Raw genomic sequence first — 66,870 nt, 5'->3', positions numbered from 1 at the left:
TTTGTTTTTGATATAAATGTATTTTATTTTTTATTTGTTTATGGGCTCCACATGTGTCTGGCTGGAGTGATTCTGATTTGTTGTATGCACTTTCTGTCTGAGATTAAAGGGAGAATGCTTCCAAAAGAGATTGTGGTCTGGCCCTGGTTTCTTTTACTCAAGGTTACACAAAGAGTGGACAGAACAGAAAGAGAAAGACTGTTTTTTTTCTTCTTATTTAATATAACCAACCAGACTGATAAGAGCAGCTACTGTAATGTGTGTGTGTGTGTGTGTGAGAGAGAGTCACTAGTTTCAGCTGGAATGCAAACATCACAGGGAAGTGTGTGAATGACCTTATTGAAGTGTCGACTCAGAATTAAGTGGAGGTAACATTTGCCCTGCCACTGTTTGTCAAAGCTCATGCACAGTTCACACTATGGGAACAGTTTGTGTGTGTTCTTGTGCCTCTTTAGGACCTTTTCTGTCATAAACACTGTCCTTGTCAGGACCAGTAGTCCTCATGGAGACCAAAGCCCGATCTTAACGAGGCAGAACCAACTGGTTAAATGGACTAAGACTTGAACTGTGGGAGTGAGGACAGTCTGGTCCCTTAAAAGTACTTAAAATAATTTGGTTTAGATTAGGGTAAAAGTTAGGGTAAGGTGTTTAGTTGTGATGGTTAAGGTCAGGGGAAACACTTTGATTAGGTTGTCCAAATGAATCGAAGTAAATACAGTGTCCTAAGAAGAATAACCTCTCTCTCTCTCTTTGTGTGTGTGTGTGTGTGTGTGTGTGTGTGTGTGCGTGTGCGTGTGCGTGTGTGTGTGTGTGTGTGTGTGTGTGTGTGTGTGTGTGTGTGTGTGTGTGTGTGTGTGTAAACCCAGAACAATGAATGCACAGTTTGTCCTTGTGAAAACAAAAGCTCCAGTTTCAGAGGTTTTCATGGTCATTTTCCAAATGTTTTCACTTGCCAGCATTAATGTCTGATTGTTATTATTATTATTATTATCATAGTTATTATTATTATTTTCCTTAAAGAATGGTTTCTATATTTATGTCACCCATCATCATTGGAACAGTAATGCCTGTGTATAAAATCTAAATGAGTATAATAAACCAGTGTGATGTGAAAGCCGTTCTCTTTGTCACCCCACACTATAAGTGATAAGTGACAGTGCGCACACAGGTTTAATTTCTGATAAATGCTGGAACAATGACTGGTTGTTAGCTCAAGGTCATTGAATTTCCACTCATTTTGCATGTATTTTCCATTAATAAAACTTCTATATAATTCTAAAGGTCGTGACAGTGTGTGTGGTATGGTAATAAAAAGTTAATACAGTGAAACTGTTGCCAAAATACTGGGCATTTACCTGGTAACTATATAGTAAATTATAGTGTGTTATTGGGTAATTACTGCTGTTAATAAAAAGGTATGTACAGCGAAACTATGGCCTAAATGCTGAGTATTCACCTGGTATCTATATGGTAAATTTAAGTGTATTATTGGGTTATAAACTGGTAATAAGCAGGTACCTACAGTCCCCTAATTACTAGCTTTTTACCCAAGGGGTAACCTAACCCTAACCCAAACTATGTGTGTAATTACATGGAAACAAGCTTGGCTTTCTTTTACAGTACAGTTTTACTTTACTTACTGAGTACATTACCGTGCATTACCCAGTATTTTGGCAACGGTTTCACTGTATTTACTTTCTTATTACCCTTGGTAATTACCTAGTAACACTTTTGTGTTACCATGAATTTACCAGGTAAATACCTGGTTATTAGGGGACTGTTCCAAACGAGAGGGCTGGTATATGACTAACATCATTCAGATCAGTGTTCAAATAAACAGTCGTCTTCTACTTCTACTTCAAGAGAGAATTAGACTCTTCCACTGCACTTGTCAATATAGACCAAATTTAATTTGGTGTCCATGTAAATGATGGAATTGTAAAGAAATGTTAACATAGCTAATGTCTCAAAGTAAGCTTTGAGGGGAGCTTGAGTCCTATTCAGCTCTCCTTCGCGCTCCATAGTTTGCACGTGATAGTCTCTCGATGCAGTGATTTGCTACAAATGATGTCGCTGTTGCCAGTAAATGTCTCACTAACTCTTGCTCCCACGTGTTTTAATGAGACACGAGCGAAGCAAACGAAACAAAACGAAACTAAGTCACACAGAGAGAACGAGAAGTACTTGTCACGTCAGCTGTCAGTAAACACAGTGTCCTGACCTGGAGTGCACTGAATGTGGTCAGATAGATAAGAGAATGTAAAGTCACTGAAAGAAAACTGTGATGTTGCAACATTGTAAAAATGTCTTCTTTCATCTGTCAGCCCCTTCCTGTCCTTCCATATGTATAGGCCTGTGTTACAGCAGGCATATTAGCATGTAACAGGTGACCAGGCCCAAGTGTTTCATGGGTAATGCATGTCCTTTACCGACTGTTTCTCAAAGTCATGCATGGTCCCCCAATGACTGACTTTTAAGGATATTGTCTCAGTGGAGCACAGCACACGGAAGGACATGTGAACCGTGAACACGATTGTTTCAAATTCTGTGAAGAATTGAGTCCTTCCCACAGATAATCTACCGGTCTGAGATTATGCCATGCATTTTATAGTAATCAAACCTATGTTTCTTTTACTGTTTAATTTGCTGTTTCTCAGTTTGAAAAAGTAATCTTTTGGTTTCCATGATTTAACAGCAACCAATGGCAAACACTGAGTTTTTTGCCTCATTTTAGATGTTTTTTTATTATTATCATTATTATTATTATTTCCTTTTCATTCATAAATGACTGACTTTTTTTTTTCATTTCCTTTTATGTTCTCGGCCCTTTACTCACATGACTCATGAAGTGTTTACTGATAAATGTTTCTCCACTCAATGTTATCTGATGTCAGTGTAATAGTCACTTGACGGTTGGCTTATTTTTCATAGAGTAATAAAAGGCCACATGTGTAAACAGTTGTAATGTATTAGTCATTAGTAATAAAAGGTACAGGAAAAGTTTAATAGAGGATGCTTTTGAGCTGCAAAATGGGGAATGATTAACAAAACCTCATCAAAAATGTCCACTGTTTTGAACTAGGAACATTAACATTTTTACTTTAAAGTTAAATGAAACATGAATTTTGCTGACTTGTTATCATGTCTTAAATGGAGCTTAATTTTCCACAAATGCCCCAGTGGTAAACATGATGTGTACTTCACATCTCCACAGTGTCACAGAAAATCATCACTGAATCCAGTCGTAGCCACATTAGAGTTAAAGTTGCTATAGGCAGAATCACTACAGTTTCATCTGTCACGGGGGTCACAGCCGAGATGGGCACAGACAGACACACTTTTTTCATATATGCCAGGCAGCTATGGCCAAGATGAAGGGAATTGGTCTTGTAACCGGAGGGTTGCCTGTTCAAATCCCAGGACAAGTTACGCCTTCTGCTGCTGCACCCAGTTTGTGTGTGTTTACTAACAATGGGATGGGTTAAATGCAGAGGTCAAATTCACTATTACTAATTGTTGTGTGTGCAAATAAAACTAATTCTTATTCTTCTATAGGCCAGATGACCTGAGAGAATGTCTTCATCTTTTGAGAATATGCTGATATCAAGACATGTTTTATTGCATAAACTTTCTGAGTCGCTTTTAGCCTCCCTTTTCTATTTTTAGATTATTTTGCAGGGTTAAAGGTTGTAATCAGTGCTGGAGTGGCAAATATTTCAAAAATACATCTGTATGTAGTAGAACAGCCAAAAGGTGCATCTGTTCTGTTCTCTCTGAACTGTTCATTGGTCAAAGTTTCCTGTCATAGGACAACATTAGCAAAGGTTATAGACAGAGCTCAGATGATCTCTTCACACTTGGCATTGAAATGTGTTTTCTGTGATCGGATTGCAATCGCACCTGACCAGGTGTAAATACACCTGTAAAAAAAGAGGGGGAGGTGACATAATGAGGAAATGACTGTGACTGGATCTTAATGTGGACACTGGAGATGCATGTTAATACCAGGTGTAAATGTGGCCTTTGTCTCAGAACACTAGATTTACATCAGTAGTTGGCAAGTACATTTGGCCTATAGGGTCACTTTTTCACGAGCAATTGAATATCGGGCCAAATGTCTTTAACAGATGTTTAAAAAAAATGTATATGATGCTAAAGCAGCATTTACCAAACTTTAAAAATGTTGTGGGCCATTATAGAATCTGAAAAATCTTCTCTAACAATAATACATTGTGGGGTTTTTTTCAGAAACAGACAGCAAATAACATTTTGAATTTGTATTAATGTGTATATCTATACTGTGAAATGTGAACGTTACCTTTATTGATAAAAGTAATAAGTAATCAGTCAGTTAATATGACTTTATGATGCGTTCCATTTATATGGCTATTCTGAAGCTGGAACATGGGAGTGAAAGTGTTCATGTTTTACTGTGATTTGTTGTAAGACTTAAAGGCGCCATATGTAAGAATGTGGCCAAAAACCGTTACTACATTCAAATTCAAAATACAGAGGTCTTTTAGGTTTCGTTTTCTGACCTAACTGGCAACCCGTAGTTGCTCGGCAGCTGAGACTCTACTGACTGCAGTGATTGGTAGACGGCGGTAGGTGGCGCCACATGCCAAAACATGATTTCAAAACATAAACATGATTTGCAGTCTACAAAATATTATTTTTAATGCAAATATTTTGGCTGTACTGTTTTTGTTGGTGAGTTCAGTTTGTTATATGAACATTATTCCTGAGTCTCTGTGACATATTAGGAGGATTTTATGGCCAGTTGCATTATATTACAAAAACATTTTTTTAGTTCTTTTCTATCTCTCCCATGACCTTATTCCTCTCTCCTACAGTGTACATTACAATAACATACACATGGCCAATTATTTAACTGAGGAGTCGGCAACCCTGGACTAGCCATTGTTAGCCACTGTTAGCAAAAGCAGTTGAAAGCAACGCTCTACATGGTATGTTGTGCTCAAACATCATAGTTAAAAATTAAACAATGCTATGTATATGACTGATTTACTGTTAAACAAATATGACATAAGTGCAATATTAACTGTAAAAACAGTGTTTTTACAGAATTTGAATTACAATAATTTGAATTTATTAAAAAAAAAAAAAAATTAATATGCTGGTTTATATGTGTTTTTAATTCTGAAGTGGATCAGTGCTGTGTTGCATAGTACAATTCCAAAACCCTCAATCTAAAAGCCAATATGTGATTGAGAAGTCAAAACAAATGATCCTTCACGTACACATGGACTCACTGAACAGCTGAAGCTTGATGGCTCATGAAGTGTGTGTTTTTATGACACAGACTTTAAACCATAGACAACAGAACTATTTACTATTCTCAGAGGTGAGATTCTGCTCACAGAGATAACAGATACCATCAAAGATGAATGACGACAGTGTGATAATGAAAAACAAAAGCGCTGTTTCCAGGGCCTCATAATGATTAAGCTGCTATTTCAAAATGACCCCAAACTAATACACCACTGATTTATCAGATGTATGTTGACAGGGTGGAAGAAAGTTTTATTCTCTAATGAGATAAAAATGTAACCTTGACGGTCCTGACATGACAAGGAGATGGATTTTCCTTCAATGGAACAATGGAGCTTCAGGTTGTGCAGAGGCGTCAAACTGCAAACTGCTATGTGGAGATGTTGCAGGGGGAATCCCTCGTGACTGAGGGCCATCGTCTGTGTGGGAATGACTGGGTTTTTCAACAGGACAACGCTGCAGTTCACAATGCCCACCTGACAAAGGACTTCTTCCAGAGAAACAACATCACCATCAGCTCCAAACAGTGGATGCCCTCAGTGAAGCCATCTTCACTTCTTGGAGCAACATTCCCACTGGCCTCCTGGAAACACTAGCATCAAGCATGCAGAAACAAATGTTTGAGGTGATTAACAAGAATGGCGCAGTGGTCTTAAACAGCCTATTTCAGTTTAATGGTTGTTTGCAATAAATTGCTTTCTCAATTGTTTTTGTCTCACTCCCATTTCTTCTTTTTACATATTGAAACACTACTTAGAGCCTTAAGATTCAACAGTGCAAAATGTAAATTCTTGCAATTTTTCAACAACTGGTCTTAAAATGTTGATCAGGAGTGTGTGTGTGCAGATGCATTTGTGAAGGCACAATTCCACAGGACAGTGGATGGATCCTCACTCACTCCGATAACAACAGATAAATCTAAACACAATTGTGTTCTCAATCTGATAGAAGCTATTTTCTTTTTCCACTTCATAAACAGGCTTTGATTCAGTGACTGAGTCACACTCCACAGACAAGGGGCTCTTATCTTGTTAGTGTAGTTGAATCACATTATAAAACAGATGCTATCGACCTCATATTAACTGAAATTTTCCATGTCCAGAAATGCATGCAGTGACTTAAAGATGGTAGAATTGCATTAAAGACATATGGCTTCAGGGATTTTTATTTAGTGCTTTTGGCTTCTTCCTCCCGCGGGGTTGCCACAGAGGATTATTTGTCTGCTTCTTTAATTTTTCAGAGATTTCATGGCGGATGCTCTTTCTGACTCAATCCTCACACTTTTTTCTTGGCTTAGAACCGGCACTGGGAGAACATACTTGCAATCGGGAGCAATGGATAGTTCTGGGTAACCTGCTCATAGGTACCATGGGTTTTCTCCAGGTTCTCCTGCTTCCTCCCACAGTCCAAAGACATGACAGTTGGAAACTGGACCCTCTAAATTGACCGTAAATGTCAAATGAATTGTTTCATGTTGTTTGTCCCTGTGATGGACTGGCAAACTGTCCAGGGTGTGACCCCCGCCTCTCGCACTATGTCAGCTGAGACTGGCACAGCACATCCCCGTGACACTGATGTGGAGGAGAAGATGGTTTAGAATATCTTATTGTGTCCTAGATGTTGTACTTACTGCATCATTTCAAAGTAAACTATTGTTAACTAACTATGTTTATTGTAACTTCAGTTATACCATATTATTACTGTTATTTACTGTTTCTTACTATTGTAACTTCACAATGATTATGCCATACAGTTTATTACAATGTAGTTGTTTTAATCACTTTTGAGGAATTTCTTGTGATAGCAACACCTACAGTAAATTCACAATAAAAAACACAGTTACAGTTAAAACCTCAAACATTGTCGAAATAGCTGACAGTGCTATTATCATCATCATCATCATCATCATCATCATCATCATCATCATCATCATTCATCAGTCTTTGTGCTCAGTGATTGTTCACCTCCAAAGACTGTGAAGTGCAACGATGAGAGGCAACTGAAGTCCACTATCGCCCCCCTAAGGACTTTGTTGGTGGCTCACATCTTGAAGAACACAATCCTCCAACTGTTTTGTGTGCGTGTGTGTGTGTGTGTGTGTGTGTGTGTGTGTGTATACATATACACAGTAATCAAAGGTGGAAAGTAACGAAATACATTTACTCAAGTTACTGTATTGAATACTTTTTTGTGTGTGTTTTTTATTAAGTGCAATTTAAAATCAGGATTTTGTATTTTACTTGAGTAAGTATTGACTCAAGTATTGTACTTAGTTACTTTATAAATCCTATCCGTTACTGAGTACAAATTCAGCACAATGAAGACCTACAGGGGGAAAATATACAGCAGAACCAGACGAATGATGATGATGTACTACCCTCACACCCCACGCAAAGTAACTAAGTAACTTTTATTTAAAGTATATTTCAAATGAACTACTTTTTACTTCTACTTGAGTACATTTTCAGATGACTATTTTTAGTCTACTAATATTTCATCAAAGTATTAGTACTTTTACTTGAGTAGAATATTTTAGTACTTTTTCCACCTCTGACAGTAATTGACATTTATTTGGTTGATGTTACTTACCTGCCAAAAAACTATTTTAAATGTTACAACTGCTAAATGTTATAAAAATAGTGTATCTTTACAAAAATATTTGAGCATTTCTGGCAGTCTCAAAAAGTGACATATAAAAATAACTAATTAAAATGTTATATTAAGTGGATGGCACGTAGGAATTTGACCCACATTTGAAACCGCTGCATTAAAGGCTTATTCTCAGGTTACAAAAAAGTATTTTAAAGCAATTACGCACTTTTGCAACATATTTATAATGGTATTATGGTCAGTTTCTGCAAATGAACCTGCCTAAATGTTACACACTGGACCTTTAATTGATCCAGGCTTCACCTCAGCCCAGGTCCTGATTTATCATCAGTCTGCCTTTCGGGTATCACTCCATGATCATGCTGGAAAGACCATCAGCATGGTTTTCTCCACTCCCACCAGTAAAAGACAATGGCTATGTTTTTTTGTTTTTGTTTGTTTTATTTTACAGTGCAATGACTCGGCAAAACCAAATGTCAAACATTACTCTCACTGAGTCATACCAATATAGTAGGTGTGTATGAAGGAGGAGACCTGACATATCAATCAATAAATAAATACAGGAATAAATAAATGCATAAATAAATAAAAACATAAATAAATGAATAAATAAATAAATACATGCTCCAACAAATGCATAAATAAATAAATACGTAAATAAATACATAAATAAATGCATGAATAAATAAATAAATGCACCAATATATGCATAAATAAATACAGAAATAAATAAATATAGAAATGCATAAATAAATAAATAAATGCTTTATATTTATTTCTACATTTCGGTTGACCTACATTTATTTATTTCTGTATTTATTTATGCATTTATTGGTGCATTTATTTATTTATTCCTGTATTTATTTATTTAGGCATTTATTTATTCCTGTATTTATTTATTTATTGATATGTCAGGTTTCGTCCTCCATACGTGTGTGCTATGATAGTAAACTCTTATTTAAGACAAAAAACAATAGTATAGAATAAAAGGATGTCAGTATTTTGATGTATTTTGCATTGTCATGCTGCAGCGCTGTTCACAACACATTCCATCACAAAAGACAACTTTAACTGCCTTTTTTTTATACATTGCAGAAGTTAAATGGAGCAGGTTTCTTATTCTCTCCTCCAAATATGATGTAATTGTTCTGACTTCTTTGGTTGTTCCCTGTTTCTGTGTATTTCTGTCTTGTAGAAGAGATCCTTATCTCCATAAAATTGCATGATTAAATAGAGATATATATTTTTTAATTATTTTTTCAAATATGCCACAAGTTGTGACATTTTGAGTATAAGTTGAAACTAAAGTTTTCTGTCATTATTAGGTGTTGGAGAAGGGGAAGCCTGGCTTTATTTGCTGTGTTTGGACCATGTGAGAAGTTTTAAGAGGGCACAAGAGGGAGCTTGCGACTGCATGTAAAGGCATGACTGCTCAGAATGGAGTGCTCTCATCACACACATCCCTGCCCCCAAACACACAGAGAGTCACACAAGCACAGAGCTCTCACTCTGACGGCAGCTTCCAGAAACACGACTCCACTCCTTTTACGCACCAGTCATCGTTGAACTCTTCTCAGTAAGATGGTTTCACATATTTTCATGTAATCCGAGTCAACATTAAAAATATATAATTTATATCCCAGGGATTTAGAACTATAAGATGTAATGTGGATTGTTATTATATTACATTATTGTTACATTGCCAAAAACCATCCCAGTCAGATATTTGGACTTAAAATGTGTCTGCTATTAAACCATGTCATAAGCAGTCAAAATGCTGCAGCAACTTCATAATTCATACATATATAAATTACAAGTATTACTATAATGTGCCTTTTATATTGACTATAATCCTATACCTAGTGTCAGGGTGCACAGAACAGGACAAGGATCCAAAGCCACGAGACGGACTCAGAGATGTAAAATAAATAAATAGTCTTTATTACGCTCATAAAAACACAGGAACAAAAAGGAATGCACGAGGTCATGAGGAAAAGGCACTAAACAAAAAACAGAAAGTTGATCTTTTAGAGCACGTGTCAAACTCAAGGCCCGGGGGCCAGATGTGGCCCGCCGCGTAATTTTATGTGTCCCGCGAGTGATTAATTGGTCTTAAAAATCTGTGTTAAAATAGGTCTATGCTGCTTTAAGGCGTGTGTTATATATACTACATTTCCCACAATGCCTGGCGATTGCGTTACCAGCAAAATGACGGCATCCCGCCACTAGATCGCAGTGTATCATTGTATATCATGGATGTCCTATGAAGCTGCTCACCCAGCGCATATGCCCCAAAATTTTTTGGACTTCCGCGTTTATTTCCGGGTTATGGGGCCCATAGAGCATGCGCAGTAGTGTCACTACCATATAAAGATCTATAAAAGCCCGTGTCCATGTCTCGAGGTGTCCTGTGGACACTTTTACAGGCATCTCTTTTACTATTGCAGTCAATGGGAAAATTTCTTTTTGGGCTTTTATGGGTTTTCTGTTGCAGTACCCACAGTGGCCACCATGTACAAATTGTCTTCAAGGCAGAGGGGGCGGTGCTCTATCCAGTTCATATAATACATCCATGTTGTATATGCATCATCATGCATTAAGAAGGAAGAGGGAATCGGGACCAGGTGCTGACAATCAGGGAATAAAACCAGCTGCAAATACTCAGAAATCAGACAGGACCAGGGTAAAGACAGTGACAGTGCAGACAACCCTGAAGGGGAACCTTCACCAAAATAAAACAGGAAATGACAAATACAAATTTGCCGATGTGTAACACCTACAGTTTGTACACATGTATTCAGATCCTGCACTAATGTTGTTGTATGTTTCCTTTGTTGTGTTATATTGTCTACTTTCATCTCTCTTCTATTTTCTTATTCCTGTGTTTGTAATGCACAAAATATCAAAGGTAAATTGGCAATAAAATTATTCCGATTTGTATTATATAGTATATTTTTTAATGCGTTTCTATATGATTACAGTTTTATTGAGCATATTTAATCAAAATGGCTTTAATAGGTCTTTTATAAGAGAATGTATTCTCCCTTACAGGTCTCATTTGATGTTTTTTATTGTATAAAATAATTATCTTACCTTCCTGTAGTATAATATTAATGACAAACAATTATATATTCTTTAGTGTGATTATTTTTTTTTTTCATTTAGCATATGTCAAACTGCTTATCAGTTTTATAAATTGCCAATCCTTTCTTCCCCCAAATGCCAAACTTTTGATCAGTTCAAAATGACAGAAACTGTTTGTTAATCTCTATTTTAACAGAGGGGGGTTTAGTGTATTTAGGGACAGCACTGACGAGAGCTGAAAGAACTGAACTGAATCAGTTTCAGTTCAGTGACTCAGTGACAGTGAGTCAGGCGAGCTCTGCCCTCCAGTCATAACATGAAAATAAAGAATCAGTACACCGAAAAATACAAAAAAGTAAGGTTACGCTGCAGCTGTTGCTGTCTGAAGTGATTGACTACACCAATTCAGTAGTGTTCACATACACACCCACATTTATGAACATAGGACCAGGTCAAAAAATACCAGAATTCCCCTTTCAGCCAATAAAACCCAACACAGCATCCGTTTTCATCATAAAATATGGGTAAACACAGGTGTTGCTAATCACGTTAAGCTTAGCCTTTATCAATGTGTTTGTAACACCTGCGTTTATCAACTGTTTCGTTCAAACACATTCAAAAAAGCATACATTTAGATGTTGTGTTTGAATTAGTAACCCACTGAAAAAGAGAGCGAGCGAGAGCGCATGCGCGAGCACAGACGCCCGTGTTTGCTAACCGGAGAGTAGCTAGTGAGAAGAGATTCACTCCAGAGTCATTCATCCTGTCGCTATAGTCAATCTTTGGCGTGCCATAAATCGTCGCTCCTGTGTGTTTGCGGTCAGACGGAAAGGTCGTCGCCACAGTTAATGTTCAACGCGAAGAAGCTGCCGGTATAAATTGGTGTTCTCTTTTGCCGGCGGCGGTATCTTCACAGGAGCTGGAGGAGGATGTTGGTAAGCGCTGCCACACTCTGTTAGCATCTCTGTGTTAGCTTTAGTGCTCGCAGTATAGCGGGGTTATAAGGTAAATAAACACACGTCACAGTGAGGGTAGCGGGGCTGGATAGTGGTGCCTGAAATGGAGACCCCAACATTAGGGTTATGTCTCTGAGAGAAGACGCAAACATCGTCACATGCATCTCGTGGAGGCTTTTCCGGTGGCAGCATGTGATGCCAGTGACTGAGGGTACATTTCTAAGTTCTCTCACTACAGTTCAGTTAATGCTGTCATTGTTTTCTGGTGTTTTTTTTAAAAATTGTTAATGATAATATCAGCTGAGCAGTTTAAATGACAAGCGATAGAAAGAGGCTGACACTGTTACATGATCTGTTCAGGGATTACAAATGAAAATGATCCTCTTGGGGATAATTATGGCAATTAGCAATGTAACCAACCAACAAATACAGAGATGAAACATTGGAACATATCTGTGAAGGTAGTTAGCTGGAGGTTACTGAAGTAGATAGCTTACCTGACTTTTCACATATACAAGAGGCTTTTTCACTTCAGAACTGGGAATAATTCTGCAGGATTCCCTGCAGCCTTCTTGTCCCTGACAAGCACTGACCCAAGCCTAGATGGGACCCTGAGCTGAATTTGATCGATTATTCTGTCGATTATTTTCTCGATTAATCGATGAATCGTTTGGTCCATAAAATGTCAGGAAATGTTAAAAAAAACTTTGATCAGTGTTTGTCAAAGCTGGAAAGTATGATGTTCTCGAATGTCTTGTTTTGTTCACAAACCAAAATGATTCAGTTTTAATGATTTCTTTGTTTTGTGGAGCAAAGAAACCAAGAAAATATTCAAATTTAAGAAGCTAAAACGATCAGAAATCTTGTTTTAATCATGAAAAAAGCTTCAAACCGATTAATCGATTATCAAAATAGTTGGCGATTAATTTAGTAATCGATTCATCGATTAATCGTTTCAGCTCTAGGGTTCACCACGTCAGAGTAGCTGGTACTTGACTATTATTGATACAAATGTATTACTATAAATTGCTTTAATTATAATTGCGTGATTTACACCAAACCAGTGTCAGTGTTTTAACCTTAGATGGCAGTAAAATCACAAAAGTGGCCTCGTATTAATTTGCACAAAGTGAAGCATGTGGTGATACTGAACTAGAACAAGTAAACCATTTTAATTACTATTAATTTTTTAAACTTCACAGTTCACATCAAGTGCACGAAATGAGCAAATCTTCATCTAAGAAATAAAACCAAATAACACTATTTGGATATATAAAAAAAGTTTGTCAATTCTGAAATAATTTTCCCTCAGAGGTTTTTGAAAATTTCCCTAAATAGAAATGGGTCATTGAAAGTGCTTGAATTTTGTTCAAGTCGTGAAGTTGATATTGAGGTAAATGTTTCCCACGCTGATGTGCCATTGTTTGTTACGAGACCACCTAGTGTTTCATGTGTCCTGCATTGCTTGATGTACGTAGACCAGGCCTACACGGAACAAATGTCAAGTCGTAATTTTTTAGCAGGGTTGTGGGTACTGTGTGCAGTCTCTCTCTGCTGTTGACGTGAGCATTTTCTGTTATGTGCCACTAACATTAAGCAAGAGAGAGCATTTGCTCTCACGACGCCTGGGAAATGCACATTCCAAGATCTCTGGCTCACCAAAGAAAGTTACAAAAACTGGTTTTCCCACGAACCCAAGAACAATCACTTGGTCGGATGCTTTTATTGATGCTGCAAATCAGTTAAGGTGGAGCTGTGTCAGCACATTTGGTCCTTGAATTTAGTGTGCCTTACTGTCTTCATCTGTATTCTTCCTCCACTCCCCTCTGAAAAACAATATAATGTCTGTGACTGTGTTTACATTGACAGCAGTATTCTGATATTAGATCAGGACAGTAGTCTGTGGCATAGAATTTTATGATTACACTTAACAGAAGAAGCTCGTACTCAGGAAAAGAAACAACAAGCAGTCGGTGTGTCATATTGTTTCAGTGCACATCACAGTCCTTAAAAACTCTCATTGCATGCAGGTTAGGGTTAGGGGTCATGCATTTCTACTTTCTTTTCTTATTCAAACAACGTTAAGTCGCCACTGCACACACTGGTGCCCTTTGTTAAGTCACCTTACTAGTTTGAAGCCGGTCAAGTGACCTGTTGGACAGTTATTTGAATAAAAGCAGCCAGACAGACACCCCTTGCATTTATAGACAGATGTTGAAATAGACATTAAGAAACCAAATAGTTTTTTCTTTCCCTTCCACAATTATTTGTTTATGTTTAATTCAATATCCTTAAACATCCTTTTTTTAAAGATATTTTCCTGGTAATTGTTGGAGATTAACCCATATTTTTAGGATTGTGAACTCTTTTTAACTGAACTACAGTTCAGCAGTGTTAGGCTTGATTCCTGTGTCAGACGTATCCGGAGCCCAGACTGCGTCTGACACAGGCACTGGACTGAAATACAGCTGCAGGATTTATGCTGCTCGCCGTTCGTGATCAGCAGTGCTGTCCTTAAATACACCAGACTCCTCTGTTAAATATTGAGATTGTAGACATGTTTAGACGGGTAATTGTTGGAGATAAGTAGTTTTAAATGATCTACAGTTTGGCACTGTTCTGCTTGATTTTTGTGTCGTTTCTTCCTGTGAAGCCACTCTGGCCAATCAGTGGCCGGCAGTCTGGTGACATTACGAACAGTACCCACTCAGCATGCTTGGAACTAAAAAAAGTACCTGGTACCAGGTGCTATGCTAGTGGGAACACATCTTAACCGTGCTGTTCCGAGGCGAGGCGAGTAGATCTGGTGGAAACGCGCCATAACAGACGAAGGTACTACATTTTTTGGATGTGTGGTCAATTTCATCTTGATGTAACAGGGGACTTTTATCAAGTCTGCTTCATTTTTTTTTTTTTTAGCATTTCTGTCAAATTTTTATAGTCCACACAGAGGAAGTGTTTGTCCCCAAAATAGGTCATGGATTATCCAACCTATAATATTGTGTAAACCTTTGGTAAAAGACCAAATGTTAACTGATAATCAGATAACACATTTACCTTAACTAATTGAAATCCCACACAATTCTCTCTTATCAGCACAAAATGCACAAAACACTGAGGCCTGCTTGGTTATCATCACTTTCTATCACTCCAAAAAGGCAAAGTGCACTGTTGTTGATAAACACTGTCTCTTCTTTCCTCATGTGCAGATGGATTTTAAGTTGGAGCAGTAGAAGAAATTGAACACATACTCTTTGGGACGATGATGGAGATTCGGGGAGCGAATTAACTGCAGAGACATACTGTCTCTCATACTGTCTCTGGTATGGAGCAAGACGATGTGGCTGCCAGGATGGACACAGTCTCACAGCTGATGTACAGGATCGAGCGTCCTGTCTACAATGAAGCCGCCCTCCGAGCAAAGCTTCTCAAACCCAAAGAAAACTCTGTCACCCTCAAACAGAGGCTGGCACATCACCTCCGGTAAGCGTTTGGATGGAGAAATGTACTTCTTGGTTTGTTCAGTGGTTTGTATCTTATTACATCAAGCTGAGAAGCACTATGGGAAATGGGAGAATGATGCAACATTGTAGCATCAACTAGATTTCTTCCTTGGTTTATTATTGTTATCATAGCTTTCACTTAAGGTGGATCACTTTTAATGTGACCTGATTAAATGTTTGCGGATAGGGGCCAGGGCCTCCTACATATTACCTGACCAAACTCCCACACAACTTGGGATAGTTTGATATCACTTTTTTGTGTCCAATATCTATACCAATATCACAACTTCAAGTATCTACAGATACCGATACAGTCAATTTCGACCCTTCAAACTGCAAAGACACTTTTGTCCTGGTGCATAACAATTTAAAGCAATTTCAAAGATCTGTGTGCGTCAGAAACCCAAAAATAAGTTATTCTCCCATAACGAAGAATTAATCAGCACACATGACTTTATGGCATGCTTAAAAAACCCCCCCCCCCAAAAAACGGGGACACTCATGCAATGCAGAAACTTTAGATCAAGCGTATTATTACACTTTGTGGCTCCTTCTGTTGAAAGCAGAAGGAAAAAACGATTGAAAGATAAAAATGTAACATCCGATACAATCCAAGGATATAGGACTTTTGGATCGTATCAATCAAATTGACTCAAATTTGCATTTCAGGTATTGATGGGTAGATTTGTTATATGAGTGATGCGAAAATGAATTTCCTGTCTCATGCTGTAGGTGTTCATCAGCGAGAGCCAAAGCGGCAGCTCTGAGCTTCCTACCTATTCTGACATGGCTGCCATCTTATCCAGTCAAGAAGTACTTGTTCTCAGATGTGGTCTCCGGTCTCAGCACGGGAGTGGTGCAGCTCCCTCAAGGTCAGTGTCCAGCAGTTCACAGCAGCAGCACCACTGCTGTTGTACACTTGCTATGTAGAATGACATAAAGGTTAAAGAGTGTGTAGAAGCAGCTGCCAAATCCTGAGGAGCTGTTATTGACTTCGTGCTGTCTTTGTTTTGGTAGATCTGCAGCTCTGAGTTTGTGATGCAATCACTCTTCTGTACAGTAATGTACGTTTCTCTGTCTTCTGGCCCACAGGTCTAGCCTACGCCATGTTGGCTGCTGTGCCTCCAGTTTATGGTCTGTACTCATCATTCTACCCCGTCCTGCTCTACACCTTCTTTGGCACGTCCAGACACATATCAGTAGGTGAGAAATGAGCTTGGGCTGCAGTGACACCTGACAGACTTAAGAACTTGTATGAGACAGGTAGGCACACTTTCAGCAAAGACATGACTGCTGGTAGGAACAGATGTTAGCAAAAAGGTCATCTCATGAAGTTGGGCTTTCGCGTCATTTATTTATTTTTATTCAGTAGTATCAATATTTGAGATTTTCTTTTACGCGTTAAACCGATGTTTCCCAAACACTGGGTTGGCACCCACGGATGGGTCATGGGAGATTTTTTTTTAATGTTTACATTTAAATAACATGCACAAAATGGAGTTGTGATTCATTTACCAAATATGTCTTGGAAATTATTTACTAATCAGAAAAGCTAAATTGAACCACTGTCCATATCATTAACAATGAGCAACAAGTGAAATGCTACATTGAGCTGCTTCTGCTAATGATAAAATAAGGCTAAGTAGAAGACAAGGTGTCTTTTAGCTTTGTGATGAAAGCAAATAAATAAAATGCCTTGCCAAAATAAATATAGCCTCTCCAAACATAACACAGTCAAAATGTGTGCCTTCAATTGAATGTGCTTAAATAAAACTGACAACTGTCAAAAACAAAAACCCTGGATTGCAGAAAACACTGAAAAACGCAACCCCCCAATAATTTTGGGTTAAAGTTAAAACTTTAACTTTTTGACTTTATTAAGCAAGTAGAAATCTCCAGATTACCTTGGATTTTTTAAAATATATTTTAAATATTTAAAAAAACAAAAACAAAAAAACCGTTAGAAACTTGTTGGAACAGCCTCATAATGAGGAATCACTTCAGAAACATATGAAATACATTTTAATCAGTTGCAGAGATGTGTGGATTTGGTGAACTTGTATCAAAAGACGTGCTGAAAGAGGCTGCATTCCAAAATATTTGACATTCTTATCTACAGTAAGTGCGACACAGACGAGCCCAACAAAACGGGCATTGCAAGAAATGCGGTTTACTTCTGACACGTGTCTCCATTGAAAATAAATATTTGTTGGAAGTATCCACACAGGCAAGTTTTTCTGCATTTTTAAGCACAGGGTGTACCTGGCGTATAGGAACATGTTGTGAATCCCTTTCCGCAGTACTGGAGGAAAGGCAAACCAAATCACAAGTTTAGTCTCTTCAAACTTGATCCCCACTAAAAGATGTTTGAATGATCTTTGAAGGGAGATGGATGCCATTTGATGCTAAACCTAGAACGAGTCACTGAGGTTACAGACCGAGGTGAAGTACCTTTGTTCTTCCAATGATGTGTAACTTATGTTTGCAGGAGGGCAGAGGCAACAATTAGCCTATCCACCCCCTGTATATACTCTATCTCTTTTATCATTGCTGATCAGGGCTGAACCTGATAACTATAGGCCCTGTGCAAATCACCGTGAAAAATCAGCAAAAAAAAAAAAACCCACACCCACAGAAAACTCAACTGTATAGTAAGAACTATGTCCTCAGCTGGTTAAGCTGTTGCTACACTACACGACATCTCACAACTTCAGCTGTTTCCTTGGTGGAGTTCACTCCAGGTTCATCACAAATGCCAGCTCCATGAGTCATACTCATTAAAAGGTACAATAAGTTTAACTGACTCAACCTTTTGAAACAAAGGTAGTGAACTGAAGATTCTGAACTGTAGAATGAATGCACAACAGGAAGCAGGTGTTTGCCACATAAAAATGGCCTTTACACAAAGCTCCGTCTTACTGTGAGTTACTGTGGAACTGATCCTTCAAACTTCTGGCTGAGAGTGCGAGGGAATAGCTGCCAGGCTGCTTTTCAGGTGTTGAGCTATGTGGCCTGTTCACACAGAGGGATACACATAATATGAAAAGTGGAGATCATGGTGCGGCACAGCACCAAGTCTGGACGCAGTTAGGTGATACAGTTTGTTCTCCTGCAGTGAGGTTCAGTAAGGGATGGGCCTATATGATCCTCAGTATGGGTCCAAAATTTCTAGAATGGAAAAAGAAAAATGTAAAATCTGATACATAAACCCTAAATATGACATGCTTCACTGATCACACCTATCACTGTCATATGACCCCACGATGTTGCTGCAAATGTCTGCCACACAGTTAGTGCATTATGCTTTTGAAATTATTGGTTACAACAAGGTGGTAAAGTTGGTTAAAAGAGGTAAAAGTGATATCTGTGTCAGTAAGAATTAGTATTATATCTGACACAAAAAGTGGTATCAAGGATTACATGCAAATAGGGGTTGAAGCTGAGGTTACTCTGGGCCTTCACAACAATGATATTTGAATATTAGACAGGATTATTTGTCTAATATTCAAATAATCCGGTGCGTGAGAGCTAATGGAAATAATGCAGGGTTCACAGTATGTTGAGTTGCGAGGAACAGTTAATAAAATGCGTTCAAAGACCCTGGAAAAATGTCATCACTTCTGCAGTATCCACAGTGTGTTGAACTTAGAGGAATCTTTGATATAACATTTTTCAATTCTGTACCTTTTTATTAAAATTACAAATGGTCACATTCACCAATCAATAGTTTGTAATAAAACAATTAATCAAATATTTTCATGTTCATCCTTGCTAGCTGGATCCTTTGGCTAAATTAATTTAATTTATGTTATTATTGATAATTTATTATATATATATATATATATAAAAAATCAATGTATTTTTCATTTCCAAAATGGAGAGAATATTTTTAACGTTTACCTTTAACTGCACAGTGTTGTGCTCATTATGCCATGACATAATTCAATGAATACACTTTATAAGAGATGCACTGACATATAAAATAAAATGCCCTATATGTTACATGTAAAAATACTAACAGTAATTATCAGTAACTCTTACTAGCATTCTTTTCTGACTATGACGAGACAAAATGGCAGCTGTGAAAATAAGTCTTGACCAGCCAGAAGGGTTTGGTAGTTACAAAAACCATTGACTTTGTGTTTTGAAGAATAGGGCTGAACAATGTGCAAACTGAAACGGCACAATTAGCAGCTCGCCATTGCTTGCTATTTGCTGAACAATTTGCAAATGTAAACAGTGCAGTTAGCAATCCATTGCTATTTGCTGAACAGTTTGCAAATTTAAACATCGTAGTTAACAAATATCAAATAGCTTGATATTTGTTGTTCTATGTCCTGTGCCAGCTGAAAAAAAATTAGTACGTAAACAATTCATATCTCTAAGTTACCATCCTTACATTACTTTATAGTAGTTATTATCATGAACATATGTGATTAATGTTCCATCTTAGTTTGAATCTGTAACCCAAAAACCTGAAGCTTGTATTGTGTTAGAATTAGTGACATCTAATGGAGAGATTGTAACAGATAGAGGACTTCTCTACCCTCTGAAGAGTATAGGGTGCAACACGTGCGGTTTAGGTGAATTATTGGCAGCAGCATTGCATTAATTCTCTGCGCTAACATGAAGTAATTAAATGAAAACCACAGACTGTCAAAATCAAACATCACATATGCATCTGTGTTTGTGTTCCTCAGGAACTTTTGCAGTTATAAGTCTGATGATCGGTGGTGTTGCGGTGAGGGAAGCACCAGACTCTATGTTTTTTGTCCTGCCTGCAAATGGATCCAATGTGTCTGCCGTCTTGGACGTGGAGGCCCGCGACGCCAGGAGGGTTCAGGTGGCTGTGGTTCTCTCAACCCTGGTGGGAATCATCCAAGTAAGTCTGGAAACAAACCACACACTGTGCCTTCAACTCCCAAGTGCACTTTCCATGCTCAAAAATCAATGTTTACTCAAAGTAATGGAACATGTTGAAGTATCCACACCTTTCTTTTGCCTTCCTTACAGATCACCTTCGGTCTTCTCAGGTTTGGCTTTGTAGCGATCTACCTCACTGAGCCCCTGGTACGAGGCTTCACTACAGCAGCATCTATGCATGTGTGCATCTCCCAGCTAAAGTACCTGCTAGGTGTGAAGACGCGTCGTTTTAGTGGGCCCCTCTCTGCTATTTATGTGAGTGTAATGGCTTGTACAGGGTGTAAAGGTGGGAAGGTTGAAGGTTTTTTAAACACCTGAAAAATAAGGAACTTGAACCTTTCTTAATGCCTTAAATGATAGTTAAAGGGGACATATTATGTAAAATCAGCTTTATAATCATTTAAATCCTTATATTTGGGACTCTGGAGGCCCTACCAGTCAAGAGTGCTGGCTAGGGCAACAGTATCCGAAAACCGGAAGTCTGCGAAAAGTTCTATTCTTGGCTTCACAGTGCAGCACAGAGTCCTACACAAACTTCCAGCCTCAGAGGATTTATCTGTCCGGTGGATACATGTTATATATGACAACAATGTGCCTGCAAATGATCACTTTTCCAAATGCTAATTGTTGTTAGCTCCCAGTAGCCTCTGTGTCTGATGTCATTTCCTGTCCCTTAAGTTTCATTTTACTTTTTCTTAAGGTGGACCTTAACGCTACTAAACAGCGTTCTGAACAGGGCAGGGTGATTGAACTGACCACAGCATGTCACAGACATGTTCATTAGGACACCAGGGAACTAGGTTAACTTGGAGAAATAGGGTATAATATGTCCCCTTTAAATGATAATTCAGTGTTGCTGTATGTTACTGACACAGTCAGCAACACTGAATGCACTGTGAGCACCTCCAGTACATTGTCATTGCTGGGAACATGTCTGAGAAACTCAAGGGAAAACAGATTTTAGTCAAAATGAAAGGCTGTCCCAATAAAATATTCACCTCATTAAGTTATATCTTGAGAATAATGTGTATTTGCTTCCTTTTTCTCACCTGATCTAGTGGAAACTCCAGCTTGTATTTGTTTGGAAATTGCTCTCCCTGCACCAAAGTCCGTAGAGAAGATTAGAAATTTTACATAACGACAAAAAAAGGAGTTGCCGATCCACTGCTGCCTCTGTCACAGAGTTTTATTTAGTAACTTCGGTGTTTGCAACAAAATTCACCAAACAATGTTGCAGTTGACCAGCAGCTCCTGGGTCCCCACAAGTTAAAAATTATGATTTTCTCTATGGAAGTTGAAGTATCACTTTAATAACAGCAAACAAACAAATTTAAACATGTCATAACAGGAAAAACAGGGTTATTGCACCAGGCTAGATAAAGCAGGCTAAGCTGTGTGAAAGTTAGTGTATTTTTCACCTATAATTTATCTTTATTTGTGTCATTGTCCTGTTTCTCATGCCCCAGATGGTCAAAGCTGTTTTCAGTGACATCACCAGCACCAACGTCTCCACTCTCATCCTGGGCCTTGTGTGTATTGTATTCCTGTATGCAATCAAAGTCATCAATGAACGATTCAAGAAAAAACTACCCATCCCAATTCCAGGAGAGATCATTGTCGTCATCGTGTCCACTGGTATCTCGTATGGCATGTCTCTGTCAGAAGAGTACAAGGTGGATGTGGTTGGGAAGATACCCACAGGGTATGTTCTAAGCTGTGAGAATATTGGTCTATGTTGGCCCTGTATCACTTCAATTTATCCCTATTTGTGTCCGCTTCTATAGCCTGGGGGTTTTTCTGACTGTGATATGTGAACATGCAAAACAAAAAAGACCTTTTGTTTTTATCTGCTTCTCCACATCAAACTGTGAAAGGAGCCATCATAACATGTCAGAACACTGGGATGGATGAAGCTGAAATGTTTTCTCATGCGTCTCAGGCTTCTTCCCCCTGCTGTCCCAGAGTTCTCTCTGTTACCCAACCTGATCACAGACGCCTTCGCTGTAGCGATCGTAGGATTCTCAATGGGCATCTCACTTGCAAAGATCTTTGCCCTTAAGCATTGCTACAGTGTGGACGGCAACCAGGTGAGTGCAGAGTAATCTTTTCTTCTTCTTTTTTTTAATACGTCCTTTAACAACGTTGTTCTCTTTGCCACTGGGACAAGGTTTTGAAAAAGAAAAACATAAAGAAAGTGAAAGAAAGTGTATTATTCCACATAAAAAACATTCAAATTTTCAATTGCTAACAAGCATTAGTCTATTTACTTAGCATTAGTCTAGTTACCTATTCAAAACACACCATACAGTCTGAGTTACAGTTCATCTCACCTCCAAAGCTCTTTGTGACCAACAAAACATCATACACGTCTCAAAATAAGGTCATTCGTTCACAATACTGACAAAACTGTCTTTGCCGTACTTAGGAAAAATAAAAAGCTTACTCTAAACAAACAAAATAAAATAGACTGAGAATAAAAATGAAAAGCAGGAACAGAAACTCAAATACATGTTGTAAGATATTAACTTCCTTTCCTCTGACCAAACACAGGTTTTCAGCTGCAAACTGCACTCAGATTCAAGGACTCGTGCTTGTGTCAGAGACCTTATTGTTGTATTTGGTTTGTTCAAGCTGGCCTTTGACAAAGAAAAGTAAACACCAGTCACATGGTTTTACAGTCAGAGTTTGCTCAGACGGAACTATTGGAAGACTGTGTTGCAGTATTAACATGCTGTATGATGCAATATCTGAAAAATCCCATGTTGAACTAAGGCTGAGTGACGTTATCATCACGATATACCTTTTTTAAATATAATTTGATATCTATGTATATAACGATATAAATCAATAAATATTTCTGTCAGGCTGGGGGGTATAGCTTCTTAATGACATCTCAATGTTTTTAGGCTATATCCTGATAAACGAGATATATATATGGGGCTATGAAGCAGCACACATGTTATTTCTCTGGACTCATGAAAAGTTTTCTTTTGAGATGCTTGTGCTTCTCAGAGGAGAGTAACAATAAACTGTAAACACACTCTATCTACCATTTAATATGATCTGTATAAAATACAGTTATATTTCATTTCTTTGGCTTTTAAATGTTAAATGAAGGATATTTACCGGTCTTAGAAACGGTAAATATGGTTTATAGTCACTTTCATTGGCAAATAATTAGAAATAAAATAAAATGTATAATATTATAATGTAATAATGTAAATATTTGATTTGTAATACTACTGTATTTCACAAATAGGATGATTTTCAAACAGCCTTTAAAACCAGGAAAAGTCATCTCATCACAATATCTAAAATCTTAGACCATAAATTGTCTCATGTTACGATAGCGATATTTCCATATATTCTGTGTCTGTGCTTGATGATGTGTCTAACCCTGGTGATTGTGATTTGCTTCGTCTGCAAACATTGGTCTCTGTTGGGCCTATTTGTAAAAACTGGAGCAGAAGCAACTTCACATTTTTTCATTCCATGTTGAATCTGTTCCATCAGGAACTGATTGCCTTCGGTCTGTGTAACTTCATCAGCTCTTTCTTCCACACCTTTGCCATCACGTGCTCTATGTCGAGAAGCCTGGTGCAGGAGAGCACAGGAGGAAAAACACAGGTTAATAAAAAAAGCACACTCGCACCAATCTAACTGGTTTCCCCTAGGGTCGTGAACTGGAATAAGGAGCTGCTGTTGACACAGTTAACATTTAGTTTGTGTACAGGTTGCGGGGCTGCTGGCGTCCTTTATCGTGCTGCTGGTGGTGGTGGCCATTGGATTTGTCTTCCAGCCACTGCCTCAGGTGGGTGAAGCCGTGACGAAGCTGCCGACATTTGTGTTTTATTTATTACACACATAATTCAAACCTTATACAACTAATAAAACCCCATGTTTCACTTGATGAGCTGACCTTATGTTGCAGTACCTGGCAGACCTTCTTATTCCGTATTCTTTTCCTTGCTCTCTTTGTTCTGCTACCCGGCTGTTGCTCAGGGCAACCAGGGCAAATGTTGAGATGGAGAGCTTTCAGTTTTTGGGCTCTACAGCTTTGGAACAAACGTCCTTTGTCAATAATACAAGCTACCTCAATGTCCATTTTTGAAACTACCTCAATGTCCAATTTGAAATTGCACTAGGTACTTTCTGTTTTTATGTGTGTGAAGCACTTTGAAAACATCTATTTTTTGAAATATATGTAATAATAATTTGATGTTTCTTTGTGTTGTGTTTCTCAGTCTGCTCTGGCCGCCATCATCATGGTCAACTTGGTGGGGATGTTCAAACAGGTCCGGGACATTCCTCATCTGTGGAGGACCAGCAAGATTGAACTGGTCAGTGAGTTATCTCTCTCGCTCTCTCTGTGTATATATGTATATGTGTCTATATATATATGTGTGTGTGTGTGTGTGTGTGTGTGTATATATATATACACACACACACACATATGTATATATATGTCTATGTGTCTGTATGTGTAGATATAATGTATAAACTATACCTCAACAGTCTCACTATTGTACTTGATTCTTTATTCTTTCCCTTAACACTTCATTTTTAACACTCAAAGATTCCTGTCAGTGATGTTGGGCTTTTTTGTTGACTTCCTGTCATAGCACATGTCATAGGCATGTTTGGTTAGGGGGCAGGGCATGTATTCACCGACAAACCTATAATCTCATAAGCAGAGAGGACCGGCCCTTTGTAAAGTTCTGGCTCCTGATTGGATAAAGTGTTGTACGACACTGGACATGTTTATCCAACATATCTTATCTTTGTTCCCCTCTTTCATTTAATCCAAATGATTGTAAAGTAAGTTCTCACTGGTCAAAATCCCCTTCAAAACTGTTTGTTTAATCATTGGAATTGTGTTACTATATACTTTATATCAAGAGTATATTTAAAACACATTTGAGCCACACTATTTCACTGACAGCAGCATTTCTGCTGTAACTGAAAATGTATGAGATGCAGTTGAGTTTCCTCTCTTAGCAGGATGCAGCTGTTTGCTCTCTTTTTTTCTTTCATTTAATGTCTCTCTCTTCTCTTTTCTGTCTCAGGCTATCTGGCTCGTAGCCTTTGTAGCATCTGTGCTGTTGGGCCTGGATTATGGCCTCTTAGTGTCCATCACGTTTGCCATCCTGACAGTCATCTATAGAACTCAGAGGTACTAATAATACAAATGTGTTTGTATTTGTTCCCACTATTCATTGATTGATTATGTACACCTAATGTCACATATCATGTAATGCCACATTATTTTTTCAGCCCCAAAAGTGGCATTTTAGGCCAAGTTCCTGGTACTGAGCTGTACTGTGATGTAGATGAGTATGAGGAGGTGAGTCATAAAACTTTAAATCCAGGACGACAAAATGTTCCCAGCAGCTTTGATGGTGGGAGTTATGAACATCATTGACATTTTTTGTTCCCAGGCAGCTGAATATAACGGCATTAAGATTTTCCACTCCAACTCTTCAATCTATTTTGCCAACTCTGACCTTTACGTGAATTCTCTCAAGAAGAAGGTAATCCTACCCACTGTGTGTGTGTCCCATGTACAGACAAATGTTGTCACGCAGCAGCCCATCATTACCACTTTCCAGATACACATAATTATTTGTTGCTGTTTGTGATTTCATTGGTTGTTTAGTTGCTGTGGGAAAAACAGAAAATCTGAACCTAGATGGCTGAACCATGCTTAATTTGAAAGGGCAGACTCTGTAGTGAAGTGTGATCACACTGTAGTTTAACAGAAGTCACGTCAGTGTTCATGGCTGATGCTGATGGTAATGCTATTCAGGTGAAATTGTAATTCATATAACTAGTGCAGTGCCCGTAGGAAGTATGTATTAGCATGCTAAGACCACTGCAACGTCTAAAGCTAAATCTCAGATTTGCATGCCAACATCTGCAACTCCATAAAACACTTTTCATGGTAAACACACCATCCAGCACAAATGCACATTGATATTCGCTTGAAACTATTAGAATATTATTCGAACATCGAACCACAATAGACTTCCAGGTGAGATGAGATTACTCGGGTGTGGAAATCCAGCCCGAATTGGGTTACTGATGGTGTATTCCTGGCGTGACTATCACCAAAGTGAGACCTATGCACCGATCCACACAATTTGACATGGGGTGGAGCTCCCCTGAAACGTGTCCCTTTGGAAACAGTGAAGTGCTGCGATACATGTCCTATGTAAATGAATTAAAAAATCTTCAACTGTTGAGCTATTTGGGCTAATGAACTACTGTCGAGCTAGGCTATGACATGGGTCAATACATTAAACATCGTTTGTTACCAGTAGGCTATTGTCTACATTATCGAAGGGTATTTCACCAATATGAAGAGAGCAGTAGGCTACGAATGTGACAGAAGTGCTATTAATGGTAAATGTGTTTGTATGGTGGTAGCCAACTTGGAATATTATGTTGCGTTTGGTGAGGTTGGAGTTGGAAATTGCGAGTACTACAAATGTTATGTAACGTTAATCACACACGCAGTAGGCTATTCGCAACCTGTAGAACCGCGTCCATTGTGGCCACATCCATGCATTTTTAAAACACTCACTCACTGTAAAACTATGCTATGTCACAATAAAATACTCATCAGTCCTTAAAGTTTTTGACACAGTGTTTGCAGATGCATTGTTTTAAAAGTAGCCTGGGGGGGGGACTGTGCTTACTATGAAAGACAATCCTGAAGACAAGTGCCACTGCCTGGTGTATCGTGATAAATCAGTGAAAATGAAAAAAAATCAATGATGCACACCATCGGGCCATGCTCAATCCATATCCAAAATCCTAGGTCGATCTGACTAACGGTCAGTGAGATATGTCCGTCAGATGTTGCCATGCTCTCCTGCTGTTTGTGCCCTTTCAGAATCACAATAAGTTTGTTCTTAAGTTGTTGTTAATGAGCGTCAGGCTCTGCACTGTTGTTAAAGTCATAGTTAAGAAACGGTTTATAATGTATTTTGGTGGTGTTGCAGGTCGATTAAGGACTGTGTTGTAAATCAACATATTCAGTGTACCAACTGGTTGATCTGCTCCACTACTGTGCAGACATGTAAAATGAATAATTCAAGAGCTCATTGCACATTGTGTTCCTGTTGAAATATGCAGCTCGCTCTGTTTAATGATGGCTATAAAGTCATTAATGGTTGATTTTTTGTATATATCTGTAGTATAGGACAGACCTGGAACTCAACATTTTATGTTGCCAAGCAAAAGGAAATAATCAATATTTACATTAAAACGCTCAACGTGCACATTAGCCTACCAATGGTCGACCAAGAAAATTAGCTCTAATTGTGTTGTTGTGTATTAGTTTGTCTAATTCTTGTGAATGAGTGTTGGTCTAATGCTGCGTTCCATTTACATCAGAACTTTGAAGTTTGGGGCGGGACATGGATACAAATGTATATATTGAGCTGACCGTTGTTGGCCATTGTTAGCAATATCAGTCGATAACGAGGATGGAATTTTGCGCATGTCAATGATTTAAAAATCAAGCACTTCTATTTGTACGACTGATTTACTATGAAACGAATGTGACAGAAGTGATATTAATGGTAAATGTGTTTGTATGGTGGTAGCCAAACCTGGAATATTATGTTGCGTTTGGTGAGGTTGGAGTTGGAAATTGCGAGTACTACAAATGATATGCAATGTTAATCACACCTTCTCCTTTTTTGTCAGTCAAGAATCTAATACAAGATAATGGTAATGAAAAAATTTAATTTTACAAAAAGTCCTACACACAGTTTTTCATTTCAATAGATGAATCTGGACACTTCACGTCACCACACCCCCTGTTTCGAGAACCACTGGTCCAAAGAACAGAAATGCCTCTTTGCATAACCCAATACAGTTTAGCATCATCATGAACTGGCTCTAGGGAAGAAACTGTCTTTGTCTGTTTGTCTTTGATGCACCTGAAGCACCTTACAGAAGGCAACAGGTTGAGCAGGGGAGAGGGCAACCCATACTCTTCAGTGTGAACTTAAGCAGAGGAGCGGTAGAACATTTGATAGCAGGTTTTCTACAGTTATCACATTAATATTGTGAATCACAGTTTTGTTGGGTGAAGAAAACGCGTCAAAAACTTTTTCCCCCAACACATTTCTTGTGATAACATACAAGCAAAAGACTTGAAGGAAGCTGGTTGGGAAAATGTATGCAGACAAAACAAACGGCATCAATACGAAATGTGTCGACGGTCCTGGAGAGTTTGACTAACAGGACACCAAAAATATTTTTCTCTCTTTTCCTGGACACAAAACTCTTCTTGTGATATCTTATTCTGCGATGTTGGCCAGTATCAGACTGATACCAAAGTATAGTATCAGCTCGTTCTTAACTAATACTTAGAAATTAGATTCTGCAGTATTCTTAGACCAGACACTTGCTTAACAAGATCGTTTGACCTTGACTCATTTATGGCGTGTTTCCACCGGCTCTACTCGCCTCACCTCGCTACTGCACGGTTAACTTGCATTTCCACTACACAGAGTACCAGGTACTTTTTTAGTGCCTGCTCTGGCCGCGTTCCAAGCACACTGTAGATACTATACGTGACGTCGCCAGACTGCTGTCCACTGATTGGCCAGAGTGCCGTCACAGTAAGAGACGTCCGACACAAGGATCAAGCCGAACGGTGCCAAACTGTAGTTCAGTTAAAAAGACTTAACAATCCTAAAAAACGTGGGTTAATCTCCAACAACTGTCAGGGAAATGTCTAAAATAATTGAACAGAGGAGTCAGGTCCACGACAGTCATCACACTGCCTCTGTATTTCCGTGTCAGACGGAGTCTGTGCTCCGGTCATGGAGGACGTATTGAACGAATATTTTTGATTAACTGATTTATATGATTCAGTTACACTGAAAACAACTGATTTACAAGTCACTAGTCACTCGTTTGTGTGCAAAACGAAGTCAACACAGTTTCAAGCAGCCGTGCAGTGATGACCGCCCACGTTGAGTAGGTATTTTTTTTGTAGTGGAGATGTAACCTAAACCGTGCCGTGCCGAGGCGAGCCAGGAACTATAGTGGAAAAGGGCCATTAGAGACAATTACAATTTCTGGGGGGGGAAATTAATTCATATTTTTCTTGCTACTCGTGTGTCATAGAAATATGATAAATGATGACATCTTTTCAAAGGGACTGTGTTGCAGGATAGGAAAAGTTATAGAAAGCACATTAGAATCATTGAGACATTTAGATGTATCCAAAAAAAAGAAAAGAAAAAGACAATTAGAATTTCGAACATTATCTTGATTTTTTTCCCCTTAAACTTCCAGACAGGAGTAAACCCTGAACTCTTACAGGCCACTGAAAAAGCCAGGAAAAAACAGGAGGAGGGGAAGAGAAATGGCAAGAACAACTCCCCACAAATGATTTGTGTCAAGGTGAGCGAGTGGGTTCTCTGTCAACTTTACTACAAATGTAAATTCTTAACCTTTTTGCTCTATATAACAAAGTAATCACTGAAACTGAATAATTTTGGTTTGTGGACACAACAATATTTTCTTATTCATTTAATATTTTCTATTATTTCTGTGTGGACCAAAGAAGCTACAAGTTACAAGAAGTTCTACAAGAAGTTTTGCTTTTAATCATTATTTATATCGACAAGACTTTTCAAGCCCCTGGATGGTTTTAGGCAGCTGTCCCTCACTTTTGTCCTCCATATTATGGCTTGATTTGTGCAGGTTTGGGACTTTTTCAAGAAAATGTTCTTGTAATATCAGTGTGGTCATAATTCCCTTAACAAAAGACCTCATCTTTGATCCATGTAGTTGGGGAAGCAGGGGGCGACTCAGGAGGTCGTGTCCTCTAATCACGCGGTGAAGGAGAGAACAGACGGACACGGCCAATCAGACTCAGAGGACGTGGTCTTCCTGAAACCTCCTGCCACTGTCCACTCCATCATCCTGGACTGGACGCACGTCAACTTCATCGACTCTGTGGGCGCCAAAGCCATCAAACAGGTTTCTTCTTTGTTCACTTCAGTTACACTGTCAGTTTAGGAAACGCTGTGCACAAAATATAATGATCTTATCCACAGTGTGTATGTGTGAATTGCTGTGTGAATTGCTGTTTGTGTATTTGTGTGCAGGTCATGAAGGAATACTCGGCTGTGAATGTGCAGGTGGTGATCGCCGCCTGCAGCAGTGAGTATCATCAGGATTTTTGTTATACTTGGGATGATCAGTTTATCACTGGGTTAGGGTTTTTATGACCCTAATATACTGCAATTCATGATAGTATAGCGATAATTGTAATTAAGCATAAACGGACGTAATCTACTTCAGTTTGATTCTTCTGTTCACATTTTTGAAAGCTTAATAAATCCAATGTTTGTGTCCCAAAAATTTCACTAGTATTGAGAAGTAAAAGTGAAAATGAGTGGAATCCAGAGGGGGGAAAAAAAATCAGATAAATAGTTAAATTAAATAGAAATTCAAATGCTTTTAAAATTAAGTATTTTTGTCTGAAGGCAGCTTCAACTAAATCCTGAAATATGAACACATAGTTCACCTGTGGTCTGACTGGTTCTCTGACTCTTTTTCCCCCCCTTTTAATCTACAAGGAAGCCTATTGGCTGAGCTGGAGAGGTTAGAGTTCTTCACCGGAGTCATGAGCACATGCATGGTGTTCCCCACAGTCCATGACGCCGTGCTGCACTGTTCCAACCTGAGAGAAGAGCGACTCTAACACAGCCTGACTGCTGGAGAGAGACAAGCTGTTTCCATGGTGCTTTATAGTAAAATAATAGGGATGATGGCACAATATCACTTTTTCATGTCCAATACTGATATCACAAACTGGAGAATCTAACGATATCGATACGAGTTCGATATAGTCATTATGAACTGTGAACACGGCGATTCCACAGACATAATTCTCCAACTGTAACAAATATCCTCCTCCCATAAAGAAGAAATAAACAGTCCACAACATGACTCAGCTGAAATGCTGTTGTTGATATTTATTTACATTTTTATAGTCTGTGCATAGTATATTGGATTATGTCGGATTTTACATTTTTCGATATCCAATTCAGTGATTTTGACCAGTATCGATGCCGTTTCAGCTGACTCATGTTAAATAGAGGGTTTAATTAGGAATTAAGCCTTCCTTTTGTCTCTCTACGCTTGTGAGTTATTGTTTAAACTGTTCTTACAGTATTTGTAGTTGTGTGCTGGAAGAATTATGATGTAAAGTGAGCTGCTGCTGTTTAAGTGACCGTGAAAAATTTGTGTCAAATGTGATTTAATAGTGTCCTGATGCTGGATGAGTGAGTGCGAGTTTGCAGTTTGTGCGCGGCAGCCATTTTGACATTCAGGAACATCACAGGTGATACTGATCACATTAAAGATGGCTTTGTTCAGTTCAAGTCAGTCTACATGCACTCTCAAACTCAAGCTAAATCGAACTCCTTTATTTTATAATGTACCTGTGATTTTCCTAGTTTGACTTTAAAATGGCTTCCGCACAAAGAGCACTTTGTATTTAAACCAGTGATAATGACCAACGCTATCACGTATGTTATGGTACAATTGCACTTGTGTTTGAGTCTAACGTTACAGAAGTCTGTTAAGTTTAAAAACTGTTTTCATATTTTTGACAAGGCTTCAGTCGCGCTTTTACAGTAGAAACACCGGATGCCTTCAAAGTTACCACATGACTGTTTGACAGTGAACAAAGCACTGAGATTTTACATTTGGAATAAACTTTATTTGTAAGCGAACAAAAGACGTTGACATTTGTTTTTCTTTGATGGTAAAAAGTACGAGTGGACACACTCGTATACACACACACACGCCTTCACGCTCAGTTGTAGGTCATGTATCTGGGGGTGGCGCTGAACTTGGCGTAGGACTTGATGACCTTGTTGACAGCCTCCAGGAAGTCCTTCTCTGTTGCGATCTTCCTACGTGCTCGGATGGCGAACATGCCTGCCTCTGTGCACACACTGCGGATCTCAGCACCTAACAGGAGACAAGTCCAGAAAAGTCCATCAGGACCAACGCACATTTCAAAGCCTTCATTTTGGGAGATGGTGAATTTTAGCCTCTCTTACAATCAAACAGGTTGAAGTGCATTTGTACATCTTTTCAAAGGCTGATGTGTAGCCGACACAAAACATCAACTTTTAAATAAACTAGTTTTTAAATTTTTAACTGACACTTAACCCTCCTGTTATCCATTCAATGTTTCACATCTCTGAGAATTATTTAGTTCATATGACTTTAATGAACTGTTATAAATAAGAGAATCTGTATTTAGAAATGATATAAAGTCATTAAACACTAAAAAGATCTTTTTCCAACGGTCAAACAGTGACATTGTAAGGTGATTTTCATATTTTCCTTATGTAATATGCACTCTAGAATGATACTAGTGTCCTCTTGTGGTTATACATGAGAACTACATGGATCAAAGATACTTATGGGCACAATTACACTAGCCCTTCTATTTGAACCCTGGTTTGTTCGGGGAGATGTGAATGCACAACCGAACTCTGATCCGCATCAAAGAAGTAAACTCTGGTCCACTTCAAGTGAATCAAATGCAGAAAGCGGACTACAACGCAGGGCATTGTGGGTAAACGCAACCAAAACATATGTGCATGTAGAGCGATAGCCGGGAGATATAGCTGAGCCTGTTCTTGCAGCATATGCGTGAAGTATTTTCACATAAAACTAAACAAACAAAACCGAGACTGATAGGATTTGATGTAACTCCATGTTTTGCTCTTATGTGATGGAAACAGTTTTCCTGCATTAACTCACTAAGATTAGTGAGTTTTCTTGTTCATTGTCGTCTTCTCCTTCAGTAATTATTGATGCAGGTTTGTTTCGGTTACTAAAGTGTGAAAGCAAACTCGGTCTTGGACTGGCTGAATGTTGAAACCCCTAATTAAACCAAGTCCCCAATCGTACCAAGTCTAGCGGACTATTAGGTGTGAAAACAACGCAAGTTTCAATGTTAACCAGAGTCAAGAAACAAATAAGCTTCAGCTCTTCTTCAGAAACTGCACTCACCATTGTATTTTATATGAATCTGTAGGTTGGTTGTCTTAACCAGAGGAGGAAAATTAATATGTTGCTTTTTACTACCTATGTATATTTCTAGCCTCTTCATGTCGCATCAGCAGCTACACCAAAAGGTCCATCACTTGACTTTTTCTAAATGTTCCTAGAAGTAATTAAGAATTTGGTAAACCTGCTTTTTCCTTCTATGCACCATGGACATGGAATGAGCCGCACAATTCTATTCTGCAATTCTCTAGATACAGCCTTCTTTAAACACCTTCAAAGGCATTTATGGACAGTCATGAGAGAAACGTGTTCAACGTAGCCTTTTTAAAGGTTCGGATTAAGGATCTTGTTGGTATGGCCTGTAAACTTCTGCACACTCTCTTTTTTTACTTTTTACTACTTCCCTTTAGCTTTTATGTTCTGGTTGTGGATTTTCTATCTGAAATTGTTTTGTCTCTAACCATTTGTACTATTTGTGCTGCCATCTTGAACACAACTCCCTGGAAGAAGAGATCTTGTATCTCAAGGGACCTTCCTGGCTAAATAAAATTATTATTGAAAAAAGTGACATAAATCATATCCTTGAAATTATATATTCACAGTGGGGCTACATCTATACTAACGTTTTGATTTGAAAACCGTGTTTTCCTCTGGGTCAGCTTTGTATCAAGATTCATCTACATCCCTAAAACACACAGCTGAAACCATATCACATGACTGTTCAGATACACTGGTCATGTGCATGCAAGTGTAAACAGGAACTTCATTCTCTCTAGTTTGCTTCATAAAGCACCTCTAACAGTTTACAGCTGAATAATTGAATCCAGGGCTGCAACAATTATTTGATTACTAAATTAAATCAACAACTATTTTGTCCAGACAAAAATGCATACCTGGAGTTTTCTAACTAAAACAGACACAATGTTCTCATTTTCTAGTCTCTAAAATGTCAGGGTGATGTGAACCGTCGACGTGCCCTGAACAGAAAACGGAGTAGTGTTGACGTGGCCTGTGTCTTACCAGTGCTGTTAGGACAAAGGCGAGCCAGCAGCTCAAAGCGAATGTCTCTCTCCACGCTCATGGAGCGAGCATGGATCTTGAAGATGTGCGTGCGACCCTTAAAACACAAAGAAGTGCACCAGTCAAGAGGCTAATTCGTGGAAAATGGCTGAAGAGTTTAAAAACCTGCAGACGTCACAAAACAACAACAACAACTCAAGCATACTACACTGTTGTGGTTGATTTGAGACACTCACCTCCAGGTCAGGGAGACTGAACTCGATCTTCCTGTCCAGGCGACCTGGTCTCATCAGGGCTGGGTCCAGTGTGTCTGGTCTGTTGGTGGCCATCAGAACTTTGATGTTGCCACGAGGGTCGAAACCGTCCAGTTGGTTGATGAGCTCCAGCATCGTCCTCTGGACCTCATTGTCTCCTCCTGCGCCGTCATCAAAACGAGCACCTGGCAGGATCGAGCACAAAGGACTGTTTACGGTATAGTTCAGGTTTTTTTTCAACAAAAGGCTCATCGAATAAAATCTGCAGCTTTAGTCTACTTTATCTTAAGGATATGTCTGCAACTTTATCCTGCTGTTAGACAGCCTTTTCTGACAGGAAACCGATGTTTGTAAAAGGCTCACTCTGCACTACAGCCCATAGAGAAGATTGGTGATTTTACATCACAGCACACAGGAGTTGTTGATCCACTGCTGCCCCCATAAGTGAGCTCAAATTTTGTGACTTGCTCAGACTAATTTATTCTGTGGACTGGCGTGGGAGAGTGAGCAGTGTATAAACTTTAGATTGCTGTTGGAAAACTCTGTGAAACCTCGAGATAAAGCAGTGAACATATTCTTAAGTTATAGACTTATGCGGTGTAGATTTTATTAATATTTTTAAGTGGCAAAATGTTTAAGTGTTATATAGCTATGACAATAGACTAGACAAAAAAAATACATACATTTTCATACATCTTTTTAAAATTCAAGATGGGACTAACATGCCACTGTTCGCTGGGATTACAATCACCCAATAATCCAAACAAATGTTCAATGTTCTCCTTATGTAAACTCCGTTGAGCTGTTAGTAAAATGATGTGATGCACCATTACAAAAAAAGGAACTTCAAATTTAAACAAAAGATGGAGATGATTTTTACCTCCAATGGCATCAATTTCATCAAAGAAGATCAGACAGGCCTTCTTAGTGCGGGCCATCTCAAACAGCTCACGCACCATCCTGGCTCCCTACAAACAAATATCAGAAAACAGGATCAGTGAATCTTCATTTTTTTTAGTCCACACTTGTCTCTGAACGAAGACTCACCTCTCCCACATACTTCTGCACCAGCTCTGAGCCAATGACTCTGATGAAGCAAGCGTCCGTCCTGTTGGCCACAGCGCGAGCGCACAGCGTCTTTCCTGTGCCAGGGGGTCCAAAGAGTAGCACACCTTTAGGAGGCTCGATACCCAGATTGACAAACCTCTCTGGCTGTTGAGAAACACAAGTGTTATTGATCAGTCAGAATTAAGCAAGATACCTCATGAGAAATTCCGGTCACTATTATAATTGTGGCAGCAAGAAGACCAGGTTCGAGCCCTGGTGGGAACAAGGGCCTTTATGCATGGAGTTTGCATGTTCTCCCCATGTGTGCGTGGGGTTTTCTCCAGGTTCTCCGGCTTCCTCCCACAGTCCAAAAACATGCAGAGGATTAGGTGAATTGGTCACTCTAAATTGAAGGTAGGTGTGAGAGTGAGAGTGAATAGGTGTTTGTCCCCCTTTGTTTATGTGGCCCTGTGATTGACTGGCAAACTGTCCAGGGTGTACCCCGCCTATCGCCCTATGTCAGCTGAGATAGGCACAGCACCCACCGCTACCCTCTGGTGGAGGATAAAGCGGTAGATAATGGATAGATTATAAATGTGATTCATAATATTACTGCATTAATTGTACAAATGTGCTGACACAGCTTTAGATGGGAGGGCAACTGATTTTCATCAACTTTCAAGGGATTTCAAGGACACATGGGAATCCTAAAAATGCCCCCAGGTCAGATTTCCCAATTTGGAAAGTCAGCACAACCTCACAAACCCCAACATAGGCTTACAGGAAGGCTGCCACTTCTGTCAATCGTAAAACACTACACTTCTATCTTTTTCCTTTTTAAACAGACTTCTCAACTGGAACGTGGTCAACTCGGAGGTGATGTCTCTTTGAGTTCCAACGTAAATCCTGCACAACATTAAATGTTACAAATCGGTCCTTAAGATTAGAAATCACAAGCTCCAGGAATGACTGGAAATATACTGGCACCCTCTAGTGGCAATAGGACATGAAATATCAACAATTGTGTACATTTCACATTCATGTTGAAGATGGAAATTTGCCAAATATCAACTTATTGCCAGTGATTTTTAACCCAACATACAATAACATCTTATATTGTCCCAAACCCTCTTCACGATAGAAGAGTAGTTGTGGACAAATTCCAGGTGAAGAGTGGATTTCTATAGATCTGTGAATAGACTGTGTGAACACTCACGTGCAGCAGTGGGGTCTCGACCACTTCCCTCAGCTTCTCGATCTGCTCCTTACATCCACCAACATCACTGTATGTCACATCAGGTTTCTCCTCCACCTACAGTGCAACATGTTAACATCATTAAGTCATTAAGGCTACAGCCACAGTATTATATTTTAGTTAAAAAAATGCTTTATTTCTACTCTGGATATGCCAGCTGTTCACACTACATTTTTAATCCCTAGTCACTTGGTTTGCAGCAGGAATCACCAGGCATTTCCACACATTGATGATAATATTCCACAACACAAGCCCAAAAACCCCTTAAACCCAGATTAAACAGGTCTTGACCAGTGGGAATGCCTATAATCAACATTCAATCACAGGTCAAATGACTTTGCACTATACAGCGTTTTTAAATTGGCTTGGTTCTGATTAACATTAGTGGGAATACCAGACCTAAAAGAACATAACTTCTTCGTTTTTGGCAGCATATTTTGCAGCATTTTTGCCATATCAATTCAGCCGCTGGATGGAGAGCATTTACACTTGAACACAAGTGTAAATGCGATGCATCTCCAATCGGTCTCCGCAAAATGTTTCTTAAATCATTGTTCTTTCTTGTTAGATGTAATTTTTTTGGACTAAATCAAACTACAGAGGAGAAAATCTACTTCCCTTTTACACCAGCAAGCGCAATGCACCTAACTGGTCATGTGATACATGTGTGTCAATATGGACTCAAAATATTTCTGAGACAGCTAAAATGCTCATCTGGATCGGATTTTCAAATTAAAACCTGGTAGTATGTAAAAGTGTTATTTGTAGCATATATATTTTATACTAAGATACTAAATAAGGACATTAACCTTTGATGAATTGTATTTACATTTCACATTTCATTCATCAACTATTTTTTTTTTCTTTTATACCAGACTTCTCCAGGGTTTATACCTGCATCATAGTGACAGTGGGATCAATCTTGGGTGGCAGAGGGATATGGATTTGATACTTGTTTCTGTCAACGCTGCAGTAGGAAAAAAAACATTGCTTTTAGCAGATTGTTTCACCAGACAGTTTGTAGATTATAGCAGTAATATTTGATGCTTTTAAATAAAACGTATGTCTCACCCAACTCTCATGCCCTCCTCAATGTCAGTGGGAGCTACCTGGTCGCTCAGGTCCACCACAAACTTGGCAAACTGTTTGACATTGATTATGTATTTTGGGTCCTCCGAGTCTGCGTTGATGATCTTGGTGCATCTGTGAGGTGAAAAAAGTTATGATAGTCGATGTTAACTCATCTTCTTGTGAAAATTTCAACTAGCAATAAAGCAAAAATACTTGAAGTTTTTTTTAGACAAAGACTGCCCAATACTGTAGTTAGAAAAAGCAGAAAAAAATTGACATCATCGACATAATAGATGTAGCCTTAAGTTACACATACTGTAAGTGGCTCAAATCTATTCCGGATCGAAACACTGACCTTCACTTTCTTTTTGTGAAGCGTGCATCACATTAAGTATAACAAGTAAAGCACAAAGCTGTCCAAACATATTAACAAATTAGCTTGAACTTCATATGGACCCCATTCAGACCTTATATTAATACCCATCTTGAGTAATCTGATCACAAATGTTCACCTCCAAGATCAGGATCTAATCACAAAAACTACATTTGGAGGTGGTTTAAGGAGCATGTGACCATTTTTTCCCACATGTATGAATGCAATCCATCCTCAGACACAGAGAACTACTTCATCAGCTGACATCCTCTAAACTGCTGCAGTGCCGTAGTGATCTCAGCCTCATATGTTGATTAATTAGTAGCCACTGTCACATTATTAACACTGATCAAGATATGATTTATTTCTCCTAATTTCTTAAGTTAAGTCTTTTTCCCCCCTCTCTAGCTACTGGTCATTTGTGCTCATACAGACATGAATACACACTCAAACACATTGGCATGTGTGCAGACAAAAACATTAAAAAACATTTTGTTCTGGAAAACCAGAAATAATAGACAGTCCATGGCCAAGAGGACCGGAAATGTAGCGTGAACAGTCATTCATAAAATTTACCAACATGTGCCATGATCTCTCAGGACTTTTGCTAACACCAGGTCTAAACAGGGCCATTGCTTGGTTTATTTACCTTGCCACCTGCAGCGGCTGTTCACTCTGCAGAGTCTGTTTGTCAGCAGCCAAGTCCCAGAGTGCTGGTGGGGCCAGACCTGTGTCCGACTCTTTAATTCCTGCCAAACCCAGAAAAAACAACACCATTCAGTCAGTGGTTGTGTCATACAATCTGAGAAAAAGGCATAAACCAAAGTCACTCCACATATTAAACAGCACTGTTGTTATTACAAATGCATTATACTGGTTCTATGATCCACCTGTGAGCTCATTGATCTTTTTAAGCAGCTGTTGTATGTCATCCTCCACTTGTTTGATCTGTCTGGAGTAGGTGCTTTGACCCTGGCGAGAGACAACAAGCAACATTTCAAGGAACTTTATGATTGACTGTATAATAACTGTGCTAATTTTCACTGCTAACAAAAGGTAAACAACACTTCGTGCGCACACACTAAGAGTTTGAGGAGGTAAAGGAAAGGAGAAAAGGGAGGCAGTATTGTGGCACATTATGGATTCTAATGACCGTGCAACAATAAATACAAAAAATAATGAGAACTGCAAAGGGCACACTTACATAGGTTTTGAGCAGCGCGATGTCTCCTTCATCCAAAGCTGTGATGAATGGGAAAATAACATCAGTGACTATGCAGTCTGACAGTGTCAGTAGGCCGCTATCATTGTTGTCGAACTAGGTGCTACGGTTTATTTATGCGTCTGCAAAAATGTTATAATAGTGTTTAGTTAAATTCCACCATGTACACCTTGAACATATATTTACTAAATGAAAAACAGCATTCTTAACCAGTGGTACGGAGCAACGGTGTCGTTTAACAAAGTGAGTTAGCATTAGCAACGTAGCTAATGTCTATAAGTCTCCGCAGAAATGAATATGTTACTATATTTATTTTTAACACATACCTCGGATAGGACCGTCTTCCTTCTCTTCCTCTTTCTTTACCTTCCTTTGGGCGTCTCCCAAATAATCCGGCATATTTAGTCTGTATAAACTGTGTCCACCAAAAAGAGCGAGCCGCTTCGGTAGCTAAACTGTACAATTACACAGCAGCTTTGGACTTCCGCCGCTGTGCGCGACTCAACGGAAATAGAGGTCGGGATTTTATCGAAGACGTAACACTAATTAAAAAGAAAATTCGTCAAATATGTAATACTAATATTGTTGTGTTTTTATAATAAATCATATATACAATTTATATTAATAATACGATATTTTCAGTGGATAAAAACAGAAGAGAAGAGAAAGAACAGCCCTGGCGACTAACCACAATCTCAACCCGGACTGCTCAGCGGCGTGACAACGTTTTTTTCTTCCGGAAAAGCACTTGTGAAGCGAGGCCCATGTGGTTGTCAATGAGCGGTTTACTCCAGCACTTTAGAGAGCTTTAAGTCGGCAATTTCAGCACCTGAATGTTCGTGTAGCGCAGTTCAACAAGATGCTACTGGAAGCGCTGGACAGCGATGAGACGGTTGTGTTTGCAGCCGCTGTCGGTAAGAAAGAAGGAGGCCAGAGAGAAGGAGCTAGCTAAGCTACTAGTGTTTTACATGAAGACTTGTGTGCTCGTTAGCACGCAGCTAGAGAGCCTATAGCAGCAAGGACTTCAATCATTTGTTATACATTTGTCTTTGAAAAGCTAATTTTCCTACTACTTGTTATGCGCTTTGTATTTATCCTACTCATTATCAGTGTTAAGCAATTTGTATAATTGTCATACAATTGCAACATTAACAAAATGATTATTGTTACTGTTATACACGTTTAATCCCGGGTTAATTTGACAGATTTATTGTTCTCATGTATTCCTGTCCACACCTGACGAGTATCTGTAGTCTGCATTTGGCTTTACGTTTCTTCTTCTTCTCTCTCAGCCTCTGTACAAGTTCAGGTGGAGCCTGTGGGTCGATGGCTCGAGGCCTATGTGAAGAGAAGGAACAGAACTACATCTGCCTCTTTCCAGGAGCTGGAGGAAGAGGAGGTTTCATCTGAGGAGTCCGAGGATGAAGATCTTCAGCTGCAGGAGCATTCGTTGCTCCGCACGCTGGACCCCAAAGACTGGAAGGTATTGGACCAGATCAGAGATTTGTGACCTGCAAGTCACTTTGTATATCATTCTCTCTCCCTGCACCAAAATCTGTAGGGAACATTACTGATTTTACACCAGGGCACACTGGAGTTGTAGATCCACATATGCCTCCATCTGTAAGGTTAAATGTGTGATGAACTCCTTCATTCAGATTTACCTCAGTGACACAAATGTACCAGACCAGGCTGTGGTAGTGCAGCAGCTCTTGTGTGTCTGGGAGCCAAGTGTGGATTTTCTACATGGAATTTGGTGCAGGTTTCTTAGACTTAAGCTTTTTTTTGCAGATCAGCCTTGTGGTGAGTAGCTTAAATTCACAGTGACACAAGTTGTAGCAAGTAACTTTTGGTTATTGTTGTTGATAATTTTAATAATACATTTATTTGTTGGCACCTTTCTGACACTCAAGGTCGCCTTACACACAAATGCAACATAAAAATAGAATAAAATACTGAAATTAAACAATAGAAATATGCGCACACATTTCTTGCCATGGCCAGTTACATAATAATGAGTCTATGCATAGAGTTATCTAATCTCTGTGTCTGGTCACTTGCTTGCCAGAATCAGGATCACTATGCTGTCCTAGGGATCCCACACTTGAGGTACAAAGCCACACAGAGACAGATCAAAGCTGCCCGTGAGTATTTTTTCTCCTCCTGTTCTGAAGGAAGAAATTCTGTCATATGTTGGGGACATAAGTTGGTCAAATTTTTCTGTTTTTTGGACAGACAAAGCGATTGTGTTGAAGCATCATCCTGACAAAAGGAAAGCAGCTGGTGAGCAGATTGTAGAAGGAGACAACGACTACTTCACCTGTATAACTAAAGGTATGTGATGCCGCTATGTTTCCTCAACATATGGGGACACACATTTTACTATCTACTAATATTGTAGTGTTGCTGTACTCACTTTGCTGTCACTGTTTAAACCTCAGCTATAGAAACGCTGTCGGATCCTGTGAAGAGAAGAGCCTTTGACAGTGTAGATCCAACCTTCGACAACACTGTGCCGTCAAAGAACGAAGGCAAAGAAAACTTTTTTGAAGTGTTTGCTGCAGTTTTTGAGAGAAATGCAAGATGGTCTTCCAAAAAGCACATTTCCAAACTTGGCACCATGGAGTCATCGTTTGAAGAGGTGGATAATTTTTACTCTTTTTGGTAAGTGGAAGGTTTTGTGGTCATTGTGTAGCAAGGGAAGCTAATTTTCAGGGGAAAAACATATTAATAGGATGTAATTGTCTGCTTTTAAAGGTACAACTTTGACTCATGGAGGGAATTCTCTTACCTGGATGAAGAGGAGAAGGAAAAGGCTGAGTGGTGAGCTAACCGTATCACAGCCTTTCAAAGTATAGAACCAAACATTATGAATGAAGTGCCTGACAAACATGTTTTGTCCTGCAGTCGAGATGAGAGGAGGTGGATTGAAAAACAGAATCGAGCCTCCAGAGCTCAGAGGAAGAAGGAGGAGATGAACAGAATACGAACACTAGTTGGTACAGTCATTCAGAGCAACACACACACACACACACACACACACACACAGAAACAGTTGAAAATATCACAAAGATGCACATATCTTTAATATTTCCAGCTTAAATGGTGTCACATTAACAAGTTTTATTTTTCACTGCAGATACTGCCTACAGTTGTGATCCTAGAATAAAGAAATTCAAAGAAGAAGAAAAAGCCCGGAAGGAGTCTGAGAAAAAGGCCAAAGTTGAAGCCAAGAAAAGAGAGCAGGAAGAGAAGGAGCGGGTAAGTCTCCCATTATTGCAAGCAATATAATGGCAATGGATAGCATTGCTCTCTTAGTAAAAGCATTGTAAAGCAATCTTACAAAATAGTCCGTTCTTAAGATTGAGTTAAAATGGCAACAGAATTAGCAGGTCGTTCCACAGTCTGGGAGCCCTGATTGATGCTGTGTCATGTTTGCAGTCCGCTCAGACCTGGTAACGACCAGTGAGGATCTGAAGGAGTGAGACGTGGTGTTTGATGTTAAAAGTAAAATATTACCAATTCATGACTTTAATTGTGTTAGTTAAGGAAGCATTTAGTAACCAGATCTGATTTACTCAGTGGCACCAATGTGTGACAGAGAGACCAGAGGCCCAGCAACAGGTTCTTCCAGCAGGTTTAGGTTCAGATGTTGCATGTTTAGTTGTTTTTACTGACATTTCCTCTGTTTTACACAGGCCCGTCAGGCAGAGCTGGAGGTAGCTCGTTTGGCAAAGGAGAAGGAAGAAGAGGAGGCCAAACAGGCAGCTCAGCTGGCAAAGAAAGAGAAGGAGATCCAGAAGAAGGCCATCAAGAAGGAGAGACAGAAACTTAGGACCACCTGCAAGGTTTGAGATTTGTCTTTCCCCTCATGTCCTTTCATTTCATTTGAGTGTTAAGTAATATCACAAGATCCCCAGCAGGTTTCATACATTTTGCATCATAGATGTTTTTTTGATTGTGAAAAAAGAAACACTTCTTTTGAAATTATGCAAACATTTTAGCAAAATGTCATGATTGCTATATCTTGTGTTTAAGGTGTGTTTAAGTTTACACTTCCCAGTTGACTCAGGATAACATCATATACATGATGATTTGTAGTTAAAATGACTATCAGACTGATATCAGTGATGGTGTACATGAAAAGGTGATTTGGAAAAGTGGAGTAAGTGGTGAGTGAGTCCATGATTCTTTGTAATGTTGTCTGCATCCATCTCTTCCCTCACAGAACTGGAGCTACTTTGCTGACGATGAAGCTGACAACGTGAAAATGATGGAGGAGGTTGAGAAGCTCTGTGACAGACTGGAGCTCACCAGGTAAACTGCAGAAACATCAGAGCAGGGCTCACATACATCCAGGGCTTTCCCTGGGTTTTGTTTTAGAACACCAAGGTGGCAAAGGCTGGAGAACCTGGGTGAAAAATCATGATTTGACCAATGGAAATCTTTTAAATTTTTCAACAAGATGGATCAAAAATAGAAAAAAAATACCATTGTGTGTTTGTCTATTCTTATTAGTCTATGCCTCAATGTCTTAGTAAAACGTGTAACTCATTCTCCACTCCATCAGTCTCATCTGGTTGGCTTGAAAAGGTTGGAGCAAAAATAAATAAAGTAAATTTTTACTTTATTCATCAATATTTCACTCACTTTTCCAGGGTTGTAGTGGTAAATACAGATGTGGTTATATTAAGAATAATCTGTTACAGGGGCTAAAGCCTTATCTCTACCCAGACACTTATTATATTCACTATCTTATATTATTCTCTATGGTCTATTCTATAAACAATTTACTGATATTATATATTTCTTCTGTTACTTATACATGTATCAGGCTGCCTGTCGCCATGATGTCACTAGTATCGGTCAATGGAGCTGAAATGAAGGCAGCAAAACATCAGTTCTTAATCAACGCAGGACGTGTTTCTCTCGTCTCCGTCTCGTGAGAGTGTTGTTATTGTCGCCGATCTTATTGTGGCGATGAAGAACTTTTAATGCCTGCGCCTTTTGTCTTTTTGGAAGAAATAACATTGGGGGTTGTTGAATGTAGTAACGATCTGTTTGGAGCACTGGAGTTTAACTCACACAAAGGGGTCACATGGTGCTGGCGCATGCGACGCAAATGCTTGCGACATATGATGCGTGAGGTTCGCACTATAGATGCTCATATTTCTGTTGTGTCAAGATCATTGGAAACATCGTTTTCTGCAATTTTTCAAACAAGGCGAGGGCCAAAATCACCCAGACGGCCCGCCTTTGCCTTAGACATCTTTGTTTAAATGTATCTAGACACTAAAATAAGCCTGTGCTTACATCCAGAGGAGATTTTAAACAGTTTGTTGTGGCGTGTGTGTGTTTCCAGTCTGCAGTCTCTTAATGAAATCCTGGCCTCAGGCTCCAAAGAGGAAAGCAAGTCAGCTGTGGAGAAGCAGGTAAAAACAATGAATGTGCATTTTTCTACATATGATAGCTTATTATAGCTCTTTAAGCCCAGGACAAGGTTACAACTTAAATAGGTGCCTATGAGTTTACAGCATTTTGCATTTCATTCCAATGTGATTTTTACAAACCATGTTCAAAATAATATTTATTTTTTCCAATAAAAAGTGAGAGCCCAAGTGTACAAACATGCTGTGTGTGTGTTTTCTCTCAGGTGCAGGAAGTGAACGCTCAGCTGCAGAGGGAGAGGGAGGCTGAGATCCAGGCATGGCAGGCGGCCCGCAGTGCCGAACAGGCCAGTGGTGGAGGAGGCGGCGGTGGGAAGGGGTGGAACGAGGAAGACCTCCAGCTTCTCATTAAAGCCGTCAACCTGTTTCCTGCTGGAACCAACGCCAGGTACACAGTCATGCATGTACATGTACAGACTAGATGCAGATAGATCCATGATCGAAGAGAAAACAAAAGAAAAATAATTTCTTGTGTGTTTTATCTGCCGTTGATGAAGCTCGTATCGTTGGCATATTTAAACTTGTATTTGAACTTTTGTTTTTTGATGCCATTTTCAAGTTTTTTTTTGTTTAAATTATGCTAGTTCACATAATGGTTCATGTTCAACCCTGCTTGGGTCTGTAAAGTTGATGTGAAAGTTAAAGAAAAACAAAAAAAAAAAATTCTCTCTTTCTAGATGGGAAGTTATTGCCAACTATATGAACCTACACTCCACCAGTGGCATGAAGAGGACGGCCAAAGATGTCATCAACAAAGCCAAGAATCTCCAACGACTCGGTGAGCAACACAACACAAAACCATACTGCAGACTGTGTTCAGGCTGCTTCCTCATTCATCAGTAGTAACTTTTATTTTTAAATAAACACAGCTGTGTATTTAAAACACACCTTCTTGTTAATTCTAATCAAGTCCCAGTGACAGTCTATTAAAGAAACCAAACCCAGAAACTTAATTTACAGTTGGTTGGTGGTTTTCTTTCTACAAGTCAACAGATGCAATACATTTATATTATAAATTGTATATATATTGTAGTGGCTGAAAGAAAATCTCTTCTCCTAATAATAAAAGAGAAACTCGTTAATACGATACTCGGTATCGGTGCAATATCATAGTCATTGAATAAGATATCGGACAGATAAAAAATTAAAATACAATCCAAAAATCCTATATGTAGCGTGATTGATGATTCACTATGTACAGACTGATTTTAACAATCTTAGCATTTTAGTCACATTTTGGGCTGTTCATTTCTTTATGGGAGGAGAATAATTGTTGCACGGTTGGAGAATTATCTCACTGTCCAAAATGACTGATATTAGTATTGGCAGATACTTTAGTTTGTCATATCGTATCAGAGATGGAAAAAGTGGTATCGTGCCACTGACTTCAAGTTGAAGTTGGAAAAGGTGTATGAACCATGTTAATACTGCAGACAATAGCTGTTCTGTGTCTGTAAAGTGTCTGAGCATTTGTTAAAAGTTTGATGTAGAATTTATTGTTATAAAAAAGTAAAGCATGGGACACAACACTGGGACACAATGACCTCCTGTATTATATGTCAAGGAATAAATAAAAAATGCCACACAGAAGTGTTTGAATAAAACAAAATACCAACTTCATCTTTTAATGACTGATGTTTTAAATCTATATCTTTCACTTTTATTTAAAATGCCACTGGAGTTACCATATTTTATGGTGTAAACCCCCCCCACACACACACCCCCCTATAAACTGCTGATGTCATCTTCTCAGATCCAGGACAGAAAGATGAGATCAACAAAAAAGCCTACGAGAAGTTCAAGAAGGAACACGCTTCAGTGGCACCGTCCATAGACAACGCTGTGCCCTCAGAGAGGTTTGATGGTGAGAATATTTCCACACCTGCATGTTTTCTTTCTCCATTCTTTCCTCATGTTTGGCTCATTAAGTGTCAGAAAATGTTTTGTTTTCAACCCAGTTTCAAAAATTAAAATAACGTGCAATAGCCTACTTGGAAAAGAGTTAAACCATGTTAAATTTCCATCTTGCAATGAAAGTGGTTGTCAAAGAAACACTGCTCGGGAGGCACGTAAACATGACGTTACGCGCATCTTTTTCCAGTCCGTCGTCGTGGAAACTCGTCATGCGTTATAACGCCATTAACGTGCCCAGCACTAATAATATACTTTTTTAATGAAATTATAACAGCCCCGGACCGGCCCAAAAACATGCGTCGGCCCACCGATGGCCAGTCCATGCCTGCACATCAGCTAGAATAACGAACTATGCTGTGAGTGAAACGAAGACTTGTGACGGAGGCACTGAAACCGCTGCGCAGTTTACCCGACTGCATGATTCACATGAGGCTCATTTTCCGTTTAAAAGCGGAAAAATCACACACCTGTGTCATAGAAGCGAAGAAAACAAAAGTTTTTTTTTTCCCCTTTAGTAATCAGCATTGGCTAATTATTTATTAATCGGCCAATTACTTTTCATGGCTTTAAAGGCTGTTGCATTGATAATATTTATTATATTGAATAGAAAAACTAGTGAAATACACTAAATATTATAAATGAAATATCTATATTCATTAGATACGCCATGTTTTTAATTTTAAGCAAAATTACTTGTTATAGCAGAATCTGACCATATTTATCGTCAACTTTCATTGTTTATAACACAAAAACATCCTTCATGGGCGCTTGTGTATTGATTAACTGATATTTCATTCCAATAGTCATCAAAAAAACAGAGGGAACCACATTTAATACAACCCTGGTGGGCAGGAGTGGATAAACCCAGTTGAAAGAGTGCCCACCGGTATGCGGCACTCCTTGAAGTAAAGCGAACACAACCACAAAGAAGAGGGGTAATTGATTGGTCAACAATAGCCGGCATTCAATTGGTTGACCGCGTTGATGCAGAAAAAAACTGGAGAGCAGAGCAGAAATCTGCGCGAGCAGCAATATAAAGGAGTGCAAGCACACAGTTTGCGTATGAGCAGAACAAATTTGAGTGCGAGAGCCGAGTTTTGAGAGACAATATCACAAAATCTGAACGTGAAATCAATAAATAATGCTCTCAAATCAATATAATATGCACTTGAATTAAGATAGGAAATGATCTCCATTATTCTAAGCCAATTTACTGCTGTAATTATTTTCTAAATGATTAGAAAATTAGGTTAACACCCAGTCCTACATGAAAAAAATACAAATACTGTGAAACCGATATAATTTTGAAAAATACCGTGATTATACATTTTTGGTCATACTTCCTCTTTGTAACAATGCTGTTTGTGTCTTTCAGCCTCTGGCGGCGATGGTAACGCTGCACCGTGGACCACAGAGGAGCAGAAGCTTCTGGAACAGGCTCTGAAGACGTACCCAGTGAGCACACCTGAGCGGTGGGAGAAGATTGCTGCTGCTGTCCCCGGACGAAACAAGAAAGACTGTATGAAGAGGTACAAGGTAAGACGGTGTCCTGTGGTGAGGCTTGCCATGTCCCATCATTTTTTTTTTTAAGTTTTGAACTAAAACACACGTCTGTTTCTCTGACAGGAACTGGTGGAGATGGTTAAAGCAAAGAAAGCTGCACAGGAACAAGTGGCAGCCAAGAGTAAAAAATGACAAGAACAACAAAAGACAATAGTATCCGTGTTATTTTAACATTATTGTGTTGGTCTTTATTTTATAATAAAAAAAATTAAAGAGGAGTTAAATAGCGTGTCTGTTTCTATGCTGTACAGTTAAAAGGTGAGTCTCTGCTCAGGGTCTCATCCAGAACATTCCACTGCGGATCTTGTTGTAGTCGGGCAGCTGTTCAATCGGACCTGAAACAAAGACGGGTTGTATGTGAGGACTTTATTGAAGCCAAACATGACTTTCAGAGGTGGATGATCATCATCATAGAGAAATTCTTTAATATTAGCTCAAAGGATGACAGGAGCTGCTGGTTTACTGCTACATTGTTTGATTATCTGGAGACACTTGGGTAAATTGGAGAGGTGGATTTCAAACACTGAAATAACACATTCGGTCTCGATGGAGTCCAAAATAATACAATATCTACGATTTGAGTAGTAATACTTTTTTTTTTTTTAAGTTGAGCTTCACTTCAACATACACAATAATGGAAGTAATCGAGCAGTACCACATGACATCGGTATATTAACTGCACCATTGAAATGTAAAGATGGGGAATGGTGAAACTGGGATATACAAATAAAGATTGACTGATTGATGATAAGCATGACTGGGGTAAATGGTATGAATTTGACATAAATCCTCAACTGCAGTCTCTGTAGTTTGCCAATTGTGCTTTCAAAGCGCTGTTAGAAAATGACTATCTTCAGCCCTAGTCCAAATTAAGTTTTACTTCAGTCTGCCTGCTGTATACTAAAAGCCATCAAAATGATATGCACCTCACTAAAAGCATGGCTGACGTGCAGTTTGAACTTTGTAGACTTTGGGGACTACACAGGTTTACCTGCTACAACATGGACAACATGATGCTCTAAATCTATTATTTAATAATTCATAATCAGCAACATACCAACTGCTGCGATGGCAGGAGCTTTGTTGTGGATGTATTTGGTGCACACATCCTTAATGGTGGTTGCATCAATGGCCTAATGAGGGTAAGAAAACAAAAGAGTAAGATTCTGCAGCCATTTCACACACACCTATTAAAAAGGACAAGTAGAGGAATAATTTGTAACATTACAAATCACTGAACTAGCTTAAGCCTTAGTTGGAGAAGTCTAGTTCTTTGATCTTTAACTTTTGAATCAACAACTGAATCCGCTCACGTCAATTCTGGCTTCCAACTCGTGTAGAGGGATCCTGCGGCTGTAGCACAACATCTGTCTGCCGATGTCCTCACAGGTGGGGGTGGATCCTGGAGAGAGAAAACAAACGGGAGACATTTACGGTCAACCCATGAGGCTGCTGCAGTTTCTGCTTCCTGCTCGCCTGACGTCACACTGCCTTACCGTCAAGATGCAGGAGCATGTTGGTTTTAAGCAGATTCTTTGCCCGAGCCACTTCACTCTCCGTCACACTCGTGCAAAGAGACATCCTAACAGGAAACAACAAAAATGTCACTCTGGTTCCATGAAGGCAGCATTCAGACCTGGAAGTGGACTACACAGCATTGTCTGTTCTAAATATTGTGTTTTTTTTTTTTCTTGAGCAGACCTAAATGACTATTGGAATAATATATGTAAAGAAATACATTTAGAAAAGGAATTTTAAGAATACCAACACCAATGACACAAAATGGCTGAAATCAGAGTCCATCTCAATTCAAGACATGGAAAGATTAACTTATGTAAATTTACAATATGAAGCTAATATAAATACTTTTGCCTGTGTTTTTGATGAGAAATAAAAAAGTATCTTTGAAACAAGCTGAATACATTTTAACAAAATGAGTAACATTTATTCAAGTCACCTTCAAGGCCAAAGGTCATGGGTTTGTACACTTTTTTGTACACAGGTTAAATTCATTTTTCAGGCTTTTCCAGCACCTCACAGCTGTAAATAATTTTATTTCATTTGTGTCCTATGTTACATGTTCCTTTATGTGTTTTCTGGGTATATGTTTTGTAGTGGCATTCTTACTACCAAAAGGCCACTTGAGGGAATTTGAAGCCATTTCCAACGCGTGGTGGTGTACAACAATGATGTCCTCCATTGGCTTGAGTTTGACACTTTTATAAGCTTGCAAATCGTTCAAGCGTAGGTCCCACAAGACTTAAAACCAGGCTTGTGTATAAAAGACTAAAAATACTAATACTGTGACACAAAACAATTCAATTCAATTGCTGCACACACACACACACGGTTGAAAAACTGTGTAGCTTCCCTGATCCTAATTCCCCCCACCTCCTCAGCTGTGTCTCCCCTATCTAACCTTTGTGTGACTAATTACCCAGCCCATGCTCACAGGTGTGCAAGTAACCCATAACAACCAGTGCCTCACCACTGACACACCCACATTCACTCACACAAGCACACAGATCCAAATTGGCCACAACCCGTTTTCATATACTGCATCCCCACTCAGTACTAGAAAAAAAATATATGCAAACACATACTCAATACAATACATTATTATTTCACTCAGTGCCACAATAAAAGAGATGGAATGTTGCTATAAACAACCAGAATGTAATGAAACAGTAGTTGGCGTTGTAACGAACAAGGGCACATCAGCGGTGGGAGACATTTAGCTAAAAATAACTTCCTTCTTGAACAAAATCCAAGCACTTTCAAAGACCCATGTCTATTTAGGGCAATTTTCAAAAAACCTTGAAGGGCCTTGGAACGAATATATGTTTTGAATAAGTGCCTGTATGAGTGTCCAGTGAACTTACCATTCCATCTGAGTGAAGTGCATCATGTCATTGATGGTGCCAGGCTCACACACCATGTAGAGACCCCACAGGCCTGTGTCTGTGTAGCAGGTGTTGAAGGACTGGAAGCTGTGGCACAGGTTTCCCTGACAGGCCATCTGAGCCAGTTTACTGGACAGATTCTGAGGTCACACAGGTCAACACGCACATGTCAGAAAAACATGAACTGGGCCAACATGGAACTGTGTGTGTGTGTGTGTGTGTGTGTGTGTGTCTGTGTGCTGCACTGTTGTAGACCAGTACTCACCACGCCTCCACCGAAAGACCGGTCCCAGTTTCCAATGAGTGTGTTTGCAACCATGAGGGGGATGGTGTCAGGGTGAGACCACCCCACTGCCTCCACAGTGATGGCGATATGAGCCAGAGGCATCTTATCATCACGCACACGGATCTGTGGCAACAACAGGACACAAAGTGTGGACTGAATAATATTATTACTGGTGGTGGTGGTGGTGGTTGCTAAACAGCAGGACCACGTACTGAGTGTGGGTGCTGGCATATTTTGTACCCACTCAAGAGTCATGAGTACTTAAATAAACTGCTTTTAATTAGCATTGAGACTTAACCTTACCTCACTTCCTGTGAAGAGACAGGGAGGAAGTGCTGGAGCTTCTCCTTGATAATGACCTGGAAGTTTTCCAAAGTGATACTTGGCCAAATCGATAAGCTCATTGTGAGAAACTCCTGTTTAGATACAGAAGGTAGGTGTTTTCACTGTGGTGTGAATTCATGACCATGTGTACAGGTTTATATCAAAATGCACATCAGCTCGTATGAGAGCACAAGCATAACAGAAACAGCTCTGACCTCCAGCTGCAGACAGCACTATTCTGGGCCCTTTGTAGTGAGTGGTGATGTACTCCACCAGGTCTCCTCTGTTGATGGTTCTGCACCACAAACACACACAACAGTCAGAGCATGAAAAAGCCCTGCGATGACACTGCTTTGACCACCTCAGTCACTTGTCACTCTTACTTGATGTTCTCAGTGGGACCCAGGATGGTTCTGCCCAGAGCTGTGGACTGATACGCTGTGGCGTGTAGGTAGTCAAAGACCACTTCCTGCAGATTGGTCTCCACTTCCTGCATCTCTCTGAGGATGACCCCTCGCTCCCTCTCGATCTCTGCCTCACCCAGAGTGCTGTTCTGGATGATGTCAGCCAGAATCTCCACAGCTTCACACAAACAAACAGAAAACTCATGAGAGACTGGTTATTATATAAACACATCTGGAAGTCAAAGACTGGGAGCAGGGTTATTGTGGACAACAATAAAAGTAAGACTCACCAAAACACCGAGAAATTTCATGGTGTTAACAATTGGCAATGTTGTACCTACCACTCACACATAGCAGATCTCACTACCATCTTGTAGACTTTCCCTTTCGCTATCTTGTCACATATCACCACTAACGCTCGTCTCTACCCACTCCACTTGACTGCATTCTCTTCTTCACCTCAATTACACAACCTATCATGTGAAATATACAGATTTTATACATATATAAAGCAAGGTGGCAATATGTTCATTGTCCATGTATAATGAACGAAAAACAAAAACCTCAAAATCTAATTTTTTCATTTCATTTCTTTGCTTCGAACAGACGTGTAGGTCGTAATTTAATTGCCATCAGTGTCATTTTAACATTTCAGTAAAGGCCTTAATGTCACAGGCACTCAGATCCTCTGCGCTGCTGTACCTCGGGGAAGATCCTTGGAGAAAGCTTTGGCATAATACACAGTTTGCTCCCTGGACGTGTAGGCATTCAGATGAGCTCCCATGTTCTCAATCTCCAGCTCCAGATCCAGCTGAGACCGTTTCCTGGTGCCCTGACATATACATAGACACTTTTAATATTAATATATCAATCAATAAGACCAAACACAGTCAAATGAGTGCACACTAGTTTAACAAAGACATCAAAGACGTTTACATCAATGTTGGCACTTTAGGGGTATAAAACTGAGTCGATCTCTGTTGTCTCTGCATGCAACACTATTGGTGCAATGCATGGATGTATTATATGAACTGGATAGAGCACCGCCCCCTCAGCCTTGAAGACAATTTTGTCATGGTGGTCACTGTGGGTACTGCAACAAAAAATCCAATGGGGCCCAAAAGCAATTTTCCCATTGACCACAATAGTAAAAGAGACGCCTGTAAAAGTGACACCTCGAGACATGGACACTGGCTTTTAGAGATCTTTAAATTATAGGTTTTTGATTCATGGAGTTTCATATTTGAAAAACATTCCTAAAGGCCATAAAAAGCCCAGACAAATCTTATTTTCCTGAGTGACTTCACAGCTGTGTATGAGCACATGGCCATGTGGCATCTCTGGAATGCCAAATTAATGGTTTAAAGCTGAAGCTAACGTGATGTCGGTATTCATGAAATCCTCTAGCGCACGTCATTAGCGTACTCTCATCATGCCTTTCGCTGTTCATGTACGCACCAAGCAAGTCGATAACGCGGACGGCTCGATCACATAGGTGAGAGCCATTATGGGAGTGACACTACTGCGCATGCTCTATGGGCCCCATAACCCTGAAATAAACGCAGAAGTCAAAAACTTTTTTGGCATATGCGCTGGGTGAGCAGCTTCATAGGAATGAACGGAGCCAAAGGGGCGGTGCTCTATCCAGTTCATATAACACATCCATGGTGCAATAACCCCAACATGGGACTCCAAGATGGCTGCCACCACAGAAACAGCATTAACCATTAACCATTCCGTTTGTCAAAAAAATATATTGAGCATTGTTTATTAACTGGTATTGCTAATATTGGCTCGCCCAAAATACTTTTGATCAAATGGAGCACAGTGAACTGAGGGGTGGCATCACTACCAGTTCCAACTTCCGATGTAAATGGAATGCAACATATGTGTTTTTATTCACTAGATAGATAGATAGATAGATAGATAGATAGATAGATACTTTATTGATCAATTGTCCTCTATTCCTACACATTGCTGCATACAATATGAATTAGAACAATTTAAATTAAATAGGTAAGTCCAGATCACAGTAGTAATAACAATCATGTACTGCTTCCATCTCACCTTAAACGCCATATGTTCCAGGAAATGTGCCGTGCCATTATTTCTCTGGTTCTCATAACGACTGCCAGCGTCAATCCAGAGACCCACCTGGAAAAAGGCAGTGAACATTAGATTACATCTTCACACTGAGTGCTGCACTGAAGCATACTGTACATCATCCAAGTCCGTAACTTCCCAACTACCTTGCTGTTGTTCTAGAAATAAAACTTGTAACCTTGTGATTGTCCATGCTTGATGATACAATAGTTTGTCTGATCCTGGCATGACTGATCTACACTAAATTATCTTTACACTGTGTTAATAACTTTTGGTCAAGTCTATCTCTCTGTATAGAAATTGTCTCGATTCATGTAGCAATATATTCATATTCAAATAAGTACAGTTGAGACTCATAGTTTTTTATTGTCAACGATCAGTTCAATCAGGACAGCTATGATAAATAGGCTGTATTTATATAGGACATTTCTAGTGTGTGATGACCACTCTATGCTGCTTTACACTACAGTTTCGCCATTCACATCCATTCCCTCACACATTCTTACAGCGCTTCTATGCACATTGTTTTGCTATCACACATCTTCCATACCCATTTACACGCTGCCAGCACAGTCAGGATCCATGTGGGGTTAAGTGTCTTGCCCAAGCACACATCCAAGTAAAGGTTAGCGGAGCCAGAACAGTTTGAAGACGACTTGAGTTACTGTCATATAGGCTTCGGAGTAGTAGTGGAGGAGCATTTACTTTAGAAGCAGAGGTATCAAACACACAAGAGGAACAGCAACTGCCCATGTTGTGTTTGCCCGGGGAGAGAAAGGAACCTTGTACTTTTTACTTACCGTACATGTGCTGAGCCCCGAATCCTCTGAAGCCACGCGGAGCCCGTTTTCTAAAGCCGTCACCTTGGTTTCAGGAACATTGAGGGAGACCCGTTGAGCAGCCTGTGTCGCCAAGAGTCTCTGAGGTCCTGCTGTGACCTACAGGTGAAGCACAGGTGGACAGTTAACCAGGAAGTCACAATTACACTACTTATTATTATGTCATCTGGAATTATCATTACAGATCTGTGACTTCATTGTAATTTCACTGTGAGTAGTATCTATCTATCTAGATAGATAGATAGATAGATAGATAGATAGATAGATAGATAGATAGATAGATAGATATAGTATCTATCTATCTATATCTATATATCTCTATATATCTGCAATGTCAGTCTTACTAGTCAAAACTACAGTTTCAGATATCTGCAATTCATGTGTATGGGGTTTATCATAATAGATATCTGTCTCGAACATGAATTGTGACTAGTCATCCTGACTAGTATAAACTGAATTGCAGATAGTTGTAACTGTAGTTTTGACTAGTAAGAATGACGTTGCAGACATACCGATTAAATGTTAAAACTGCTTGTCTATATTTGTTCGGTATTACGCAAGCAAAACGTAATATGTTACTTTAAAAGTCCTTAACATTAGCTGGGAATGTCACTGCTGTCAGCTAGCTTTACATTACGTCGGGAGACACGCGGGGAGGGTTCCCTCCGCTACACTCTATATGTATAACTGTCGAACAACCTTCGAGGAAGCGTTATATCAAAAACATGAGAGTTGACATATTCTTCTTACCCGAATTAAAGAATTGGTTTTCAGTCGTTGAAGGAGATATCTCCCAGAAGACGCGAAACGCTGTAAGGACGCCGCCATATTGTTTATCTGTCACATTACGCATGTGCTGCTTTTACTGACGCAAACAGGTCGCAGCGTCCGACCGGAATGACGAGGTGAAGACTACAAAGTAAAAGTCTCAAATACAACAGAAAGAAATATGCACACAAATTCACACAAATTGAGTATTTTATGTTCAGGGGTGCCTTTTTTTTTATTACAATACGTTATAGTAAAAACAAATCTTATTTGATATATTTTATTTACTTCTATAACAGCGAGGGACCATTGGCGAATGCCATGTGCTTGCTCAGGGAACATTTTTAGGACAAGTGTAATACTAACACTGTGCTATGAATATGTGTGGAATGGTTGAAGTGATATATTTACCCAGCTTGTATTGTCAAACCAGCAGTGGTGTACATGGGGAAGTGCCCTACTGGCAACCATTCATATGTGGCTTCTACAGCAAAATATTCATTCTAAAAAAAAAGAGGTTTCTAAAGGAGTGCATTTCTAGTGGGGAAAGGTGATGCAGTGTTTTCCCTACAAGGTCCCTACTGCCCCTTACATGACATTCCTGATAGGAAATGATATTCATTGATCGCTGTTTCATGCCCATCTGGGCTGTAAAGGTTGTCCCTGTATAAGTATACACAGATGTGTGAGAAGGTTTGAATTATTTACTGGAGGTGCTTGCCCCACCGGTGTGCAGTAGGTGCCCTTTTAATTTTCGCCTCTGCCCTTCCAAATGTCTGTGCACGCCACTGCTCACCAGTAAAGATGTGAGAAGTTTTACTCACTGAAAAACAGTTTCTCTTCATGGGCAATAAAGCTTAAATCTAATTTTATAATGTGTAAATGCGTTTTTTTCTATTACATTGAACCATTTAACCATAATAAATATCACTTAAAATCAATTATTTCACCTTGTTTCAAAATTATGCATTTTTGTATTTACAAAAATACAAAATGTATTTGAAAAATACACAACTTTATTGATCACATTAATACATTGTTAATGCTGAAGATACAAAAAAGGAAACCATTTCAACAATACAGAACGTTCCCCATTTGCCCTCTTCATGAATCACGTTTATTTTGAAAGGGTGTGACAGTTGGAAAAGCGGAAGCGTGGCGTTAGCCAAGCGCGAATTTCTTTAATGGATCTTGCAAGTTTTGTTGTAGATAGTCAACCTTTCCACCGCAGTTCACGGTGAGTGGATGATCCACGCACATCTACAAACATCAGGGACTCCGCTGCTGTGAAAAATATTTGACGGTATTTCTCCATTCGCTCTGTTACCTGGTTCTTTGCCGGGTTTATTATAAAGTTGTGTGGGTATTGTTAGCTAACAGTGATGCACAGTTAGCTATTGTCGCTAATTGGGGGCCTTGACCTAAGCCCTTACTGTTCAGCAACAGTTCAGTCAGCAGCTGTTTTCTTTGCTTAAATTCTGTCAGATAAGAAATCGCGGATTGTGGAGACATAATGGACGGAGATCTGGAAGATGGAGAAATCTCCGGGTCCGGCTCGGACACTGAGATGGGGACACCAGCAGCAGCAGTACAAGCTCGACCCCAGGTTCCTCCAGGGTTCAGCGGTCAGTCCTTCCAGAGCAGAGCCGCTGTCCAGCCCCCTCCAGCCGCCTACCGCAGTGCCGGGAGAACGGCGGAGTCCAGCGAAAGTGACCCGGATTCGTCGGACGAGGAGGCGGCAGTGTGGCGCAAGAAGCGCCAGAAAGTGTCCAATGCTCCGGAGCCTCCGCCCGCATCCACCGCCCGACCAGGGCCGACACGCCTGCTCGGCCCCAGCGCGATGGGAGAGCGCAAGGTGAACAACATCTGGGGCTCCGTGGTCCAGGAGCAGTGTCAGGACGCCATGACCGCAGAGCTGGGTATATTCGGCATGGAAGGCGAAGTTAGCATGTCCAGCAGGAATGTGGAGACTTACAACTTTGTCCTGGCTCGTAAAATAATGGAGAAGGAGAAAGAGATGGAAATGCTGTCCAAGAATGAAGGAGAGGTGAACATGCTGGACGAGCAGTTAGAGGACTACATGAAGGGCCGTGGACCTGAGGAGAGGCCAGGAGGTGACGCAAAGAGGAAAAGGGCAGCAAAAGATAGACTGGGCCCCAGAGCTGAGATGGACATCAAGGGCAGATATGAGATCACAGAGGATGATTCTGAGGACAAAGTGGCAGATGAGATCGCATACAGGCTGCAAGAGCCTAAAATGGATCTCATAGAGCGGGTTGTTAAAATTATTGGAACAAAAAAGGCTATAGAGCTGCTCGGAGAGACTGCCACACTGGAGGAGAGCGGTGGTGTGTACACTATGGACGGCAGCAGGCGGCGGACGCCTGGTGGGGTGTACCTCAACCTGCTGAAGAACACGCCCAGCATCACCAAATCTCAGGTCCGAAAGATATTCATGGAGGAAAGTCAGAAAGAGCAAAAGGTCAAGAAAGCTGCACAGAAGAGGAGGCGGCACATGGTGGCCAAGAAGATGAAGCAGGCCATCACCACACTGAACCTACAGGAACACGACGACGGCTCCAGGGAGACTTTTGCCAGTGACACAAACGAGGCCTTGGAGTCACTGGAGGAAGCTGTGGAGGAGGAAGAGGAGGCTCAGGAGGAAGCTGCCGTGGGGACAGAGGAGACACCTGTGGTCTACAGCTCCACAGACCTGGAGGTGTTCTGAGAACTGTCTGCTGTTTGGATTCAGAGTTCAAAGAATAAGGACGGCCTGAGATGAAAAACACTGAGTGCACTGTGTAATAGACAGTACATAATCACCTGTTTCTTACTTTATGAATGAAAAAGGAGCTTGTTTTGTATGAATCCGACTCTTAGAGTCCAGCACATGTAAGCAGAGACACTTATCTGAATCATCAAACATCCAAGTCATGGGTGTGTACAACAAACTGTACATGTTGTCAAAATATTATTTCTGTTCTATAATTTTCGTTTACACTTCCTGAGGTTTTGTTCACTTCATCTGTTTGTGTCTGGATTATAAATAAAGGTGACAATGGGAAAATGATATGCAAAAATGTGTAGATTCTTTATACATTTATACTTGATTTAAAATAAGTATCAATAAATTATACCTGGTGGTATGAAGTGGTTTTCAGGGATAGGGATATTCAGCTTCATCTTCACCAATAAATGTTGCTAAATTTGACACACTATACCTTTAAAACTAAATGAGATAATGTTACTTTATATTATTATCGTTCTTGATTCCTCATATTGTAGGATGTGCTATGTTAATGTTTTTCTTTTCATATACTGCATAGAGTGATAAAATGTAAGTAGGCACAGTAGTGCAGATTCATGCATTCTGCATAAGTTCAACCTTGTTTTTTACCACCCAAGTGGGGGCAATTTGCATTACAGCATAGTGCAAGACATGAAAGGACAACAGGACCAGAGACATGAAAAACACCTGCACTGAGAAATAAGACACATGCTTAACAGCACTGCCTCAGTGGGAGGCACACACTTTAAGCAACAGTAACATTGCATTACATTGACAAAGCCTTACGCCCTACTGTATATGTGTGTGCAACAATTGAATTAATGAATTAAAAAATATACAGTCAAACCTTTGGATACATTTTCTCATTCAATGGTTTCTCTACATTGAAGATTAACACTGAAAACATCCAAACTGTGAAGGAACACATATGGAATTATGTAGTCAATAAAAAAAGTACTAAAGAAGCCACAATAATATTGTTTTATATTTTATATTCTTTAAAGTAGTTTATGAGGTAGTCTCCTGGAATAGTTTTCCAACAGTCTTGAAGGAGTTCCCAGTGCCTTCACCATCGCAATTGGGTTTAGGTCAGGTGAGTGTGCAGAAACACAATGCAGGTTTTTGTTGTATTGTGTGCAAAAGTAAACAAACAAACAAAAAGAACAAAAGACTCCTGTCTATCTCCCTCACTCTGGTAAAAAAAAAAACAACAACAACCATTCTATGGCCCATAAACAATCATAGTAAACAAAACGAGTAATTTAGTCAAATCATGCTACTTTTTAGTTCTATAAACGTTATAGCATATAACATCATAGTTTGAATCAACAATGGCCATTTTATGTTGTTTGTGTTGTCGTTATACAAGTATGTGCATAGAAAAAAGTATCCTTGCAGTTACCAGACATAAAACATAGATGGCAGCAAAGGTCTGGTTATGGCGGCAGCAGCAGTTCACTCTTTAGTGAAATGTTGATTTGTGGTAAAAAGTTGCAATAGAAACAAAAGAATGTGGTTAATCAGATATCTTTATATCAGATAAGTCATACATAATTGCTTCCTAAACCTTTTTTGTACAGTTTCCTGGCACATAGTATGGAATTTGACAGTAATTAACAGGGAACTGGAGAAAATTCAAAGGTTTGAAATCCTTAACCAATGAGCAGCAGCAAAATTTGTCTGACTATGTATGATTCTGGGTAGCTACCTAAACACGAGCTGCTCGATGCATCAGAAAACAGGACTGGTGAGAGCAGTGCGAGTGCCACGGAAATGCATTTAAAGGCTGCACAAAGCTCCATGGAGTTAAAGATAACTGCAGAAACAGCTGCTAATAATTATCTGCCAGTGATGTCTTTGGTGTTTCATCATTCAAAGATCCACTTTTCACGTTAAAAAAATGATAATTTGTTAGGATAAAGGGGCTTTCAAACCATACATAATACCAACAACATTGGTACTCTAACTCGTTGTCTTTGGTCATGTCGTAAACTGCAAGACTGTTGGTTTAATGTCCTGAATGAAACTGAAAAGGGACTAGGATGATTAAAATTAGAGATAAATCAAAAGGGCTCAGTGTAGGCCTTCCTGCTAGATGTGACAGGTTAACAAATCAGAGACTGTATTGTATTCTTACGTACGCAGCCAGAAATAATGTTTTAATGCAGTGTATTAGTGATAAAGAGCCAAATGTAAGGGTAAAGGCCACATCATACTTCTCCGACTGCGCTATCTGACTGCGTAACCATGGAGACCCCTCGAGCCTTCATACTTTTCCGTCGTGGTGACGGATAAGCACTGCAATTTCCCGCCCGATCAATAGGGGACGCTACGCAAGGTTGTTGTGCTTCTGGCTACAGTGAGCAATGGCGTCCGAGAGAGAAAGACTGTTGTTGTTGTTGCAACTGAATAACATTGAAATGGTGGTTGTTTCTCACTTTTCTGTGTCACGGAACGCAGTTTTAAGATAATTTGAGGCTAGAAATTGGCCATTTAGAGTCTAAACATGTGCTGTGTGTGTTAAGATATGACGTATTTATAGTTTGGCAGCGACGTTGTCGGCGGTGATCAGCTCCGCCTCTGTGGACGCTCAGTGTGTCCACTGTGAGCCGGCACAGAGCAGCTAAGCTCGGCCTGTCCTGAGGACCAATCGCAGCTCTTGTCGTATCCGTTGTCCCTTGACGGAGTGACCGACCCCTAAAAAATATTTTGTGCAGCCGGAGACGACGCAGAGACTCACAGAGCCCTTTACGCAGGAGTATAAATTGGGCTTAAGTGCTGTTTGATTTAATCTGTTTGGAACATTTGACTTTTATATCACACTCAAATCAAACAAAATGTATTTATTTATTTGAATTATTTGGACTTCATTTTATTACAGGGATTTCCTGAAAGATTATAAAGAGAGGACATATTGCTGTACATCTGTACTTTCTTATTAATTTACTTTTTTTTTCTTATTTTCTTTAACTTGGATGCTGTATGTGTGTAACTGAGCTGATGTGTGCTGGCTGCTGTGATGTGTTCTTTTGGTTTGTTTGCTTGCACTATTTACACTACATCACATGCAAAGTCAACGCCGAAATGTGAAAAAAACTTGAATTTTGGGATAATTTGCTATATCAAGTTTATGCCGCCTTCAGAGCCAATCAGCGCTGCGCATAGCAATGGCGAGTGAATGAGACTCTGAAAAAAGGAAGTTTGAAGCAGCACCGTCTTCGTTTAAGTCCACTCTGTGAGATCATTTAGGATTCAGCGTAGACTACGATGAGAATGAGAAAATAAATGTCAACAAACAAACCACGGTGTGCAAGCATCTGTTATGCAGCGCAGTGAAGTTGGTTTATTGTTATTATTATTATTATTATTATTATTATTATTATTAATAATATTAATATTATTTTTATATAAGTTGGCTATTGGACAGACACTCGCTCTACAGCGCCACTCTGAGCAAGCGTCATCACCCATCTCTCTCACTTGGAGCAGCACAGTGTATTTGTAGTTGTAGTTTGTGTGAGTGGGTTAAACTTTATTTATTTTTCATTTGCGTGGTTTTATGTTTGCCGTTTAATTTGATCTGATGGTGCACTATTGTTTAAATAAAGTTTGAGGTTTGATTATATCAGTGCTTTTAATTACTTTTACAATGCGATATTGCCTTTGCTAGTCTGAGCAGTTTTATATTAAGATATTGAAACCGTACCGTTACCGTGATGCATACCGAACCGTGGGAAAACTGTACCGTTGCATCCCTACCACCAGAGGATGCTCATGTACCACGAGCGGTACACGTACCACAGTTTGAGAACCATGGGTGTAGACAACCGATACACTAGGAAAACAATGATGTCCCCTCCATCTCATGCTTGCATTCACTGTTGCTAATCTTGGAGTTAGTTTGGTCTGTTTCACTTTAGGATAACTATTATTTTCTTTCACGAGACAACCATGTCGCTTTTCATATGACTGTATACTTTGTAATGTTTTCTTATTCAAATAAAGCTTTACCTAAAAAAAAGTCCAAAAGTCATGCGCATGCTCAACATCTTCTTCTCTGGTGTATTTCTGAGGCAGTGCTGTGTGCAGGCCTGTCCTACCTACTACAGTCTTTTGAGTGGTTTTGTGGGTTTCGTGTGGATGAAGAGATTTCCGGAAACAATGTGGTGTTTTACTGGAAACTTTTATCGGAATAACAAAGAAAAAGAACCGTCCCCATTTGAATGCAACATATTTAAACACAGGATTTGCCTTCCCTGCAGTACTCAAATGCAAATGCTAGACTGGCTATGAAAACAGAGAAAGAGTCAATGTTCTGTATTCATAGAATGCTTTTCTCTTGATGACCACTGGAAAATGCAGTTTTGCCATTCACCCATTCACACCCATGCACTCACACATTCATACAGTATTTAGCATTATCTATGCTTACACTTGAACAATAACACAGCTCTGTTAATACTGCAGTGGAACCTTAATTAATGTTACTGGTAAATCCTGTGTTTGTGTGATATTGTAGAAATATCTGCTGTAAAAAACCTCTATTACCAGGTTGCCAGGTTTATTCAAGACATGCTTGAGCATTACATAGACAAGTTGCATGAGTTAAACTCTTTCACAGCTCACTAATATATAAGAGCAGCTTTAAATCACTTCATTCCAAATTTACATGATCACAGAATTTGACAGAGAAAAAACAACAGAGCGGGTGGTACCTGACACTTTTGCACATTACTGTATATAAAATTGGTCTTCTGAACTCTTGTGAGGCTGAATGTTCCATATTGCACCTTTAACAGATTTGAACAATGCAGCTTTAACATTCTATGTACAACAAGAGCTATACACTACTTGTGCTTAACATAAACAGATGCCCTCTACTGCAGCAGCTGCATCTAGATCAAAATAAAAGTATGTAATCGTCCTACACAGCTCCAGGGTGGACTGAACGCCTGTAATGGTGACAGTGGATTTGTCAGCCGAGTTGCCTCAGAAATGATAATTATCTCTGCTTGTGGCTGCCACATGAAAAGCACAGCGGAAACGCATTTGATAATCCCAACCACTTACGGCTGTTTTCATACTGGCTGATAAGCCGTCACTGTGTACAGCATGATTCCACACAGTGGTTGGGCAAGGTGATTAAAGGTTTTGCAAAAGGTCAGGAGAGCAACCTCCAGCAATTGAGTTTTACAATCACTTCCTGTGCTGAAGGAAGAGGATATACAGTATGCTTATATGACGCACAAATAGAGCTGCATTGTTTGTTTCAATGGCACAGCTGATCAAAGCAGGATTATCAAAGCGTTGCAGTGGGTGTTCTGCCGCGCCTCATTCATGTGGAACTGCTCCATGTAGTCTCTGGTCTCATGACCTCTCTATCTGTCACCTGGCAACAAACTTGTTGCCTAGATACAATGCCCTGTTCCTGATTTCCGTTGGATCAAACAGGACAACCGGCTGAAAGAGTTGTGGCTTGTGTCAGCATGACATCAGCACTCAGAAAGGTTCACTGCAGCAAATGAAATGTCCATCACTTACGTCCATGGTGCAGCAACTTCTTTGAGCACCTGCCCTTTTTTCTGTCTATGATCACGGATGAATGGCTCATTGCCTTGAATGTCACCAATCAGAGGGAATCAGAGGAGGTCATTTAAAGACTTCCTTTTTCCGGTAATGATCACATAAGATAAGGAAAATGCAGTTATCAGTGTAGCCTTTGCTGACCCAGAAAGTCAAGGACAGAAGCGGGAGCAGTACATCGGTTACATGTTGGATTTTAAATATGCATATACATGTAAATACATACAGCCTCTGCACATGTTCCACAGTTCCTGTCTTAAATGATGCCAGTATACAGAAGAAATACAGACCAGTGCATTTTTGGACGACATAATTAAAGGTGCAATATGTAATAAATCTAAAGCAACTGGCCATAAAATCCTCTTAATATGTCACAGAGACTCATGAATAATGTTCATATAACAAACTGAACTCCCCAACAACAAAAGTACAGCCAAAATATTTGCATTAAAAATATATAATATTTTGCAGACTGCAAATCATGTTTATGTTTTGAAGTCATGTTTTGGCATGTGGCGCCACCTACCGCTGTCTACCAATCAGTGCAGTCAGTAGAGTCTCAGCTGCCGAGCAACCACGGGTTGCCAGTTACATCAGAAAACGAAACCTAAAAAAACCTTGGTATTTTTAATTTGAATAACTGTTTTTGGCCACATTCTTACATATGGCACCTTTAATGCTCTGTCAGCCCAAAAGAATGAAATATTTTGAAATGAATGGGTGGTAGAAAAACATGAAATGCTGAAATGTTGATTGGGCATATTACCAACTAGCATGATCCCCTGATAATAGTTATTTATTATTATTGTTTATTTATTTAGTTAATAGATACTGGGACCAGGACATTCATTTAAATAAGTGCTGTATGTAATGTAATGATGATTATATCTGGATGTTTAAGTCTGGACCAATTGTGTTGGCCTAAAATAAACCACTGAACCACCACTCCCACAGTAACACATTCAGTGAGGCTCCTAAGTAGTCTCTAAAACTCTTCACAGATATGATGGTGTCACTGCACACATTTATGATCTTGTACATACAAGACAAACGACAACGCTCCGTCACTTTTGTAGTGATGAAGCAGACCAAATGATGTGACAATCTCATCAAATGAAGCGTGAAATTGATTGTGGGCTGACAAGAAATCCTCTCTGTCGCTTCAAATAAAGACCTGTCCTTTCAAACCAAGCATGAAATTAATCATGGTGGCCAGACATAAGAGGGGAGAGGGAAATAACCATATCACACTAATGACTTCCCTTTTGATTGGCACGGAAAGGGATATATATATATATATATTTTTGTTTTTTGTTTTTTTTAAATATAAAAAGCCATGCTTTTTTAAAATTTCTTTTCAGATACATACATGATAATAGACAATTTCATACTTTCAGGTTACACAATTTGGCCGAATATTATAGATCTATACGTATACTGTAGTTGCAACAGTATATCTTGAATGAGGAGAGTCTTTATATCTAGTGCTGTGTTATCCTAAACGTTCTATATGAGGACCCACTTTTTAAAGATGGCAAACTGTTGTGACCCTCAGATGAGATTCTAGGGAAATTAATTACAACTTAATTTTATGGACATTTACACTGGTCAAGTGTGTGTGTGAGTGAAACAGAGCAGAAAAGCTGTATATTCATGTTAAAGAGTTACGGACAAAATTTACTGAATAATAAGTGAGTTTCTTTTTCCTTACATCAGCTTGTTGCTTAGTTACAGCTAAAGTTTGCCTCCATCTCCCTCATTTTGTCGTTGTTGTGCTTGTCCTGCTTCTGCTTGTGCTTGTTTCTACTACTGCGCGTCAGTGTGGACTCGTTTTCAACAGTTTCCCTAAAAATTGTGACAAAAGTAACGTGAGGAAAACGTTAATGCAACCAAAAGATCTACAAAGGTTGAATGAAGGTTGTGATAAAAGTAATGTGCAACCTAAAGCTAATGTTAGGAAACCTTTCCATGGAAACCATAGGACTACCTGTCGGGCAAACTTTTAGAAAATGTTCCTGCAACTAAAAGGTAACGTTCCCAGAACATTCTGGGAAACAGAAATTAGCTGGGTAAGCTTTGCACTATAGGACTTGACTGTAAGAAGAACTGTTGGGTCTCAAGTACATTTCATTTTATTCCTATAGCTGACATGGTTCAGGACAGAGGAGTGAGTGTTTGTTGATGTTGATTGAGCTTTGATTGTGTGAGTCTTTGCTAAAGAGGACCTAGACCGGAAGTTCCAATTAACGCTGTTTTTTAGTGTGTATCTGCGT

The 66,870-nt window shown here is 39.4% G+C and overlaps 5 protein-coding genes across 6 annotated transcripts; 3 read left to right on the top strand and 2 right to left on the bottom strand.

The window, feature by feature from the left end:
• Positions 1-11,811: 11,811 nt before the first annotated feature.
• Positions 11,812-31,925, top strand: slc26a5 (solute carrier family 26 member 5). The gene is made up of 18 exons (XM_083907283.1): positions 11,812-11,921; positions 15,152-15,425; positions 16,178-16,317; positions 16,538-16,648; positions 20,146-20,327; positions 20,459-20,623; positions 21,835-22,070; positions 22,308-22,455; positions 23,882-23,995; positions 24,102-24,179; positions 24,613-24,708; positions 25,435-25,541; positions 25,643-25,712; positions 25,807-25,899; positions 29,687-29,794; positions 30,185-30,376; positions 30,505-30,559; positions 30,979-31,925. Exons 2-18 carry the CDS (start codon positions 15,268-15,270, stop codon positions 31,101-31,103), a joined length of 2,178 nt encoding a protein of 725 aa, XP_083763409.1. The 5' UTR covers positions 11,812-11,921; positions 15,152-15,267; the 3' UTR covers positions 31,104-31,925.
• Positions 31,926-32,097: 172 nt separating this feature from the next.
• psmc2 (proteasome 26S subunit, ATPase 2) lies at positions 32,098-40,153 on the bottom strand. Its single transcript, XM_083907284.1, has 12 exons — positions 40,002-40,153; positions 39,658-39,695; positions 39,344-39,425; positions 39,103-39,202; positions 38,081-38,212; positions 37,904-37,976; positions 36,971-37,066; positions 35,755-35,919; positions 35,588-35,675; positions 34,690-34,892; positions 34,454-34,550; positions 32,098-32,380 (listed from the first exon to the last, which is right to left on the bottom strand). The coding sequence occupies exons 1-12, from the start codon at positions 40,072-40,074 to the stop codon at positions 32,223-32,225; spliced, it is 1,305 nt and encodes a 434-aa protein (XP_083763410.1). The 5' UTR covers positions 40,075-40,153; the 3' UTR covers positions 32,098-32,222.
• A 273-nt stretch (positions 40,154-40,426) lies between these two features.
• On the top strand, positions 40,427-48,807 carry dnajc2 (DnaJ (Hsp40) homolog, subfamily C, member 2). The gene is made up of 16 exons (XM_083907309.1): positions 40,427-40,589; positions 40,968-41,158; positions 41,744-41,819; positions 41,911-42,009; positions 42,117-42,339; positions 42,433-42,498; positions 42,583-42,674; positions 42,815-42,936; positions 43,374-43,523; positions 43,904-43,992; positions 45,038-45,107; positions 45,329-45,510; positions 45,800-45,900; positions 46,876-46,986; positions 48,412-48,572; positions 48,663-48,807. Exons 1-16 carry the CDS (start codon positions 40,535-40,537, stop codon positions 48,729-48,731), a joined length of 1,857 nt encoding a protein of 618 aa, XP_083763435.1. The 5' UTR covers positions 40,427-40,534; the 3' UTR covers positions 48,732-48,807.
• pmpcb (peptidase, mitochondrial processing subunit beta) lies at positions 48,773-56,294 on the bottom strand. The gene is made up of 13 exons (XM_083907310.1): positions 56,209-56,294; positions 55,420-55,557; positions 54,584-54,670; positions 53,219-53,348; positions 52,496-52,694; positions 52,328-52,407; positions 52,092-52,204; positions 51,768-51,911; positions 51,482-51,642; positions 50,096-50,181; positions 49,913-50,001; positions 49,657-49,732; positions 48,773-48,934 (listed from the first exon to the last, which is right to left on the bottom strand). Exons 1-13 carry the CDS (start codon positions 56,284-56,286, stop codon positions 48,870-48,872), a joined length of 1,446 nt encoding a protein of 481 aa, XP_083763436.1. The 5' UTR covers positions 56,287-56,294; the 3' UTR covers positions 48,773-48,869.
• A 1,075-nt stretch (positions 56,295-57,369) lies between these two features.
• Positions 57,370-59,227, top strand: phax (phosphorylated adaptor for RNA export). Of its 2 annotated transcripts, none has more exons than XM_083907201.1 (2): positions 57,370-57,463; positions 57,712-59,227. In XM_083907201.1, exon 2 carries the CDS (start codon positions 57,740-57,742, stop codon positions 58,952-58,954), a length of 1,215 nt encoding a protein of 404 aa, XP_083763327.1. In that variant the 5' UTR covers positions 57,370-57,463; positions 57,712-57,739; the 3' UTR covers positions 58,955-59,227. The 2 variants fall into 2 exon arrangements, with proteins under 2 accessions (XP_083763327.1, XP_083763326.1); XM_083907200.1 differs by having other exon boundaries at positions 57,409-57,529.
• Positions 59,228-66,870: the final 7,643 nt, after the last annotated feature.

This window comes from Microchirus variegatus (genome assembly GCF_963457635.1).
Source record: "Microchirus variegatus genome assembly, chromosome: 20".
Taxonomy (NCBI): domain Eukaryota; kingdom Metazoa; phylum Chordata; class Actinopteri; order Pleuronectiformes; family Soleidae; genus Microchirus; species Microchirus variegatus.
The sequence above is the reverse complement of the archived record's forward strand: the minus strand, read 5'-3'. Positions and strand labels throughout refer to the sequence as shown.

Coding starts and splice junctions, on each gene's coding strand:
- slc26a5 (XM_083907283.1), top strand. CDS start 15,268: ATGGAGCAAGACGATGTGGCTGCCAGGATGGACACAGTCTCACAGCTG. Junction 29,795..30,184: donor CACAAATGATTTGTGTCAAG/GTGAGCGAGTGG, acceptor TGATCCATGTAG/TTGGGGAAGCAGGGGGCGAC. Junction 30,560..30,978: donor GGTGATCGCCGCCTGCAGCA/GTGAGTATCATC, acceptor TTAATCTACAAG/GAAGCCTATTGGCTGAGCTG.
- psmc2 (XM_083907284.1), bottom strand. CDS start 40,074: ATGCCGGATTATTTGGGAGACGCCCAAAGGAAGGTAAAGAAAGAGGAA. Junction 37,067..37,903: donor CCACTGTCACTATGATGCAG/GTATAAACCCTG, acceptor GTTGCACTGTAG/GTGGAGGAGAAACCTGATGT. Junction 32,381..34,453: donor CCTTTGTCCTAACAGCACTG/GTAAGACACAGG, acceptor GTCTCCTGTTAG/GTGCTGAGATCCGCAGTGTG.
- dnajc2 (XM_083907309.1), top strand. CDS start 40,535: ATGCTACTGGAAGCGCTGGACAGCGATGAGACGGTTGTGTTTGCAGCC. Junction 41,159..41,743: donor TGGACCCCAAAGACTGGAAG/GTATTGGACCAG, acceptor CTTGCTTGCCAG/AATCAGGATCACTATGCTGT. Junction 42,675..42,814: donor CAGAATACGAACACTAGTTG/GTACAGTCATTC, acceptor TTTTCACTGCAG/ATACTGCCTACAGTTGTGAT.
- pmpcb (XM_083907310.1), bottom strand. CDS start 56,286: ATGGCGGCGTCCTTACAGCGTTTCGCGTCTTCTGGGAGATATCTCCTT. Junction 52,205..52,327: donor AGTGCTGTCTGCAGCTGGAG/GTCAGAGCTGTT, acceptor GTATCTAAACAG/GAGTTTCTCACAATGAGCTT. Junction 48,935..49,656: donor TCCTGCCATCGCAGCAGTTG/GTATGTTGCTGA, acceptor TCTTTGTTTCAG/GTCCGATTGAACAGCTGCCC.
- phax (XM_083907201.1), top strand. CDS start 57,740: ATGGACGGAGATCTGGAAGATGGAGAAATCTCCGGGTCCGGCTCGGAC.